The following is a 72,089-nucleotide window of genomic DNA, read 5'->3' as shown; positions in this document are numbered from 1 at the left end:
CATTGTCATATAAGAAGAGATCAGTTAAGTCACTGCGCCATGCTGTAGCTGATGTTACTGGTACTTAGTAACACTAGTAGCTCCAAGACGTGTGCATGTACTTGATGTTGCCTTCGTATTTATCTTCAGGACCATCATCCCCACGTGAGGTTCTCAAAAACAATGCTTTTATTCACAAGAACTTTCATGTGCCTTTGTGTGCACTTCCCAGACAGATGAATCTTTGGTCAGTACTGAATATCACCACATAAATTCCCCAGACCAAATGCTCACTTATATCTTGAAAAAAATCTAAATTAATGGAATGGTGAAATACATGATGTTCTAATGGAATTCAGGTATTTTCCCTGTTGTTTGCCTTTTTTTTTTTTTTTTTTAAATTTTATTTTAACTTGGAGAAATACAGTGTTTATCCTATGTAAAATTTAAAAATGCTTTTTAGTGTGTGAAATGTGCAGTATTCAGTGTGACTAACATATGCCAGAAAACAAATGCGTCTCTTAGTAGACAGAGATGAACCTTTGCAGGTGTAGAGGGAAAGCCCTGGAGTACTGTGCAGAGGGTCTGGCTTAGTATGGTAAGAGTGTGCAAGCAGGCACTAGGAGGCTGTATGAATATATGGACCATAGCTACTTGTTTACAACCTGAGGCAAAAATATAGCTGGGAGAGCATTAAGGAATATATTACCTTCTGATAATAAGTAGCTTATTGATTGTTACAAGAGTTTATTAAGGATAGTGGCAAGAAGATAAGAATGATGTATACTGAGATGACTCTTAAGCTTTCTTACTTATTCTGTGTGAATTCCTGATAGTAAAACCAAATTCATTGCAATTATGTAGACAGCATTGACTTAAGGATAATTGTTTATGAAACAGGATAAAGTGGAAAAGATAGGAAATAACATTCAGAAGGTAACAATCCCACAAATTCTATTAGGCCACATATTTTGTCTTTAATGGGATGGTAAAAATTAAGGCTTTTGAAATGTAGTACTATGAAATGATGTAATTGTATTCTAGCTCAGTTAAAAAAAAATGCTTTAGAACTTTGTGTAGTATTACTTGTACATCAAGTTGGTACTGCTGTCAGTGCTATAGCTTGTATATTTTATAACTCTGCATATTTGCACAGCAACTAGTTTATGTTGAGGTAGTACTCCTATGTTTATTAAACTTTATTTGATTAAATAGCTCAAACTCCTTAAGTTCTGAGTGCGTGCACAGTTTTTAAGAACAGACATAACACAAGCATGATGTTAGAAGTAGGCTGAGCTTGACATACTAAAATAAACACTTTTAATGGATATATAACACTGCATAATCAACTAAGGATGTGTTCCCCTAGTTTAGTGAGATTCAGAGATCTTACTGAAATATTGGATTAAACAGGATGAACTCTTGACCAATATTCAGCTGATACATATCTTCCAAGGGAAAACTGTTGGTATTGTAAGAGGATCTGGAGTTAAGACTTGAGTAAAAGAGATATGGAGTATTTATCCATCATGCTGGATTTCAGAAATAAGAAGTGGGAGGAAGTCCATACAATTGGTAGTATCTAAAGAGAGTACATGTATGATATGCCTTGACAGCAAATCCAGCAGGTGAGAAATGTTTATTGAACTAGAAAAATTATTGAGCATGAGAATATCCTTCCTGCTTCCATTAAATTTGACATAGTGTGCCTGAATGTTTGCAAGCAAATTACTTGAGAATGCCAAATCCATAGATGAGTCAGGTCCCCAAAATCATGATACAATCAAGCATTTTAAAGAATATACTTTGCATTTTTTCTTTATTTTTTGAGTTATGAGTTAATGTGCTGCAGACAAAGGATTTTAGGTTATTTTCTACTAATATAAGGTTCAGAAACCTTAAATAAATAAATTTAAGAAGCTGAGATTTCTACTGATTATTACAAAGTAACGTATTAGGGAACTCCCCATTCCCCTAGGCCAGAAGAACAGCTTTTGAGATGTGGATATTGGTCAGCAATGGCTGGTGCTCAAACAGTAGGTTTATTTTTTTTCTTTTCATAACCTATACCTTGGTAACCTACTCAAACTAATGTTGTTTCTTCATCTAGATTATGTTAAGTGTGGCAGCATTCATACAAAGACTAGTGTAATCAGAGATTTCAAATCTGTAGCAAGTGATGCCCAGACATTATAATAAGAGAGGAAATACATGTATGTGATACTCAGTAGCAGGACTCAGAGCTGGGGCATCTTTGATTGTGTTTGAAAGTTGGGGGCACAGAACAGAGGCTTTGCTCATCCCACCTGCACCATACTAAGCATTCTTGACAGGGATGGGAAACCACAGCTGGCAGAGCCTGCACAAATTCTACAACAAATCTATACCAACAGGAATTCAAGCATTTTCCAAAAAAATCTCATTTGTTTTGTTTTGCACTTCTGGGAATGAAAAATACCCTGGTAAGAGCATGTCAAATAGCAAGGTCTTGGAATCACAGATATAAAGTGGGTTGATATTGGTGAATTTTAGAAATATCTTAGATGTGGGCAGACAACCTGTAGAGAAGAATGCCATTTTCCTGCAGCTGAGTTTTTCTTTGTTTATGTGAAACAAGCAAACAGAGAAATAAGAATCAAATGAACAAAACAACAACAAAAACAAGCAAATAACACCCCCCCCCAAAACAAAACAAAACAAACAAACAAACAACAACAACAAAAAACAACAACCAACCAAGAAAATAGCAGGGCTTTTTCATTTCTCTTTTTGCACATGTATATTTTGTTTAAGAAATGATTATTGGAGAAGAAAACGAGTCAGGATTTCTTAAGGTATGTACTTAATGGAAGCTGGTTCTAGCTGTACTGACATACATATAAGTGGCTCTGTGCAAAAACCTCATCTTCACAGTAAGGTTCAGCAGCCACAACTCTGTTCATCTACAATATTAGGCTTCTAGAATGAAGAAATATGGAAACAATTACATCGCTTTTTAAAGCTTGAATCATGCATTCTAAAAAACTGAAAAACACAGATATACAAAAGCTATGATCAGTAGATCAGGCTGACATTCTCTTTGAACAAATAAGAAAGACAGGTTTTAATGATATAAAAATAACTTGCTAACAAGTGGATTCTTAAAAAATAACCTTGTCCCCATTTATAATAAAGTACTTAAAGCTTTGTTTTAAAGTGGAATGAAATTATCAGGGTAAAATTTCAGGTCATTGTAAATGTTGGGACTTCTGTTATTTTGTTTGGTGTTGTGTTCCCATTGGCCAACAGGGAATAGGCAAAGGGCTGTAAAATAACATGGCTATCCAGAGTGTGAAACTAGTTTGGTGAGCCTTTTAATGTCATTGCATTTTCTTTAATTAAAGTGGAACAGGCAGTGGAAATGTGATCAGAGGGTGCCAAAATAAGATTTTATTTTTCATAAATATTTTATGCTGGGTGTCAGGGGAAGATGAGGTTATGTGCATATTTCATCATAAGTATGTGCTTTGAGCAGGGTTTGGACAGATGACCTCCAGAGGTCGCTTTCAAAATAGAATTTTCTATGTTTTGATGTCTGATGTATCAACAAAGGGCATTTGTATGGATGAAACAATGTAAAATCATGCATCTGATATCTTTGCAGACAATGATATGCATGAAAGCAAAAAAAAACCAAAAACTCCACAGCATTTAGTAATATACATGTACTAGTAAAGTATTTGGACATGTTCTGTTGCCTCCGGAACACTTCTGTACTTATTTATTAACATGTCTCAGCTACATTCATGGGGGTCCAAAAAGCACACATACAGGCCATGCTCTTTGATATAGTTCTGAACAATTGTGTTAGGTTATGTTGACTTTCAATCGCTTGTTAATTCATCCTTTTCAGGGTCTTCCCAATCCACCATCTGTTCAGCAAAGCAATTATTGGCATTCATCTGCTTCATTATCCCTCACTCTTAGACTGTAGAAAACCATAGTCCTGGGCACTTCTGCTCATCCTGTTGATGCGCTTTGATAAAACCCTCCCTTGGTAGTTGATGTCCTTATAAGCCCTTGCTCACTGAAGGACTTGTCACAGTCTGTCTGGAATCAAAGTTCTGTCATTGTTTATCTTGGACAGCAGCCTGCATCTTAGAGCCTGAAAGTCTTAGTATTTTTATTGTTTCTAATATATGTTATTGTTTGACCTCACCAATGTGTATAAATATCTGAGGGGAGGGTGTCAAGGGGATGGAGCTGGTCTCTCTTCAGTTGTGCCCAGTGACAGGATGAGAGGCAATGGGCACAAACTGAAGCACAGGAAGTTCCAGCTCAATATGAAGGGGTACTGCGTTACTGTGAGGGTGACGGAACACTGGGGCAGGTTGTCCAGAGAAGTTGTGGAGTCTCCTTCTCTGGAGATATTCAAAACCCACCTGGGTGCCATCCTGCACAATGTGTTCTAGGTGATCCTGCTTGGCAGGGGGGTGGACTGAATGATCTTCGCAGGTCCCTTCCATTCTGTGGTTCTGTAATGAAATTCAGCAAACTGAGAGCACTGGGAAACCCTTTACTTAACTTGAGACTTGTATGCACGTTAGTGTTTTACTCAGTAGCAAAATAGCAATGTAAAGGATAGTATGTACAGCTAGTCGCCATGTGACAGTTGTCTAGTTGGTATATGACTATGAAATTATGTCAATGAGCTAAGGTTGCTTCTTTTTCTGACACATCAATAAATAGAGCTCTAAGCATAAGTAGTTCTTCTAATGTGATTATGTCTCCACAGGATACCAGGATTTAATGTGTTGGATAGAAATTTTAACATATAATATTATGAAAACTTGAACTGACTCTAAAAATAATGCATATATTTCATTCGTATTTTACAAAATCAAAAAGTATTTATTGAATTAAGATTGTCATGAAGGAGGTTACATAGTCAATGAAAAAGATTGGAGAGGCGTAATTAGTCTGATGGTGATATGTATGTAGAAGGTAGCACTTACTACAGTGTCTGAAACACGTAAATATGACTTTCTCAGTCTATGCTTCATATAATTGTTATGACAAAGAAAGTAATCCAGTTTGATTTTATTGTCCAAGCAGCCAAGGGAAATTGCCATTATTTTAAAATTAAGAATAGCTCAAATCAGTGATGCAATACCCAAACAGGACCTTGCAATACTATTCTAGCATCATTTTTCCAAAATCCAAAGTAGTCAGATTTCCCAGGAACATTTAATTTAATTGTGATCATAAGCAGTCTTCAAATCAGATTAGAAGTGAAGTTCCATGTTAATATGTTCTCTTGCATCCTTAGGCTGGTTCTTTTTTCCATATTTAGTTTGGCTGACAAGCAGCCAATATATATACTGACAGTTCTTGTGTATACAAAGGGGAAAGCTATTTGGAGGCCAGTGATTAGGTTCATCCTAATGCATGGTTGCCAAAAATACTTTTTCCTGAGTTCCTGCACTATAATTCTCAGTGAACTCAGTGATGCTGCAGGTCACCCTCTGTTCAAATGAAAACCAAAATGCCTGAAGACAGACATTTGAAAGCAGAAATGTGCAAATATTTTGGAAACATTTAAATCTTTATGTCAGCATTTGCTTTCAGAAGTGCCACCTTTAAAACATGGATCCATTTTCTTCTCTCTACTAGCAATGTAAAAATAACAGACTTTAAAAGGGCTGAAGACACTATACTGTAGAACTTAGTAAGCTGCTATCTGCAGACAAAATAACCTGCAGTTAATCACTTTAACTCCTGTTCCTTTGCTCTGTAGCACTACATGGTTATTGTAATTATTGACCATCTTAAAAGGCATTACTCTGATATTGCATAGCTCTTCTGGTATGTAGAGTAGAGCATTAAGCTTGCATCAGCTTTTCAAGAGTGGCAAAGGCTGTCAGCTGTGTTAGGATATGTAGTTCAGTTGCTCAGTTTTTCAGGCTGCATAACATCATCATTGTTCACTGACACTTCTTGCTGAAGAGTTCTGCTTTGCCTGAAGCACTTCAATATGAGGGAGTCATAGAATATCCAGTAGGGATAGTAGGCACTCAGCTGACTTTGAAAACCTGGTCAGTTATTTATTGAAACAAATTAAAAAGTATCAAATATATTTTCATAAGAATTTTAAAATTTGTTGTAAGAACATTTGGCAAATCTAATTTTTATTTTGCTAAGATAGGAAATCCTCCTTTGCATTGGCTTCCCCAAATCTTCCACGAGGTAGATGATGTAGAGGACTAAAAGTGGGGGTGGTATGTTTCTGTGTTTGAGTAATACTCTGACAGACACAGAATGTGAAAAAAAAAAAATTGTTCAGACAATTTGAACTGGCCAAATTGCTCCGCCATCCTTTCTGAAACCATATGTGCATGCTATCCTCCAGAGGTGCTGCCTTATATTCTCTCATCAGCCTTCAGCTGGATGGACTTGTGGAAAGACTGAAAGCACATCAGCTATTGGCACAAAAATGAATGTTTCAGGTTACAAATTCTTACATTCGCAATTGCAGTGAAAAACAGGTTTTCTTAAACAGGAGCAAAGCTTGTGCAATTTCTCTGTATGAGCAGGATGTACCCTGCAACAGAGAATTGTTCGTGTTTCCTGTTGCTTTTAAAATCTTTGCCTCATTTTGACTGTGGGCTTCAGTCTTTTGAACAAATGCTTTTGTTCTGCGACTCACTCAATCATCCAGATTTCTTTAGTTGTATTATATCACCTGGAATGGAAAGAAAAGGAAGTGTTTACTGAAAATTGCTATCTGCTGGAGGTGAATTATCAGATCTACTTTTCTTGAGACAAACATGTTGAAAAGAGGTTCAGAAAGATTTTTTACAATGTGTAGCTCATTGACAAGTTTAATCAATACCAGTGTGGAGCTTTCAGCTGGGTCTTTCTGCAAAGATCATATAAAGCCTAATAGCTGATAGGGATGTCCCCGGTATGTTGTGCTAGATGGAAACATTGAAGAGGCTCTCTGTATCTTAAAGCAGGTTTAAAAAAAACAACGTGTTGGACAGAAATAAGAGGATGACTTTTCCTCATGCTTTCTCCCTCCATATGCCTGCTTTTTCAAATAAAATCTCTGTTGCTCATAGGGTGCTCTGTGTTGTGTGGCAGTGGTTGAAAACAGAAGATTTTTTGAGTGTCATCACGTGGCACTTACAGGGCAATAAGGTGATCAGGCCCAGTCAGCATGGGTTTATGAAAGTCAGGTCCTGCTTGATGAACCTGATTTCCTTCTGTGACAAAGTGATGCACTTAGTGGATGAGGGAAGGGCTGTGGATGTGGTCTACCTTGACTTCAGTAAGGCTTTTGACACTGGTTCCTGCAGCATTCTCCTCAAGAAACTGGCTGCTCATAGCTTGGACTGGCATACGCTTCGTTGGGTTAGAAACTGGCTGGGTAGCCGGGCCCAAAGAGTCGTGGTGAATGGAGCCAAGTCCAGTTGGAGGCCAGTCACTAGTGGCGTCCCCCAGGGCTCGGTGCTGGGGTCGGTCCTCTTTAATATCTTCATCAATGATCTGGACGAGGGCATCGAGTGCACCCTCAGTAAGTTCGCAGATGACACCAAGTTAGGTGCGTGTGTCGATCTGCTCAAGGGTAGGAAGGCTCTGCAGGAGGATCTGGATAGGCTGGACCAATGGGCTGAGGTCAACTGCATGAAGTTCAACAAGGCCAAGTGCCGGGTCCTGCACCTGGGGTGCAATAACCCCAAGCAGAGCTACAGGCTGGGAGATGAGTGGTTGGAAAGCTGCATGGCAGAGAAGGACCTAGGAGTATTGGTGGATAGTCTCTGGATCTCTGGATTACTCTTGAAGGGTAGGGACTTCTTTTTATTTCAGAACAGGTATTGTAAGTCTGTGAACCAAACTGAACATCTGCTTTAGTTCGAGCAAAGCAATCTGTTGTGTATTCGGTGTCTCTCAGCAGTATTTTGCTTTCTTGCTCTAGCTTTCCCTTAAACAGTATCATCTAGCAGAAAGTGAAAAACATGCTGTTGAGAATAAAGTGAATTGCATATGAAGAGAGCAACTCCCAATCTGAAGCGCGCCTCCCTGGGAGTTTCTTTGTTAATATCTAGTGCAATTTACACACAAAGGTGAAGGGGGAGTTCTAATAGTGCATTTACTGAATATGACATGTTATAGGATCATTGACAGCTAACTAGAAGCTTCCAGACTTCTTCAGGATTCAAAGACCCTTTGTAATCAAATCCAATTTTAAAATATACCCCTTTGTATATAAGCTTGTGCAGTTTCTGTTTTCAGTGGCCCTTAATAAAGAACATGCCAGAACTTTGAAGGATTTGAACTGCGCACTAGATTTCTCTTGCACTAATTCCTTCGGTGTAAGCACAGGAACTTTTAGAAAATGGTTCAACAACTGAAAAGTAGTATCCAGACGCAATTTCAAACAATATCATAACATACTGAGTAGCTAAGAGTATGACAGTGTTAAATTTACATTTCAGTTGAAAATTTCCAGGAACTCTAGAGAGTTCCTTTGTTTAAATGTGTGTGTGTATACATATATGCATAAATGTATACACACATAAATATAAAATATAATCAAAAATGATCCTTTTATCACTGTTCTACAATTCGCATGGCATTGCTGTCCTACTGTAGTTCTTAGTTTTGAGGTGGTCATTCCTTACTATCTGACCTGTCACTAAATAGGTGAAAACTTCAGAAGAAGTAGGCAAGGACCACGGAACTAATTCTGCGGTCCTGGAAGCACTACTTTCAGCTTTAGAACTGCAACATTCTTGCTCTTTGGATGACTATTTCTCTTAATAAAAGCTAGCACCTCAGCTGCTTGTCAGCTAAACAAAATGTCTCAGAAGCTTTTGGCTAATGGTGGCACCTAATGACATTAACTATGTGGTAAAGGGAGCAGACACTGGAGACAACTTATTCAACGATTTGTCAAAGACATGTTATGAAATGTATTCAATAAAATATTCATATAGCATTTGATAAGCTTTAGTTCAAAGCAGTGATGTCCTAATTTACAACTAAGGTTAGGAAATAAAATCACTTCCATGTATTTTGGTTGCTACTATATATTAGGTATTAAATTTTAGTAGTACCTTTGCTTCTTTTACACTGTGCTTAGGGAAATTTAATGTTCAGGAGCAGAGATGATGACAAGCCGACACTTCTGAATACAACCCTTCCATACAGTTTGATACCAGGTCAAGTAATCAAATTAGGATATTTTGGAGGATTACTAAGATTTTAATTTCCTTCTCCTTTGATGTTACTTAGAAAGTGGCTAACAATTCCAGCACATCAAAATGTTTTTGAATAGTGTTTCTGAAGGCTTTTAAAGTCTTAATTTGAGTGAAACTCGGTTCTACTTCGCAAAGGCTGTAAGACTATTCAAACTCATATTTTTTTTTATTTTTTTTTTATTTTTTTTTTTTTTACTAAAAAGCTTTCTTTGATAAATGGTTATTTTTATCAAGACTTCTAAGTGCATTAAAATGCATTAGTCACATGCCTTGTTCAGTACTCATCACTGCAATATTAGCTACTCCGGGCTGAGTTGATAAGAAGGTGCAATGCACTTGAGTACTCAGTAATACATTACTTGCTGTCACGGTACCAGTTCTCAAGGAAAGTTCAGTCTGAAAAAAATGTCCAGTCTATCTTTTCTTTCTCCCTTATTAAGCCTCTGAACGTGGAGAGCTGGATGGACAGTTCTTCAGGCTGGTTCTGGACAAAGGCACTAATTTAAAATAATTTTACTGCTTCTAAGTTGACACCATCTGTGTCTGAATTCACAAAGTGAGAACCTCCTGGAAACTCAGTATATCCTGTTCCCTCTGCCATGCTTCAATGTGTCATCCCGTAAGAAATCCTACACACAGTTGGAGGCACTTTTAAGTTCCTACAGTGGGAACACTGGCCGTAACTTAGTTTTCTGGTAGCATTAAAGAAATGAGTCAAAGATGAGCATGAACATTGAGGAAAAGGTTGTCTGAGTTCCCCAGCTGAGAAATAAATGGTACTGATGGATGCACTCCGTATTTTCTATTTTTTTTATTGTGTTAAAAAAATGCAGATTTCAAGTGCATTTTTCTCTGTCACCTTGACTGTTTTTGCTGAGAGACTTTAAACCGAAGTGCCCCACCACTACCTGGCAAATGCTGATTTGCATTTTTTTAAAGAGAACAAATGAGTATGATTTATTAAGGTCAACTCTTTCCAGTGGCCTTGTAAAGTATCAGGCTGCTCTGATATTTTCCTACAGAGAACATGTTTATGTATAAGGCCACAGAAGGCTGACTCGTCAGTGCAGAATAATAAAGATGTAATCTTTATTGTTAATCATTTAATTAATCTTAAATTAATAATTAGTAACTTAATATCAATGAAGTCAAAATATTTTTCTAAAAAGGCCATAAGTTCAGAATTCCTTTACTAATAGCATTTGCAATTAGTTTCCCTAAATGTATACAGTAATTTCTACAAATACATGCCTTGCTGTACTAATAATACAGAAACTTCTCGCAATGGCGTATTTTTATAGCTTGCTATTAACACTGATATAGAAAGGAAAAAGAGAAGAAACATCTGAGAAGAAAGGTATAAAACAGTGTATTGAGACACCACAGAAACAGTTACAAGAGATCAAAGTAAATTGCGGCAATTCATCTTCTGCTTGTTAAATGTATATAAAGAACTTTAAAAGAAAATTATCATCTTCACTCTGTCTATAATGCTGTAAGTTGAAAAGGTGAGGAATAGACCTTATCATTAATTGTTACATTAAGGAGTTTATATACTCAATGACTCTTTCAAGGACTGTCTTTTTCCTCACTGAGATACTGTCCTAGATACCTTCGCAATGTCTCATGGTAAGAAGAGATTTAATTCTCCTAAAATACATTAAATTAAAGATTCATTAAAATGAAAATGTGATACTCTTATTTACTAAATAATTCCTTTTAAATAATAAGCAGTAATATTCAACAATTAGTCTGTGGTGTTGGAAGCACATCACAAATGCGTACTGACACTGCTACTGTGAGTGAACTATGACATGCCATTTTTAATATTATGCTGAAAAATTTTGAGTGCTGCCATCAAGCATCAGTTTGATCTCTGTCTCATTAACAGACCTTACTTAAGATGTCATTTATTCAAGGTTAATGGGAGGAATAATTAAATATCCTTTGTGTAGTGATAGTTGAAGTAAGAAACCACTGGTGAGCTGTGTGGGAAGATCAGGTAGAATCTACACTGCACCTGACACATGGAGGCTTGCACTGAACGAGTGCTTCAAACGCTGGTTTTGCTTATGTTTGAGGCAGGAAGTGAAGAGAACCAGTGGGGAGTGGGAGAAGTCATTTGTAGTAATGCATAAGATTAACTCCCCAGGAGAAAAAGGGATCATTGCGTTGTAAAAAGACAGTTTTCCATCAAATAAATACCTGGCTTGAATAATCTATTGCTCCAGCTAAAGGAGCCAACTAATTCCAGTATTGGCTAGCAGGTTTACTTAGAAGAGTGAGCTCAGCCTCTGTCCTCTAGACTCTGGCTGTGGTTAACCAACATTTGGTTGTAGATCTTGACGATATTCTCTGGTTTTCTGCCAACTGCAATTTTTCTGCTAAGGCTCAGTCAGGCTTTGTTCTAGTTCCTGAACAATATCTTCACTATGTTTCAGTCCCCAAGGGGACTGAATCTACACCAGATTTAATTAAAACTGGGAATGCTAATCAGCAGGTCTTTGTGTAACTGTGAAATTTCTAAGACCTTGACTGCAGTCACTGGCCCAAAATGAAGGCTTTTGCCTTCTAATGTTGTGGGAAAGCCTGCAGTAACAACTGGAGCTTCTGAATAGTGGCAAGTTCATTGGGGAGTAGGATGGCTTTGAATATCTTGTTATAGAGGTTGCATAATTGAATTCTGTAACAATATCCTTCCTATGTTTGCAAAACGTAAAATAACGGTAAGATTTTACTCTGTATAAAAGGTGGATAAAAATGACCTTGAATAATTTAATGTCCTTCTTTGCAATTAACTTAGACCATATCTATGTGTTAGAGCAGATAGCTGTTTCCCTGAGGTCTTGAGACCTTGATTATCCAGACTGCTCTAACCAGGCCAATCTGTTACCCTTATGACTGTTGCAACTGGGTTTTCTTCCCAGAGTGTGTATTACAGGAAGACGGGGAAATTGAGGCATACCCAAAGGCCAGGAAATAGCTAAATATCCCAAAGCACAGCAGTTATAGTTAATATATGAGGTCAATAAGGGGAAGAATTATTTACTTTGCTGCTTAAAAAAAAAAAAAAAGAGATGGGGAGAGGAGAAGAGAGAGAAGACTGGAAACAGTAGCAACAGATGTAAGTGTCTAAATTTGCATTGCTATAATGTTTAAGTGTATGGAAATTTCATGGGATATATTTTACTTCCACAGGAAGTTGTGTATATATTTAATTTCTAGGAACCCAAAGGCAAGGCAAAGCTAAGCAATTAAAAAGTTGAAGACAAAAATAAGTTTCAGAAGCTTCAAGTAAAATACCTTTAGCTGATTAGTGGTTCAATGCATCTTTAATGAGAAATAAATTAGGATTGCATTATTTCTTAGGAGGATAAGAAGCATTAGATATCTGTATTGATAATAGCAAGCTTAGAAATAATCTAATGCTATGAGCTGCTTTTCAAAAAAAAAAAAAAAGGCAATTTCTGTATAGCCTAATGCACAGGTAAGAACATCAGTGAAACAAATAGTTTTGTAAAAGTCCTTTAATATAAAGCTTATTGTGAGATGAATTTTGTTGCAATTCCATCACTTCTTTGATGTGTTTAGATTCTTCCCTTTGATATGTATCCATGTTTCTTTATTGATGTCAAATTATTAATCTCTCTTGAGATCTGATTTTAGTGCAAGCTAATCTATAAAAAAAAAAAAATGCAGACTATAAAATTTAGATTTAATTTTGAATGACCCACATTGAAAATACTGCCTCCTGTATTTATCTACAGCAAACAAACAAAATTCTATTAAAAACAGGGCTAAGAAATAGACTTTAGGAAAATGTTCTTCACAGTTATCCTATTGTGGCAGTGTACCAAATGAAAGGAATAATAAAAATCCCTTGATTGGGCAGATTGGTAGCATGTATAGTTTTAAATCAATTGAATTTTGAATGTGCATTTATTGTCTGGGTTAAATTGCTACCCAGTGAAAAGGGCTGCTGTTCTCTAAATAATAACTGATATACTTCAGCTCTCAAATTGGGTCACAGTAACAGGCAGCGTTCTCCGTTTTTTCTCTCATTCTCTTTTACCTCACTTTCTTGAAAAAGTGATTGAAACTAATCATTGCTGCATTGAGGCAGTGTACTCATAAAGATCATCCTTTTCATGAAGGATAGCTCCTCTTCCTTACTGCTGTTTTTGATGATATTGTATTGTAAAACTCCTTGAAGAAGAATGCAGAAATCTGCAGTCTGAACAAACCATGCTGAAATGCACTGAATAAGTACAGCAATCCCAGTTGTTGAAATTTATTTTTGGTAATGAGCACTTCACCTCCTGTATGGGACCATAGTAATATGAAATAAAGTAGAGTGATTAATCTTACACTCTTTTATAGTCATCACATTCCTAAACATGCTTTTTAGTTAAAAAAGAAGTAATGGGAGGGGGAATGAGAGCACCAGCCTACAAAGCTTGTGTGCTACATTTCTCTCCAGCTAAACCTTGAGTTGCTCTGGCAATTAAATAGGCTGGGTAAAGTTTTGTAAAAAATCATAGCTGTTACCTTGTGAGTCAAAGCAGAAATGCCTCAGATCCCTGTGAGGCACACTTAAAAGGGTGTGATGGGATGTGTGGAGCTGTGAGGAGGTACTCTGCCCTGGGTTGAGCCCAGCGAATGTCAGGGCAATAGGGGAACCTACTTACCTGCTATATTAACCAGTACTTAGGTAGCTGTTAATAGTGTAAAGTGTTCAGTGGCACATTGCTGTGAATATCCATGTCTGACAAATGCCACAGATCAGCCACTTGTCAGCAGAGACCTTGTAAATAGCTGGAGTATCCCACGCACCTTGGGAGCATCAGGGGGGCTGGTGCCAACCTCCAGCCAAGGAGGGGAGCCAGGAGCACATTAGAGGCTGTGTCCCTGTTCTGTTCTATCTGCTTGCCATGCCCACATGCTCTTTGCCAGGCCTTCCAGTTCACACCTTGCTGGAAGGATGGTGACACCATGAGGTGAAAGCTCAGGCCCCAGCCCGTTGACTCCTGCCCTAGCCTTGCTGCACTCAGTCTCACACATCCCGGCTTAGATTTAGTGCGTAACTATGAGATAGGCCCATGGGTGTGGGAAGGTTTGAAGAAGGTCAGAGATTGTGGTATAGAAAACAGAAATTTGACAGACTATGAGTACGATGTTTGTATCAGCTTCCGTCCTGCTGCTGCTGTGAGAGAGGGCCTGGATGAGACCCGGTGGGAATGGTGACTCCTTTCTGCTGCCTGGAAGAAGTAGAGGAGAATGGAGCAGATACAGCAGCTGCAGTCTGCCTCTAGTCACTCAGTGCAGAGGGTGTGTGACTTGATTGCTAGTCCAGTGGAGTGCAGAAGAGGTTGGGTAACCTGGGTGAACTGTGCTTCAGGGGAATTTGAGAGCTGCAAGGGCTTCTTGATGGACCCAGATGAGAGAGCGTGCTTAAGAGAGGAATCTGAAGCCATATCGTCCTTTAGTCAGTGTATGGGTTTGCTACCCAGAATGGGTTTAATGCATGGTACTATAAATTTCCTGTGTGTGCTACCCCTGTTGCAGGAAAGAGCTGTTACAAAGCCTCCACATAGCTCATGATATGGGGAAAGGTATGTTTGTGCATAGGTGGAAGGAAGTGTTTTCATCCCAAAGACATCCCAAGCCCAGTAGTTGAAGAGCTGAAATTGTTTAGACTCCAAATATATGAAAGATACTAGCCTCAATAATAAGTGTTTAGATGCTTATTAGATTATCATGTTGAGTATAGCCAGTTTTGCAACAGTTTTTTGTTGTCTTTAATAGTCCTATTTGCACATACCATTTTCTGTCACTATAGAGCAGTGCTGAATGGCTAAGAATAATTTTGTTGTTTCACAATATGAATAGATTAGATGTGAAAAAATGTGAAAAAGAACGTTAAGCAATATTTTTTAAAGTTAAATACACATCTAGCATTTCTTTATTAGTCAATTTTTGAGGTGAATTTCTGTTAACAGTAGAAGTCCTGCTGCCTAAGGATGCCTCTGCCTCTTTGGGTGAGCATAGCTGGTCTAGAAGCTCAAATCTAGGACATTACTTTGCATTTGATAGAACCAGGATAGCCTGGGGGTGTTGGGTGCAAACAAGCCTGACCCCCTAAACCCCGTTATTTTGAACAGTTTAAGATTCCCATGAGTAATGAGTTGTTGTTTTGCCACTGCAAATCATCTAAACAATTTAAACAGCCTCACTGTTTAGAGAGATTATAATTCGTAGTAAATATGAATTTTGTCTTTTATTTTTCCTTTCTAGTATGTTATTTCTTTTTTTAAAATGAATTTATTTGTTGCATTACCAAAAATAGATGTTCCCTGAAAGGTAGCAGGTAGTGAGAATGATACTGCAACCTATGGATAGTATTGGGTGCAATAGCCCAAGGGAAGAAATCAAACTAAATACTGTGGTCACATAAAATATCAAAGGTTTGAACTCCAATGGAAGTTCGCAGTTGCATAAGTAAAAAAAATACAGATTAAAAAAGTCCCACAAACTTTCATAAACCATAAGCTATAAAATCTGCATGCAACCAGCTGTTTGGTTAGGTTTGGCTTATTAAATGTTATCTCGTACACCCAGAGCACAGCTGTGCCCTACCTACAAGGTAGGCAGCCTTCTTGCAAAAAAGGGTTTTGGTGAATCAAAAAACTGAGGAGCAAGCTGTTCCAACACCCAATGACTTCTAGGCCACACCTGGGCCTTCCAGCTTTGCGGAGTAGGAGCTAGTTGAGGATAGGGATAATCATTGTCTCCTCTAGGGTTATCTGAGTCTTAAATAAAGGGTAGGAATCTTGTGTATGTGACTCATCAACATTATCACTGTTGTCACATGAAGCGCCCTCAGGGGCAATGCAGTCCACCTAGTTTGCACAGCTAGTTTGCAGGCTAGGATCAGTCACCTCCTGGAGTTACAGATCTCCATTTATAAGAAGGAATCTGGTTGACAAGACTGGGATACCAGTTTTTACATGTCTAAAGAAAAGTGGGGGTGATCTATCTTATGTTACGCCAGCCCACGACTTGAAATTAATGGAATAGTAAGACTGAGTTAAGATCAGGCTTTGTGGAAAAGATAGAAGATGGTCTTTATGCCCTGTGCCGTGTCATCCCCCTTTTTGGCTTTGGTGCTTGTAGCATGCTAGAAGAACCATGTTCTTGTGTGGTAATACTATCTTTTTCTCATGAATATCCAAATACAAGTCATTGGTTTCCTCCCTGGTGTGCTGTTGACACATTATTCAAAAAGTTTCTGGGCAGGGAAGTTGTCACATGTAGGACCAGTGATCTTGGTTCATTAGAGCAGTGTGAGATAGCTTGCTACATTTCTGTGCCTTTTTAATATGGAAATGGCAGAGAAAGATTTGAATATACACAGATAATCCCATTACTAATTAATTTAAAAGGCCACATTGTATTTTTTAACAACACTGTATCTTTCTAAACAACGTTCAGGAAAGATAGGCATATACTTAGAAGATGAATGTTTCAATTGCTGGCTACCCAAAAGTGACATAACAACACTATAATTTTAAATAGGATGAGGCTTTAATGGCTCTCCTAGAGGAAAAAAAAGCTGGTTATTAGTAGAAATGTACTAAACTACTTGCATTTGACAAAGTGTTAATGAAGGAAATTACTTCTAGAGAAACAAATGAAAATGTCAATTAAAAAAAAGTAATGGCTGAGTTTTTTTTCTTTTTATCTTTTTTTTTGCTTTCTTCTTAAAAGAAGTGCTGGCATGTTTTTCTTGTTGCTTGAAAATCTTCTGGTTTGTCTGTCTTAGTTCTGCATTTTTTCTTTCCTTCTGAATCTGCTGCACTGGAGCTAGATTTCATTTAGACAGGAGGCTTATTTAGTATTCTGGTCTAATGCTTTTTTTCTATCATATGTTTTATTTTTCCAAGTTTTTTACAGAGCATCTTCCAATGAAAATTCATCCAAGAGCACCGTGGCTTCATTTGTCAGCTTTGAATTTCCTAATCTTTAGGTGACTCAGTAAAAATAAATAAAACTTTACGTTAAGGAGGATAGGATTAGAATGGGCCTAAACTACTAATGAGACATTGTTCTAAAAATGTCTGCAAATCTTTCGTTGTTCAAGCTCTGCTTGTTGTAATTGCTGCTAGTTGCATGAAGCTGACAGCACCTGCTGTCCTTTCAATGTCCCACTGGAAGAAGCATGAGCATGGAGGATGTGGAAGCTGCCACTCCTGCGGCCTTCTGGGTGAAGAAAACTGTAGCAACAGATTGACATCCTGGGCCTTGGACTTGTTTTCTTGTACCTTTTTTTTTGTTTGTTTGTTTTGTTTTAAATAATGTCTTATCTTTGCCTAAGGAATCTGCTCTTCTGCAGGATGCGATTTTGGCAGTGGTTCATGGCAACCGAGCCTGGCATGCTGGCAGCCTAAACCCCACACTTCCATGGCTTTGCATCCCCATACCTGGCAATGGTGGGACGTCTCATACATGTATGGAAGAGATGGAGGGTCCTAGTAACTATAAAATAGTATTGAAGTAGAAATTTCCTCTTTACAATTTTCTACTCTAAACTGGTATTGCTACATAGTAAGAATGTTTATCAGAAACAGATTATGTCAGGGTTTATTTGGCAGGAAAGTTTTCTGATAACTAATGTGTAAATGTTTCCCTTGCTTTAGAGAGTATTACTGTGCTCAAATGGTAGTTGCAAAGAAGGCTTAATGAGAGCATTAAGAAAAGAAGCTTATTCACAGCATTAACATTTGCTGAAACAACAACGTGTTAGCCTTGAATGGCTTGTACAATGACATACATAGGTGGAAGAAGTGTGAATTTTTAAGCAGTGAAATGCTTACTTTTAAATGCTTTGTATGTTTGCTTCTGTTAGATACATCTCTCATTATTTGTTCTCAGAGCAGAACAACAACAGCTACTTGGGACAATGTTTGGAAAAACAGACTAGAAAACAAGTTTCTATGTGGAGGTAATGGAGCAGTCATTGAGGCAGAGACACAGTGAACATAGGATGTTCAGACTGCAAGCAGAGATGGTAGAGGAAGCTTCACTTCTGTCACTGCCCCTCCTGACACAAAACATCATTAATTTTTAATGAGACATCAAGCATTTATTTTCTGTCCGCAGTCTCCAGAAGTTGAATGCTATAATCCCATCAAAATATTGCCTCTACTGCAACTTGCAAGATTAGATACTGGAACCAAATGAACTAACAGCAAGCAGTATGCAAATAGAGTAGAGTCAAGGCTTAATGACCTTGAAAGATCTGGAAGAAACATGTTCTTAAGTTTGTTGCAGACATTGAAACTGACAAACGAAGACTGATCTCAAAGACACGTTTTTTGTAACTTGCCTCCTGTTCACAGTTTGTATTTCATTATATTTCAGTGGTTATCTCAGCCTTTTAGCTATCTCCAAGAAACTAGGATGAATTGCGGTTACCTGACTTTTTTCTCTGCCCAACCCCCTGCATGCACAGCAATGAAAGAGGACTCTCTCACTCTTTTGTTCACCAGCAGTTTGAACTTCTAGTGACACTGTACTTTAAAGGCAGTCATATGTCGACAGAGAGTTACAATTAGCAGCCCTGCTGGAGATACAAAAATAACATCCTCAACATCAAAAGATGTTTTCTTAAATGATAATTAGTGTCTCCATGGGTGGATTGTTTTATAATTTAACACAATATGAATTATTTTTCTCTCCATAAACAAGATGAGACACTCTGACCACAAGGACCTCTGCCATTTCTAATTAGTTAAGGCATCAGAATTAATTCCAAGTTAGTTGACCATGCTAAGAAAAGCAATCCAACATAATTTGTCATTTATGCTGGTAAAAAAGTATTCTTATTTTTTTTTTTAACTGTTTGCTTCACACAGTAATGTTCAACAACACACCATGGTTAAAAATCCTTCTCACAATTGTACAATATATATGAGGATGTGTTTTCATCTTAGTTATCCATGCTGACATCCATTTCATAGAAACTAAAAACTGAGTGGAAGTTCTGAGCTGTTATTCAAATAAATACTTCAAAACAGTGTGTCCTGCAAGGGAAATTTTATTTATTTTACACATACCTTAGGTTTTAGGATGCTTAGATGTTTATGTGCGGCAGGTGGGACTGTGCTTGAGAAACTAAGGCACTGGCAAAATGAACAACAAATGAGATGCTGGGCACCCCATCCTATTTTGGGTTAGTGCAAGGAATTCTTAATTCACTGAACTGAGGAATGGGCTAGAAAAGGTCAAAATACCGCTGAGGCCATTCCATCACTCCAGTGAGCGGTGTGTTCACTAGACTGTCACCCACGCTACGAAGTGATGGTTATGCACACAACTTGCTCCTCTCTGGCACTTTAATTTTCTCCCTTTTGAAAACCTGTGAGGCAAGAACAAAAGTGAATGTCTTCCATGTTTCAAATCTAAAACTTTGAGACTATTTTTCTTCTTCCTGTGACATTAATCACATTGGTCACAAAGTCTAAGAAAATACCTGAATTCTACTTTACCAGATAAAATGCAGGAGAAAGTAACAGAAACTAAATTACTTAATGTTTACCTGTCCCCACATCATGTATGATGAAAATGTAGGCCACAGCCATAGGCCTGTCACTCCTTTTCTCTTAATTATACAGTAAAATACTGATAAAAACCTTGTATAAAAACAAAACTCATAGCAGCTAGTTTTACATTTAAAATTTTTCCCCCCTTTCCCTCCCACGCGACACAGCAAGCCAGATCTAGCAGCCCCACCTTGTGAAAACTCCTGAGCCACATACAGGCAGGGGAAGGCAGGAGGGGTGGCTGGGGTCCCCAGCTGGCCTCTGCTAGCTCACAGTTGGTTCCTGTTTGCTTGTGTGTCTACCACCTTCTGAGCCAAGTAACTTGAAAACATCCCTCAGGTGTATGAGAACCTGGAGCTTGGCAGCTGCACCAGCAAGGGAGAGCAGTGATGCTATTATTTTCCTAGAACTTATTAGAAAAATTCCCATTTTTGATTAATAGAAGATTGTCAAAGGTGGATGAGGCTGAGATAGATCATACCTGCACTGTTGTTTTCAAGCAAACCTGTACAAGAGTTGGCTTGCAGTAGCAGGTTTCTAGAGGGAGCTCTGAAGGGCAGACAAGGTGGAATTTCAGTCCAGAAGGCTTTCTGCAAATCTACATGGTTGCAGCAGTAGAGGTGGAACAATGCTGGCATTACCAGCTCACTGACAACTGGGAACACAGATGCCTGATTTCAGCCTGCTCGGGGTGAATCTAAGCATGAAGAGCCACAATTCTACAACATGCCCACTAAATTGTGAAGATAAAGGCAATAATCTATCTTCTTGCCTTCCACAAATATTACAATCCATATATATTAGGTTAAAAGTTAAGTGGTAGTAGCGGAATGCAGTGGAAGGTACAGTTATACAACGTGTGTCAGCTCCCAAAAGCCTATATGCAAAGAGAATGCATTTAATAAAAAAAATCAGCAGCCTAACTTTACTATGTTACAAAATTACAAACTAAAGGCAAAGCTGGTAATATTCTTTCACATGAATATAAGAATGTATTCTTAGAAATAACTAAATAAAATATTTGAGATATAAACATTTTTTTAAATTGAACTTCACATTTGTACTTGAGTAATATTTTCATGACAGCATGCACAGTATTTCTTACAGTGAAATGATAGAAGTGAAAAAAAATTTACAACTATGAGTTAAAATTATGCTTATACAAACATTTGCATTGCATATTAGTACACTGTAATTCTGAAAATAAAATTGTAGAGCTCTGTAATACCACTACAAACAAATTAACATTTTCATATCTGTTGGAAGACTTTCTCCTGAAGTTATGCTTCTATCTCCCAGGCTTCATATATTCAATTAAAATTATATCCTTTAATAAACAGGCATATGAAAAAACTGCTTAAACACTTCTTCCATTCAGCTTTACAATATTGTGCCAGAGCAATGAGCATACTCCATGCTCCACTTGTCTCAGGTCACTCTGCTGAACTTCAGCCTTAAGATGTACCCTGGCATACTTAAAAGATTTAAGTCATAGCAAGACTATTCTTCCCTATGCCAAACATAAACCAGCATCATCTCATTCTTGAAGCCTTTAATGAGCTGTGATTACTAAATAGCTCCCACCTATGTAAGACCAAATTTTAGTCAGTGGTTTCAAAGATATGTAAGTACCCAGATTTTTAGAATAAGTATCTGAACTAACGGGTGTTTAACTCCTAGCGAAACTGCCATTAGGGTGCTTGGGTACCTACCTATTTCAAAGCAATCTACCCTGAGATTTTCATTCTCATTTCCCAGCTGTTCCCTTGAAAATGAGCCTGTGAAAACATTCAGCTAAACAAAAGCAGCCAAACAATAAAAGCAAGATCATTTTCATGTTATTATCGTGGGACAGTAGCCCACATTTGGTCCGGTCAATCTGTAGGTAGAGTTGTTTCACTGGTACAACTAGCCAAAACACCACAGCGGTGGGTTTTTACAATCTCATGAGCCCCACAGATGAAGCTTTACTGAGCCTCCCAAGTAAACCTGTGACAAAAATATAACAAAACTGACACTTCAGCACAGTATTTCACCTCCTGCACTGTATTTAAGTACCCGTATGTTCTAGGAAATGATGTATGCAAGTACACATAAAATGTATCGAGTACATTGCATTTTTAGCCAGTATTGCTTGTGTCCTTCCATCTTCAGGTGGTAAAGCTGTGCTATATCTGTATTTCTAGGTCACCTGTGGCATAGAGTGTATGATGTGTTCAACTAAACATTTAAAAATTGAGGTATAATGTTAATTAGATGAAGACATTTTTAATTTAAAAGAAATCAGACATGCTTGCTATAAATATTAGTTAGATTGCAGCACATATAGAATGCAATTTTCTTCTTACTACATGATTTATTTTTTAAGACTTAGTTCAGTGAAGAAAACATACTTTACAGGGTTTTCAAGATTCAATGGCTATAATATTTTGATAAGGCACGTTTAAATTGCATTTAGAAATGGAAGTTCTCCACTTGTCTAGGAATCAACGAAGCGATGCTATTCCGTACAGAATATTCTCTCAGCTATTCCAACCTTTGAACCATTGCAGTAATATATACTAATTTAATGGTGATTAAATTTCAAAAGGAAAATAATTGTTCCATGCTAAGTTTCTCTCAGTGGCATTTATACTAGCCTCATTTATAGATTTTTCATTATATAAAACCAGGATATAAGGGAAACCCAAAGCTGTGACTCCACTGAACAGAATGTGCTTGCTCTCCCATTGCTGCTGGCTCTGAAGAGCTAAGAAATTGAAATAAGGGGAAATGGGAGAAAACATGACCTCTGGGTAGCAGTGTCTGATTCAAAGGTTGCTAAAAGTCAGTGGGAGTCTGTTGATTTCACTGAGTTTTCGAGATTTATTTCTACAGAGTAAAAAACATGTCACATTTGTATTGTCCAGAGTGTAACTGAAGTGACTAAATTTATTGATTTTAAAGTGTCTTTTCAAACATCAAATGAAAACAGACTTGAGTTGAAGTACTACTCTTAACTCTTGGTTATACTTTCTATTTATTAAGAAAGTCTTATCCAAGAGGTAAGTAAAAATGCTCAGAACTGAGAAATCTTTTCAATGATACATTAGCATATTAGTTCTGTTATTTCATATTCCTCAGAGGCCTCATTTTCAAAAAGAGAAATATGTCAACACAGAAACAAACTGAGAACAGTTCATGGGCATGGTACATCTGTGACTTCAGCTTGTAGAAACTTTTGCAAACTCTTTCTGTTATTCTAATAAATACAGACAAAACTCGCATCAACCATTTGAGTTAAAAGGGATTTGACAGCCTAAATTTGCTTAGCAAGCATATCCAGCAGCTCCTTCTCCATGCCTTGGCTGCTCAATTCATCTAAACTGTAGTATCTATGAACAATCTTTTCATCTGTCACAACAACTACTCGAAGCCCATGTGTATCTTCTCCCAGCTGACATCCTATTGCTGATGTAACTACCATTTCCAGGCCTCTGTAGGACCCTCCAGCATTCCTATGGTAATGTCCAGAAAATACAGCCTTAATGCCTGTTAAAAAAAAGAAAAAAAGAAAAAAAAGAAAAAAAGAAAAAAGAACATATATTTAGTTAGCATTTACAGTTCATATATGTGTTCATCCTAAAAGATACTGCTGAGGTTTACACTGCTAGTGGGGTTGTAGAGAAAATTCTATGGTAACTACAGGTGTTCTTCAGTCCTTAATAGTTCATAAAGCATAAAATTAAGAGGAAACCATTTACCTGAACTTGCATTTAAAACAAATAATTAGTAAACAGCAATAAATAACTGTAATTGTAATAAAGAATAAATAATTATTAAAAGGAATGATGTTATGCTCCACTGGCTTTGTTAGGGTTACTGGAGTTAGTTACACTTGCTGCAAGGTGTTTGTCATCTTGCTAATCCTTTGGCTAGAAAGAAGGAACACTCTAGAGGAAGCAGATTAAAAGTAGAAAAAAAAATCAGTAATTAATAACTGCCTAAAGAATGATGCTACTGAAACATGAGCTGAAAGCTAAGGACCGTGTAGCTATATTTGACTATTATCATGCAAAAAAATCACTAAGGAGAATTTAAACCTATTTACCTAAGGCTGGTGACCTTAAAAAAAGTCAAGACAAACAAGAAACGTGGATAAAAAGATAATTTGTAATCTATTCTCGACAATATTTAGGGTTTATAGCAGATGGAATAAATCCAGATACATGAAAGAAACCTAATATGCAGAAGAGGTTGTGAGTTATAATAACACAGGGAAGAAAGATGAGAGCACCCAAAAAAGATAAGGTTGATGATCCGCAAGTGTCAAGAATGGCAATGACATGAATTAACATTTACCTAGTACAGGGTACAAACAAAGCAGGTTTATTGTAATTTCCTCTGTATCTTTGATGATTTAAAGCTTTATTTATTTATTTGTTTTTATAAGCTATTTATATTTTACATTGTACTGGGATAAAAATCATTCTGTTAGGAGCTTGAAAGAAAGAGATACTTTTGATCTGAGGAAGGAGACAACAATATGCTGCACTGAACGTTTCTGGGTAGGTAGCATGCAAATATCATCCAAGATTGGTCAGGGGTAAAGAAAAGCTAAATGACAAGCAGCAGCAGGTACAAGGAACAAGCGTACTTTATTTTTAAGGCCTTATAGTGTACTTTGAAATCCTTGGCTGAATCATTCTAACTGATTTTAAAAAGTCCAACCACCCCTCCTCTTCTCTCAGAACACAATAATTCAACAAAAAAATAATTAGGTTTAGATACATGTATGCTATCTGATTTTGACCATCTTCCAAAGGTGACCCACCCATATGTCAGCTCTGCTTTTCTGCCATGCATCTCATTAGCCATGGAATTTTTGCAGAATTTTTGAAACAATTTCAAATTAGATGGAACTGTCATCCTCATCTCCAAAATGGAACTTTTCTTTCTTCTGTCTTGGAAAAAAATAATCTGGTAGAATCTGTGTTCACTGCTCTGAATGGCCTTTCTGATTGTCTTTTCAGGTTAAAGTCCTGATACCAGATAGATTATTTTTCCCTCTCCATTTCATGATTTATAAATTTTAATCAAATCACTTTATTGCTATGCAATAATGAAACCTTGATTAGGCTCATGAGTCACAAAAGTTGGAAAAAAACCCACATATTTTAGTGCTAAGTACTTATTTTTCACATCAAAGTTTGTAAAACCATTAATAACAAAGCTGAGATGCTAGGTTCTTCACAAGAAAGACAGTGATACCACAGACAAACATTTCCCTTCCAGGTTAAGCCAGCATCCTTTAGCATTTAGCTACTGCTAGATACACAGCTGAGCATCATACACCACTTTTTTAAGCAAAAAATCACTGATCAGCTTTCTTGCTAATTTAAGATGGTACATATTTTATTTTGATAGGAACAAAGGTCTGTAAGTAAGCACTGCATCAGCTGCTAACAGGCTTCTGAAAAGATTTCTGAAATTCTTTTAAGAATATTTATATTATTCTATTTTCCAGGATGATGCAAAAGGCAACTAAGTTGCATGCTAATTTAGATATGATATCTGAAAATCCTAGTATTGATACCTGTGACAGATGGGGCAATATGATTTTTTTTTTCTTTACAATCACATTTTTTTTTTTCTCTGCAATCATGTCATTTAAATGTGAAATGAAAATGTGAGCTAAGTATAAATAGCAAATTTTACAAACAGGTTTTGGGATTATCTTTTGGTATGCTCAGTCTAAGATCCTTGGATTTCAGAATGCACAACTTCCTGAAGCTGTGTTTAATGCTATTTTATACTAGTCTAAAAGAGAAAAATTACTAGACTGGATAGTTGAAAATACTAGGAATTTTGTTGTTTGTCATCAAGTATGAAACATATAAATTAATATTTAAAACTGTTGCAGGAAGCATTTAGATCTGTTGATTTATGATACTACTAATGACAACTGAAAAAATTTCAAAAGTGCCTGAATGATTTAGATGTGATTTCCCTATTGAAACACAAGAGGTTGTGTAATCCTTAATCGTAACGACACTTCCATGGTTCTTCATAAAGCACCTGGAAATATATTGTTAATACTGAGTGACTCAAGAAACACACCTAAGTATTCTCTGACAACTCTGATTAAACAGCAAGCACCTTATCAGGATAACCGATTATTTTATGAAATTTAATCTTTCAAAGACTAAATAACAAAGTATTGAAGACTAAAGCACGGAAAAAAGGAAAAGAGGCTGTGTGTAGCTGGTCTTGCTGCAGAGGACCTTGTCATCACCTGCATTGCACCACCTCCTGCAGTTTCTGAGCATGACATGGGAAATTCCAGCTTTTCAGAAAGCCAGAGTAATACAGTGAATAATTCAGTTATTTCATCCAGTAAGTCCATGCTGAGGTTGACAAGACTACCTCTCCAAGTAAGATCTGGTACTTGTTCCATGTGGCTTTCTAGAAAATACATGCCATAGTCCATGAGACTTCCTTCTGAATCTGGTTATGCATTGCTTGTTTTCAGTAGTTGGACAGTAAATGTGACCAAAGATTAATCCAGACTCACAATTTTGGCAGTGAGCTGCCTGATGGCAGCTAGCACTGCTCCACCTGCCAGCCTTACACAGAAAAGCCAGAAAGAAGGGTACATCTGAGATCTTTGTTTAAAAACTCTTGTGAGTTTTGAAGATGTAATCAAATGCCCTTATATCCGCATATCAAGCACCAAAAGATCACTGTGTCTAAGAAGGAAAGTATTACCTGAAGATAATAATGAGATATCTTTGTGCTTAAACTGTGTTACAAATGGTAAAACTTTCACTATATAAAAAAGCTGAAAGATGTCAAAGAAGTTGAAAAAAATTGAAATCTCTGCTGCACAGGCAGAGAAATGAATTGTTTAAGCTTATGCTGTTGCATTCTTTGTACCTCTAGCAAGACATAAGGGGCATTTAATCATCCCATGTACTGTACAGGTGAAAGCATTATTTTTGTAATTATAGAACACTGAGCAGAACCTACAGTGATGTGCAGGGATGGACACCAAGATTAATTTGTTATTGTTTCATATATTCCAGCAATCTGCCATTCCATGCTTCCCACAAAAGGTAAGACACACTCAGTGCTATTCAAGCGGTAGGCCAGCAAATGGGTCATTTGTGTTACTATAACCGTGGCACAACAAAAAATGCTAGCAACAACTGATTTTTGCCTTCAGACAGCAGATATTCTGGCAAAGACTCAATGCAATGCAAAGGCAGAGAGCTGTGCCTAGGAACACGACTATAATTTCACAGGAGATCCTCATCTCCCCAGCCAGAACACCCTGCACCCTTTCTCCTGCAGTAATTTAGACCTAATTCACCATGATTAAATGAAGAGGGAAGTAGGTGACCTCTCTTAACAAACTTGGTTGTATCTGTCCTTTTCTTTCATAGGAGATAGTCGATTTGATGACTGATGTAAAATATATAAAGTAGGATCAACCTATAGTTAAAAATTAAGCAGCTTGGAAAGCAAAATATAAATTATTCTTCTGTGTGCCTGGTAAAAGCTACATGGGCTTTCATATTTCAAAATCCAAACCTCACCCAGATAGCAAATGACTCAAGATGGAAAACAGAATGAAGTAATTTTTACACTGAACAGTGGTATATGAAGGTTGTTGCCAGCTGGAACTTGTCTGTTCTCCTAGTTTAGTTCATCGGTACTGATTCTTTTCGCTCCATGTAACATACTCACCTAGCTGGTGTGAGAGTTACACTTGTAACTTGGAGAGCTTGCTCTGACTCAACGGCAGGAACCTAGCAGAACAGTTTTGTCTTTTCTTTTTTTCCCCCTTGGGAGAAATCCCATCAGAATACCTCAAAAGGTGATGGCGTGACATAACGGGCTCTTTGAAGATTCTGCGCTTTCTGTATTATTTGGATCTTTAGAATCATCATATGAAGGTGTTTTAAAACCGATGCGATAGTCAGTTTGAGAGTGAGGAGTCATTTCTCAACTCCTCCATGTTGTAGCTTATTACAGTGTAACATAATGTAACATACTTGAGCAATTCAGGCACAGAACACAGCATTTATTTCTCATTACACACACATAGCCCAGCCACAAGGCTACACTTGTTCCCCACTTTCCAGCCCCATCATTCCTTCCTGCAGCGACAGGCAGCACGTGCCCACCTAGAGCTGCTTAGGGCATGGCTGGGGATCTCCTTCCATTGCTTGCCAATAGACAGCAAAACTCAGCCTCGTGGGACTTTAAGTATGACATCCTTCTTGCTAAAGTGGGACCTGTCTTCCTTTGTGGCAATGCCCTTAAAAGAGCAAGCCCTGACCTGGGAGGAGTGGATGCTGAAGTAGATGGGGCTGCTTCCTGCATTGCTGCAGCCTCTGAACAAGGCACTTGTGGGGTGGACAGAGGACACATTAGGCTTAATAAAACCAGCCTGCTTTCATCTGAGAGCTGGCTGTAATGCGTCCATGTGTATAGCACCTTCCTGTCCTTACAGCACTCCACAAATAACCGAAGATCTCCAGCAATGCTCTGGACTCCTCCCTCAGGCACACAACAAGCATGGACCTGGCTGGATCTTGGCCTTTACCCGCAGAGTTAAGCTGTGGCTCAGCCTTTGAGGACTGAACATTTAGGAACCAAGTGTTTGGCCTGCTTTCTTACTGCAGCAGCTAGATCTGTAAAATATCCTTACTCGCTTCTAGTAAGTGACAGTGCTACTATGGAAACAGGAATTTATTTCAATGTTTTCCACTTTTTCTGCAGGTAAGCAAAACTGCTTTAGTCTGTGAAAAAGTTAGGACAAAATAACAATCATAAAACCGTAGTGAGATGTAAGCCCCATGTGACACTCTGTAAGTGAAGCGTAAGTGCTTTTGTAAGGGAAATAAGTGCTCTCTTTTAACTGGAAGGATCGTGTTCAGCTTTCCACCTTTCAGAGAATTTAACCTTTGGAACTGAAGAGGAACAGAAATCAAGACTGTGTTAGCACATATGTAAACCAAACCCCAACCACATGGTTTCAGTGCGATTAAGGATAAGGATATAAAAGCAGTAAAGCAACCTTACTAATAAGGACAACCATAATCTCCCACTATCTGAGAACTCATGGGAAGATTTTTGAGGCACCCATCCTAGACCTTTTAGCCAAAAACAGCAGGCAGACACCAGGTAAGAAGTTTGGCCCATGAATCATGCAGTTTTTTTTCTTCTAAGGCAAATATTGCAACTTCACCCCACTTATGTTTAACATCTGCTACCTGCCTACACACAAGAAGGTATTTTGGTACAGAACTGAAATAAGAGTGATTGATAAACAGTGCAAATATGATACCTCACAACAGAGGATGCAATTTAAAACCTTTTACCTCCTGTTGGCTCTGTGAGGCAGACTGTCTAAACAAGCTGGTGTTTATGGATACAGTTCATTCAAATTCCCCATTTTAGCATACGTCTGTCATTCAGGGCCTAATTTTGCTGGATGGGTGTTCAGTGCTGAAATGTCCTTGTGGAACGAGCTGCTCAAGGATCAGCCTTTGCTAGAATTCATCATCTGCCTTTGATACCTCCTAGTGAAAGTTGTGCCCAGACTTCAGGTATTCTTTATTTCCAGTGCTAGTATTAATTTTTGTTATTGTGGTGTTACAATCTGTTACATCTTGAACAAAGAAACAAACAGGTCACTATTGTGTATTAATAGAAGTCTAACTGATGTTGTTTATTACTTCAGTAGTATCTTTTTGTTCACCCAACTGTCTTCCCTTCACTTTTGTTAGCATAAGAAGGAAATCTGAACCAGTCAATGCAATAAGACTAAGATGACAAGCAGGCAATTTACTTTGCTCTTGCTTTTGATCTTAAACATAAAAAGAATCTTAAGATGTATGCACTCAAATTTAATTTATTCATTTCAGATGTTTTTCTGAAGTAATACGGTCAAGTTGCTCGCAAGTCCCCTCACACACAAAACCCATTTTCTAATCCCTGTGAGAAAAGAGCAGTGTTTGTCCTGGCAGGCCTCCCTGTAATAACCTGCTTTAAGGTGTGTGCAGGTCAGTTAATGCAGTTCAGTAGATCCAGCTATGCACAAATGGGTGCAGTCCCCTCCCACTAAAAAGAAAACAAAAAAAAACCAAGAGGTAGGTAGAACAGTAATTTTGTTTTTCATTCTTGACTTCTGAAATAAGCAGATGAGAAAAGCTTTGATATAAAAGCAATATGAAATACTCAAAAGCCACTGTGTAACTGAATTCCAAAGGATGGCACCCTCACAAGCATTCATTATTTCATTTTTAGGAAATACACAGTGATTTGAATTTAAATGTGACTGAAGGTTTTACAAGATCCATTAGCCAAAAGAACAGGATCCCTACAGCAAGACATTATTCACTCCTAATAGATTATTCATTAAAAGAAAAAAAAACACAATAAATTAAGTTCAGAATAAAGTCAAAAACTGTGCAGATAGTTACTACTAAAAGAAAGAAAGAAAAAAAAAACAGCAACAAACACAACAAAACAACAACAAACCAACCACACACTTAACTCTGTGATCATCACAGTCAGATACCACACTGCATGACACTACAGTGGTAACATCTCTACTATGGAAAAAAAGGCCAGAGCTGACACGTTCATTTTTGATCAGTACACGACTGGAAGCCAGCTACTCCAGATGGAAAACTCAGTGCAGGCCATCATGTTGTGCTTCATCTGTTTTAAAACCATGCCTTGGATCACAAAAGCATCTAAAAACAATGAGCTTCAGTCCTGCAAACCAAACATGAGTTTTCAGAGTCATCGATCTGAAAAAAATTAATGTCTTTGTTAAAAGAAAAAAAAGGTTTGAAGTACAGGAATTGATTATGATTTTTGCGAAGCAAAGATATCCTCCTCCTAGCATGCAATTTACTCTCATTTTCTGATCAAGCACAAAAAGTCCTTTTCAGTTCTGATCTGACAAAGCCGAATCTGAAAGACAAAAAGATTTGCTGTTTCCAAAGAACTGATCATAACCTTTCTTCCCCGTAGAATAATGCATTTGTACTGAAGAATGAAATACCTACTATGGCACAATTCTGTGAGTCCAACACAGCCGATTTTGCATAAAATAATTTATATGACATAACAAACAAGCATCTTAAGGATTGTTCAGAGTCATCTGACTAGAGGGAAGTCTTACATGTGTTGATAAATCCTCATTGTCTTGGACATGACACAAGTTAATGAATACTTTATTTTTACGCTACTGTATTTACACCCTGCATTGTGTCACTTCACCCATTCCCTCAGGTTGTAAAGCTACACAGTGGATAAACTAAGACAAGAGGTGAATGCCAGGGAAAGTAATTAATAGCTTATGTAACTGGGCATGCTGCTTTCGATGCTATCTGTATGGTCATTTGTATGCAGACTTGTGCTTTAAAGGACAAGTCACTTTGTACTTAGTTTTATACTCTGTGGTTTCTACTGCACACATTTCTCAACAGAAAATTCCAAAAGTTCCTCTGAAGATTTTTTTCTTCCCCCATTATTTCCAGTGTCTGCTTTCTAAAGCCAACACACCAAGTAAGGAGTCATTACAAGAGCTTCAGCAAGCTCTTGTTGATCTGTGTTCAAAGCTCTGGTAAGACTGACAAGTATTATTGGCATTTCCCATTTTCTCTTTTTCTCGTAGTTCTCTCTTCAAGCTTTGTGAATTAGAACAGCAGGTTGCATTACAAAGGGCTTTTCCTAGAGGGATGGTGTAATGTTAAGCTGACTGATTGGCATGCTGGGGAAACATCCAAATGAGTATCTGAAATTTGCTTCGGTTGCTTCACAGAAAATATTGGTACAGAAAGGGATGACCTGGCCAACCAGGCCCAGGGATGACTTGATGCATACAGCTGTCAGGTCTTCACACAGTGCAGCAGCTCTGATTTGGAAGAGGTTATTCTTGATGACCACCATTTGAGTCCCCACATGACCTGAGCAGAATATTGTTCTGAAGGGAGTGGTGTCCTAACTGCTCCACCTAGTGATAGTAAAAAATTTTGGAAAACTTCAAAGAAAACTTTAGCTATGCCAATGTCTTTAGCATGCTGTCGATTTTACTTCTGACAAGAATCAGATGAGAAAACAGTTCATTAAATGAAAAGAAACTGCATGCTGGATATCACACAGAAGGCAGTTGGTTAGCAGGAGAAGCTCAGGTTATTTTAAAGAATTTTAAAAGTACAGCATCTTCTTTCCACAAATTATACTTTAGCACTCTGAGAAACCCTTCCAAACAACAGTTCTGCAGCACCAGGGAAAAGGGGTCAGCAAGATTTTGACATAATAGCACTGTAAGAGAACAAAGGCATTTAGCTGTGTGCCACGTGTAATTCCTATGAGAGTGATTATGTCCCGGTCACGACTTATTGTTAGGTTGCAGCCCCCAGACTTCCCTCCCTTCCTTGTTACTGTACTGCTCTTGTATTCTGCAGTGTAGAATAATGCAGGGACACAGAAGACTGGGCTTATTTCCAACTCCACATGGGGCAAGGAGGAAAGGGGACCATGGCCCACCTCTTCCTAGAGGCCCAACAGACAACTTCATCTTTTTCAATCTCTCCTTTGACCAATCTTTCAGTTCAAGGAATACTTAAATCATAAAATGTCTCTATCTGAAAAGTGAAACGCTCACCATGACCTATTTTTGTTTTATTAAACAGACAGCAGATACATTCCTTAACATTATGCCAACGAACTTCAATGTATTTTTTTTCTCTTTTTCTCAGCATTCTTTTATCATATTTTCTTAGACATACAGTGGTTGGTCTTCTCTCCTTCCCCACAAAGGCAGAAGTAAGGGGAAAGAGCACTACAGGACTACGTGACGATCGTGTTTGAAACCAAGGGTTTCATGTGTGAGTGAGAGGGTGGCCACGTCCCTCTCCCTGCAGGAGAAATCACCCTTAGGCAGCCAGGTACTTGTCGGTGTGGGGCCATTGGGGATAACGTGGCACCAGAGCCCAGCAGAGATGACAGTCAGCATGGACAGGACACACGTGCTTTCGAACATCCCAATTTAAAAATTAAACAAGTAAAATTCAGTGTCTCTTTGGAAGACCTCTCTAAAAGCTTGCACTGTTGAAGTATTGTCACAAGCTTCAATTGTCTTCTCATGGAGCAGTATTTCAATAAAAATCACCTATTTTTACTGGCAAGATTTCCTGTACCAAGTCATGAATGTTGCCAAAAGTCTCTGGCTGCTGGTAGCCTGAGCTCTTACAGTGGTAGAGTTCAACGGCTTATAGGAATAAATGAGGTATAGCAGAACATTGCACGTAACACTGTTGATGAGATTTGATGTGATAGCACAGACTAGCATGACGTATGAAAGCTTGGGTAGGAAAGAGGGAAAAAATCTCAATGCAACACTATGATTTTTTAAGTACATCTGTTTTCCTAACTTCTTGAAAATTGGATGTTCGTTAGTTCAAGTTAATTCCAGAAATACAAATCGAGTCCCAGTCTCACAAGAAATCTAGATGCATTGATTGCAGAGGTCCAAATCAGCTAAAGCAGGATGGAAAATGATGCTCGTATCACACATTTATCTTGAAATACTAAATATAATTTCATGAAGATAGGTGCACCTAGAAAACAAATTTTCTCACACAACCTGGATACTGGGCTGGAGTTCAGACTTGAACTAGTTTAAATTCCAGAGGTGTCTGAATCTAATTTCTATAATTACACATACTTCCATGGCTTGCTTCCAAAAAATCCTGAATTCAGAAGAAGTTGTTTTCCAACTCTAGTTCCTAACATACAAAGACCATTTTGAAGCAGGTTTTCTGTGCCCAAAACGCAACTGGCCTAGTCTCAGTTGGAAATCAAACTGCTCAACCCAGCACTATGGACAGTGTAAAAATATAGGAAGAAAATTACCAATATAAAAATAAACCAAAGAAAAGCAAGCAGATTTTCCAAATTAGGAAGAGAATGCCTGGAATAATCAGCATAGGCAATCAGTAGCATGCTTTATTTAGACTGAGCCTTCAATTAAATAAATGCTTTTCTCAGCAAAAGCAAATGAGACTGTAAGAGAATGAGAAGGCTAAATTAGTGGAATATGAATGACATAATAAATATGTAATGAGTACAGTACAGACCTTTCTTCTCCTCCCCTGATCTCTGTAAAGATTTCAGGAAAAAAAGTAGTTCTGACTGGGCAACAAAATTTATCGCGTGGTCCAGATTACTACCCTTTAAGTGCTGATTAATGAACAATTTTTTAAAATAACTCCAGACACGAACCAATGGTCACTGCATTTCATTTACGGATTTATGGCTCCCAGAACAGACTGCAGGTGAAGTTCAAAGCAAACAAGAGGAGGCATTTCTTCACAGAGCACCAGCTGTGAAATGGGAAACTCCTTTCCACTGTGAAAGCCAAGAGTTTTCAAAAGCCAACTCAACAAATCCACAGAAGAACCCCTAAATAGCACTGTATTGATAAAACTAATATGATTAAGTAAGTCCCTAAAAGAAAAATTGTTGGAGATTGGAAGAATACTTGGAAGAAGTATCATTATGCACTTTGTTGTCCTGTGCTATAGGGTTTGAGAAGGAGCAGCAGAGGAGTGGGCAACAGGGACAATCATTCTGGTCTAGTTACTCTGCTGTTACATTAGCTATTAAGTTTAATGATCGAAACTAAGTTTAAAATAGAATTATGCTTATTGAAAAATCGCAAGCTTCCCAGGCCAAACCTCTTGCTCAAAAACTGAAGAAAGGGTATGTACTGGGAAAAACTGAACCTGTACGTACTTGTCCCTGAAACTGCAGGGGCTAGACAGGAACAGCACTAGAACCAAAATGGAAGCAAACAGATGGAGAAGCAGTTCTGTAAGGAAACAACTGCACTCAGTGAAAAACCTGAATGCTATCAACACCCCTCGGTACCCTTTCAGAGTTGTCATGGGCAGGAGAACAAAATCAACTATTATCCAGGCACAGGTAGATGCTACTGTAAGAGACTCAGGGTGTGTATATGTTCCCATGCACATCTATGTGTAGATATCTATCTTTTTTAAAAAGGCAATGTTTCTGGGCAAATACAATGATTTAAGTCACAAGGATAAATTGATCCTGAGCACCTCCCCTAGAGCATCAGGCACAAACTGCCTTTTTTTCCTTCCTTTCACTTGCAGCATACAGCAGCTTTTTACAGTGCTGAACAGTGTGGTCGGTTCAAGAGTAATACCTGTTCTCAGAACAATTTTGCACTCCAAAATGATGTTCTTTCAGCTTCCCTACAAGAGCACACATTAACCATAGGCACTTTTTGCTGTACCTTCTTCCTCTCCCCGGGCAGGTGGTGTATATCATTTTTTCAAGACTTCAGTGCTACAAAGTGAATGATAATATTTAGTAGTCTTCGTAAACAAAATCTCTCTTGTGGAATTAAATTGATTTTTATCTCATTGCAATTTGAGAAGTGTTCACATCACCCCATCTGCCAAGCAGGTGTTACAGAAGCAAACAAAGATGTGAAAGCATCAGTCACAGCAGTGCTCACAGGACTGTTCAGTGCTCAGGCAGTTCTCAGACCCTGCTCTCCAAAAAACACAGTCAGTTCCCTACAGTGGAGCTCCAGTAAAAGGAAGTATTCCCACTGGTAGGTGTCAGGGAACACCTTAAATCAACCATCACCATTTGAATCAACCTTAAATAACCATTGTAGAATTATTCTGTGCAGACCTTATAAGCTATCCTACCTTCTTCATCAGAGGTATTGTGTAATTAGAATTACAACTCAGCAACACGAGCATCTTAATAAAAAAAACAAAACACACTGTTGCCTGTTGTTAGCAAACATGACCCTAGAAACATGCAGGAAAACTTACTTAAATCTACTTCATAGAATAAAAAAATCCAGAGCTTGAGGCAACTGGTGAAATCTGTGGGTCTATGTAAGTGGGAGACAAGCTATTAGTCTGCAAAGTCTATCTATGACAAAGCAGTTTTTTATAGGACACCACTGAATGCAGCTATATAGAGAAGGACCTTAGTCACACTTGTTTTTCCTATATAACCAGAGGAGAGGCAGCAGGCACAGCCAGAGAGTGACTTCAGATCACCTAACGAGACTGCAGCTCTAAATAAGCCGTTTAGAGGTGCTCTCTGTAGAAGGTCACTCTGTGCTTCAGGTTTATCTCTGTGAATGCCTCTTGTGACCCTTCGGTGGAATTTATTTCTTGGTTTTGCTACATTTTCTATTTGAAAATGAAGCTTTCTCAAAGATCTGATACAAAGCCCAGATGATCCTGGCTTGCTGTGTGCTCTAAGGAGTGAAAAGAAGGTAACCAAACTACAGCCCAATGGAGAAAACAGATGTCAAAAATTTATGGAAGAACAAACATTACCTAATCTCTCATTATGGATTATGCTAAATAATTGTATTTTGCAGCATCTCACTGCTGAATTTCAGAAAAAAACCTATGTCTCTGTGTATCTACGTACTAGATAATATTCTTATACTTGGGGAGCAGTCTTAAAAAACACCATTCTTACACAGATACACAAAAGATATTGAAACTGGTTACCTGTACCATGAGCATATAATTTCAAGGTTGAAAGAGTTTGAGCTAAACACTGAAGCTGAGAGTATTTAAATCTAAATTATCTTAAATACTGACAAAGCAACACATAAGCAAGCACAGATTACTCACTTGGTGTATGGGCTTTGCCAAAATCAAGGTCTCAATGGCAGGAAGAAGAAAATATTACTCCCTTGTCAACTTTGATTACACAACAAAGAAAACAATGAAACATAACATATGTTGTCTGGTAAATTTTAGAAACAACAGCTTTCAGCACTCCATGCTTTAATTTTGTACTCAAATATATCTCAGCTGTAGATGTTCAGAGAGCTGCTTCTCCCTTTAATACCACTCTCCCGTCAAAACATTCTAAGAGGAGCAGGTAGGTATTACACTCTCTTAATGAGTGAAGGTGTTAGAAGTTACAGTATCTCCAGTCACAAATAAAATGACAAAAAGACATTTAATAAAGTTAGGTTGTTATTTTCTCCTGTATGTATGAATTTAAGTGCTTTCTACCACATCTGAAAAATTGCTTTGAAGTCATCTTGAATTTAGAACTCTTTAATTAAAAAAGCCAGATGCTGCAGGGATTTTCCTTCTATTATTTTACATCTATTTATTATCTTGCAATTCTCTCTCAGATTCATAAGTCTCTCACCTAGATACATCACCTGTATTCTTTGTTGGTGAAGAAACCAGCTAGTAATTTAGGTTTTACCTGACAGAGGTCTTAAAGCTATTCAGACATCTGCTTAAATATTTCACTTCAGTATGGTCCTTATTGTGTTAAGTTTCCTAAGAAATTTCAGTGTGTTGTTGATGGTTCTCAGGATAAAAAGTCTTTAAAAGATTGTCCATAGCTCATCTTTTTTTGGTCACAGAAAAAGTCTGTAAAGCCTAATAAAATTATAATTGAATGAGATCCGTAAGACAAAGCATGCCTTCTATTGGATAAACTGCTTGTTTAAAAACTAGTTTCTAATGTTTATCAAAGAAACATGTCATACAGGCCAGATTTTGGGCTGGACTACCACCTGGATTCCTTATTTTTTCAATTCAAAGCTACAAGCAAACCTATTTATATCATTGCTATAAAATTCTTAAAAGCTGAATATGTAATTCATGCAGCAGAGCAAACCTCACCACCAAGGATGTTAGCTCAGCTCATCCCCAGTACTCACACAGTGGCTTTTTTTCCTGTACTTAGCTTCTGCAGACAGGAGATGAACCTTACCAACTGGGGCTAAACATTACACAAACATGCTTTCAGAGATATATTCTCACTTAAAGGATAAACTATGTTCTCAACTGAGTTGACTTTCACTATCACTGAAATTGCTTTTTCATGGACAATGGTTGTTATAATGCATTTGAAGAAAAATTGGACTCAGAAGATTTCTTAGACGTGCAGCTTACAAGTATGGTTTAACTTTGCATAGTAGTAATACATATTTACAAGTACCAGATTTTCAATTTATAAATATTTATCATAAGGACATGATTTTATCTTTAATTAGCCCAACTGTTAAGGACACTTTTAATGTGAGAAATGTAATTCAGTACTTCGTACCAGATGTAGCCTCTACAGCTAGTCTTTTATCTCTGCTTGTAATGAGTGGATACTTAAACCAAAAGCATTCTGTAATATGTAAGTGGTCAGAAGGGAGTAACTACACAAGATTTGGGCTCAGGATTTAAAATAATCATTTTCTGAAGTTGCATACCTCACTCTGAAGAACCAGTGCAATACTCCCATCCATCCTTTAAGTATCATTTTATTTCCTATAAAAATCCATATGACTTTCTTCGTCTATGAAAGGACTGAAATCCTTAGATTTTTCTTCCTTTCCTCTCTCTAACCAGATGCATTATGGCTCCATGTTTGACACTATGAACATGAAAAGTATAAGCAAGAGAACTGGGATAGTTCCAGGTCTGATCCTGGGTTATCAACACCAGAAATACAATGCCCATCTACTAACCTTGCATTTCCAAAACCAACAAACCCTAGAACATGCACATTACATTGATTATACTGATTTTTTTTTGCAATTACACAATAATCCTTCAGAGTGGTTGGAAACACTGCAAAACAGCATCATGCCAGGATGCAAAGGGAGAGATGGAGAACGAGAAAGCAAAAGGAAGGATGGGCTGGTGTCAGGCCAGGGTTAGGAGAATAGTGGGAGACTCATTATGAAGGCAGCCTTGCCTTTTCCAGAATAAAAAGCTGTACCATACTTCTCAATTACGTGTTATAAGCGGTTAACCTTCTTAAACAGCAAGTTGTAAAACAAAAGAAACCCCAACAAATGCAAAGTAAGTTGGGGTTTCATTGTCAATATGCTGTGTTTTAATTCTCCATTAATATATGAAGTGAACTGGGAGGAACCAATTTTATGTCTTACCATGCTGACTGCCTCTTTGTAATCTACTGATAACATTCTGTGGTCTTACAAAGACCGTTCTTCAAAGGAATAATAAAATGGAAGCCAAATGCACCCGTTACTAAGGAAACTCTGAGTCAACTTTTGATGCAGCTCGTTTTTCCCAGCACTCCAAGTAACACTGAGCTGCTGCTCTCTGTATTCATTTAATTAGCACGTTTAATTATTGGATTGCAAATGTTACTTATTGCCTCAATGTTGTCTAAAACAGCGAGGAAAAGATCAATGTATTAACGTATTCATGAAGGAATCAAACAACAAGCCATTTGGGGAGGATTTTTGAGTGGGAGCAAGGGGCACAGTGGGAAATGATGGAGGGAAGGAACGCATTGGATGTTCGTGCAAAGAAGTTCAGATTTTTTTTTTTTTTGCGGGAGTTGTCTCGTATTCTTGGCTTCCCATTCACTCTTCCCTCTCCCTTGAAGTCTGTGTGAGTTGTCTGAAAAAAGTTTTGACTTTTGATTAACCCCCTGGATACTCATTAGGAGAAATAGTCTGAAATATCCCCGTAAGAAGCATGATAACTTAACAATGGTAAATGTTACAATGATAACATTTTGCATAATTTCTCTTCTCTTCTTCTGATTAATTATATTCCCAGTGCTGAGTGTTGCAAAATGTTAGCAAGCCATCTGGATGTCAGAAAACTCTAGAACAGAACTGCTCTGGTTTCCACTCTAATGCTCCTTTACATACACCTGCATGGTAGCGTCCTTCTGCTAACACACTCTCTAATGGACTAGGATGCGTTTTTACCAACAATACATAAGCATTCAGCTGCCCAAGTTTCCAACAGAATATTTCCCACTATATTATCACTAGCACAAAAATGAACAGACAAAAAGACCATAATCAGGTAGGTACATTTTTCTTTTTCATAGGAAAAGTTGGAGAAAGAAAAATGCACAAATATTTTATATTAAATTTTGGGCTCCTACCTGTCAGGCAAATCTTGTCAAAGCAAAAATGTTGTTGTATGCAAACTTGTATGTTTTCTTTTTTCAAACTTTCAATGAAAATACATGAGTTAAATGAGCAACTATCATGGAGTGATTATTTATTTTCTTACTATATGGGTTCCTTCTATTTACCATTTTTATTAACATTATGCAAGATTTGGGAGTAACACCTTAGGAGCCATTGCCCTGAGCACTTTAAAAAACAACAACACAAAACCCTAAAAAAAACCTGTGTGAAGTGAAGCAGGGAAAAAAGGTAGAAGGTACAGGTTCATGGTTCAAGATGGAACTAACATACATGCCTGCTTATACACACACATATTTCAACTTATGTTAACTTCTTACCTCTTTCTTCTTTCTTTTTATCAGTTTCATTCCATGTGTAACCATATAATTCTGCTGTTTTTCTTTAAATAAAGAAAACAAAATCTCCCTTCTTTTGCAATAAAACTAAAAGTCTTAACCAAAATCCTCCTTGTGTCCAAAACCAGTATCTTTATATTTTGTATTAAGATATTATGAGGTATGCTCAGCACGTCTCCTTAGGGAAAAAAAAAATCTTGTAAAACTTGAATCTGCAAATATGTCAGTCCCCTAGAGAGCCCTCAGATAATTGTAAATTTTGGCCCTACTGATTGGAAACAGGAGGAGATTCAGAGCTTGGAAATTAGGCTGGTTTTGGATGAGTCTTGGCTTAACAATTATATGGTAAATTATGAACAATAACATAAGCAATTTCCATTGTTCAGTAATCCAAATAACGTATTCTTTTATAGATACAGAGAAAATGACACTCTGATGCAGCGATGGCAGGCTAGCAGGAAATTTTGAGGGACTAGCACACTCCAGGAACATGAAAGCAATTAACAGGAAACAATGGGAACAGCACAGAGGAATAGCTGCATACTGTATCTGTCTCCACGGCATTCAAGTTTCATCAAACAAAGCTAAGGGATTTGGTACAATATTCTCGTTCAAAGCATGTTCCACCTGCCTTTCATCCCAGAAATGGCCCCTATTAGGATGGATAAACAAAGGATGGATCTTAGCAGAGCAAGACTCTTTTTAACACTGAATAAATCTGGAGCACATTACACTCTTGGTTTAAAATTGGCTCAGTGTGGCAGAAAACAACCTCCAAGGTAATTCTGAATTCTGTTTCTCTGTTTTATACAAAATAATTTCTGTATTTTACTCCTATGGCAATACCTGATCTTCTATTCCTTCAGTAGGAAAAATTCAGGTTGTCTTGTATATACCGGCACTTGCAAAATGGAATCCTTGTTATTTGTCTTAAAGAGTTTTTCACTTTCAGTTCTTTACTTTTCACTCAAAGTTTTAAATTTCTTTTGCTGCATTTGAGAGGTGATTAGATTCAGTTGATAATTCTGCCCTAAGAGTAACAATGAGGCTATTAATCTAAATCTAAAATTCCCTGAAAACAGTACCACGCAAGTTAAATTTATTTTTTTCTGGCAGTGCAATGATTAACAACTGGAAAAAAAAAATCAGAGAGAGGAAAATTCAAGAAAATACCTGCTTTATGAAACTTTTCCATTATCTCTTGACGAACCGATTTTTCCAAGTTGAAATAATCATGGTCTTCATCGGGTTCTCTCAGAAACAGAGGGATGTGCTGAAACACTATTATATGCTTGCATTTATGTTTTTCAGCAACAGCCAGCTGCTCATTAAGCCACACATCCTGGGCTTGCTTCAACTCTGGGCATTTGGAAGAATCAAAGTACAACTGAGAATTTAGCACAAGAAAGAAAACACCTCCAACCCAAAAGCTGAAGTAGTCATCTCCCCAGCTCTTGCAATAATTATCAATTGTTTCTCTTGTTGGAGCATTGCCAATATCATGATTTCCACTAACAAATACCAATGGGATATTCTGGTCAGTGTTCTTCAGAACGTTCTTTAAATCTCGCTCTTGGTCCTTTCTCCACTGAGATCCTATAGAACAAACAAACAAAAAAGTTTTATTGTTTATGATAGCTTTTCCTAATTTCATTGTTTGTTTTAGATAATGGAAATACTACATATAGTAAGAAATATTTGACATTAGATTTGTGATCATGGTAATATGCAGGAACATAGACTACATGCATACCTTCTCTTTAATATAGTACGTCCAGAAAATCCCTTCCCTCCTGCTTATCGAGTACTCAGCCTTTTCTGAAATTTTCATTAAGTGAGGCTCTGGATAGGAACCAACAGACAGTGCAACAGTAGTCTAATAGTCAGTGTTTTGCACCAAAAGCTTTGGGGTCCGATTCTTGTCATCTACACACCGACAATCTGGTGAAGAAATGCAGCCATATTGGATGGCACAAGTCAGCTTTTATCAAGGATAAAAAAAAAAAAGTTTTAAAACTGGTTTATATTTTATGTTACTGCAAAGGAATTAAGTCTTTTTTTTTTTTTTTTTCATTACAAGAACTACTTTAACAGCAAAAATGTAATTAGTGTCTTGTGGTGACTTGTTTATATGATGAGTCCGCTTTAATAATAAGCATAGCATTAATTTCAAAGAAAGGTAATTGTTTACTTTGCTAGTTTTACCCTCATCTCATTTTTACATTAACATGCATACCCAGACAGTTACTTTTCTGGTTTTCTGAAATTTGTCCTTCTCTAGGCAGGCTTAATTAATTTACAATCACTAAACAAATTTAAAAAGCATTTTTTTTTTGAAAAAAAGTTATTCTATGATAACAGATTTTTCAATTATCCAAAGAGTAATTAATCTTTAATCACAGAGGTCACGGATATGTCTACTTTTTGTGAATTAAATTGCACATTCATAAAGCGCATTTTGCCCTGCAATACAGTCTAATATGGGCCTGTTTCACAAATAATAACTGAATTTGTTAACCAAGAAATTTTAGCCGGGTTTTCACAAGAACTCTGAAATCAGAATTACAATATAGGTTTGGGTACAAGTCCATGCAAATCGATCATCATGTATTTTTAGACTGCATTCTATTTTTGTAACTACACATATGTATATGTATAGAAATGTATTACTGGGACTCTGGTCACGTAAGTAGGAGACAAAAGATTTTTTTAATCCACATTTCTTGAAAATCCTTGCAATTAATGTTTCCAAACACTGACCCTTGGTAACTAATAAAGTATTTCAATTCCTTTTCTCTACCCTATAGATATACCGTACATCTTATTGCTGTTACTAGAATCCTATGGTTTGAGAAAAGTACTAAAAACCAACATATTCATATATCTAAATGTAAAGACAGGTGTGAGATCTGGTAATTGGTGTGTCAATTCAAAGGGAGGCAATCCACAGCACTGATCTTTAACTGCAGAACATTATTGTAGCAAAATCTCTGAGTAACTTAGAAATACTGGCCATATGGCACTAGAAAGTATCTGGAAAGTAGAGGACGGCGGGTAGGTTTGTAGGGCTTGTACCAGGAGCATGGTCAGTATGGGCCATCCTTCCAGTTCTGGAAAATCCTTATTACTCCTAGAAACGAACAAGGCAAATAACATCTCCTTGTACTTGGAGGAGCTGGATGTAAAACAAACCAAAAAATAAATCTGACGTACTTTGTTGCCCATAGGGCAGGAAGCCCAGTGAGAAAGCTGCTTGCCCTGCCCCTCCCTGCCTTCCCAAGTGAAGAGCTGGAAATTTCAAGCTATAAATACAAAAATGTATTCCATGGGGGAGGGAGGTGGGGAAAAGGCGAGGGGGAAGGCTCTATTAAGAGATAAGTAAACACACTACACCATGCTAATCTACACGCTATCACTTTGGGAAATTTAGCTAACAGTTTCAGAGTATAAAGACATTTATGCATAAGTTACAGAAATAATTTGTAGAATTATGTATATGTCTTCCCAGTGGTGAAATTCAAGCTCCAGAGACTAACACTTAGATTAGATTTGTCGACAGCAGGGCACTGGTTCCCTCATTTAATGCAATATTATTTCTATAGCAACAGGGAGACATATTCAGTGTTTTATTGCAGAAAACAGATTGTTCAAAATGGAAAACAAGGTCTCTGCCCAAAGAGTCTAGGAAACCATACTAAGTAAAGATTATTTCAGGACAATTACATTCTGGCTTGACCTTTTCTTGGTAGAAAGTCAAAACAACTTCAAAAGAAGAGAAAGCTACAGAGACAAAGGTAGAAAAAAGGAGGAGCAATGTCTTTGTAGTCTTTGGGACAGGGCTAGCTATACTAATTAATCATTCCAATGATTATGAAGAACATTTTGATGTGCCAGTATATATTTCTTTAGCTTAGAGAGAGGATTGGTTGGAGGCAAATAGGAAGAAGATATAATGCCAAGAGGCAGTGTAAAAAAGTAATTTGGGAAGTGTCAGGGTGGATGGAAACAAAATTCATTTCTGTTCTCTTTATCCTGGCATCATGTGCAGTGACATTTTTAAATCCCAAGCTACAATATTCTGTCTTTATGTTAGGCTCTGTAAATACAGTCTTGCCCTAAGATAAACAACTTAAATTAATAGCCCATAAAGGACAGTTTGTTTTTTAGGAAAAACACAAAAGCGAGAGCAGTTGCCTATAATTCTCCACAGCTTCCCAGCTTATCATTTCTGAAGGATGAGCGATGTGAACAGGAGCATGAAGGTGCAATGTCAAAGGCTCTGCTGTGCTGCATCTTCCTGCTGTAGGTTACGTCGCTGTTTGCCTACACTTGCAATGTTCCATCTTGCATTGCTTTAAGGAGTAAAGGCAACCTCCCTTCACTCACTGGAAGAGTAGATTTCAAGAAAGAATGTACTTTTAAAGCATTTTTGCTGAAGCTGGCTTTAGTCAGCACAAGCAGAATTCAGATTATTCTGCCAAAGAAATAATCCTCTTGCTGATAATCCATGCTGCAGTTTACTTTGGTATTCCAGACCGTGCCTCTATAGCAAAGTGTTGGGTTTAAAAAAATTTTTTTTGGATGCTTTAGCTACAAAAACAATTTGAAACAGTTTGTCCCCAGACCACAGTGCTGCAATGTGTGCTATCTGCAGTTCTGTATCTGAGACAAGCATTTACAGACAGCAACCTCCACCAGCATCATCACTTTCCCACCCTGCAAGGTATTCCAAATACCTAACCCTTGTTTATCTACTGATATGAGGTAGGAGGAAAAGACCCCCAAGTGCTACCCCACCTCTGCCAGAGGACACAGGTGCATGGAAACTGTGGGTGCATCAGCCTGCGCCTCCAATTTCATGCAATTTTTCAAGAGATGGAAATTCCAGTGAGGTAATTAGACATTTTTTGCTGAACAATCAAAGGTATTGGTCATACATTCACAGAGACCACCACCAGAGAGAGGTCAGTTACTCAACCTGACATGACGACACCTCATTTCTCTTTCCGACGACCTACTGAGAAGTCACTTCCCAGTGATCTGCTTGGCACAGACCAGCCCCGTACCGCAGGGCACAAGTGCTGCAGCTCTACAAGCAATGCTGATATTTCTGTTGCTTCTAAAGCTCCTTTAGGGGCTGGTTTTCCTCAGGAGCAAGAACAGTCCTATTTGTCTACTTCTTTTGCAAATCTTGGCACAGACATTACTGTGTCATGGTTTGCTACAGGAAAAACAACGTGGGTGAATACAACCAAATGTCTAGTAGTAAGTTTAACCTAACAACTGGCTTTAGAAGTCTGGCAAACAGGAACTGTGACTTCGTACATATTTACATCGCCTGCACTGAGTTAAGTCGTTTCTGAGTCTCTGCAAGGCCTTTGCTTGGCTGAGGACCAGTGCAGGCACTTTTAGGGCGAAGTCACTGAAGATTCAGCCAACTGATCAACCTCTTGACTATGAAACATGAAAATCCTGGGTCCTGTCTAGGAGCCCTCACCCACCAGCCTCGCACCATTCTCATATTTGCTGAATTCCTTTGCAAACCTATCAAGTTCACCAACCTGGCAGAGAATCTTCCCCCCCAAAAGTGGTGCATCGATTGAATCTACTTCTGAAATGGGTGAATCAGAAAAGGCTCCAGTGAGGAAAAAGAACCTACGAGAGGGCAAGAAGGTGTGGGATGAGAACATGCGAAGTAGCAGCATAACTTGCAGGTTTTGTCATTAAGTACATTTATATTTCTCCTGTTGCCTACTTATTATCAGCCACCAGAGAGGCCTCTGTTTTTTTCTATTTTACCTGTTCAGAAGGGGAAAATTACTCTCTAAATTACATTAAAAAAATGTAAAAATGTAGCATAATTGTTTTCTGGATTTTGGAATTACTCAGTCTCAGTCTTTCATTGTATCATGCAAGTGTCCTAAACCTTTGAGGAGTTGCGAACACAACCTTTTAAAATGAAAATGCAAATTTTCAGGTAGCAAAAGAAGAAATTTAAAAAGAAAATTGTTTAACTATGAGCTTTTATGCAAGCAACACGTTTGAAAAGAGCTGACGTGACAACTGCAATCTGGTTAACATCTAACCCAAGAGACAGAATATCACAGAGCAGGTAAGAGCTAAATTGCAGGTTAAAACACTACACAAAACATCAAATAGAAATAGTAACTATATCTGATAAAAGCAAAATACAAAATGTCAAAACATCACCAATGAAAATTGAATTACCAAAAGCATTGGACCCATTCCCTTTGTAGTTTACAATGAAATCAGGAGAACTACTCTGACACCAGAAGGTAGATAATTCTTGATGGGAACAATCACACGATTGCTATAAACAAACGACAGATTTGTGTTTTCTCCTGGGCCTTACAGTTCATCTTTGTATCATCCCTGCACCACAATCACCTAATCAGAGTCTAATTATTTTGGGCTCTCCTCTTCTTGCAGTGCTTGTCCTTTTGTGGTTTTCATGACTGTCTGCAGTTGCTCGACTCCTTTTACGTGACATTTAGAGGACTTTCCCTAGTACTATTCCCTAACTTTCTAGGGAAGACAAAAGGGGAGTCCAAGGCTATACTCACAGCATGCTCCTTTTGTAAGTACCTTCACAGAGACATATTTAACCACTGCCTCTATCCTGCTTTGTGAGAGCAGTCTCCTCCTGTTCAAAATGGGATTGCTTTTCATCTCCATAGCCGTTTTGGACACCTGGCTGTCAGCTCCAGCTTAGCAGGGCTACAGCTAAGCTCCTACAGCATCCCTCACAGAAGCTTTCTGCTGACCCCAGTGACAGCCCCATTGCTGTGCTTGTTATCTAGGCCCCAAAACACTGGTATCCCAAAATGACACTATATCTTACAGACTTTTTCCTACAATACACAGGACACTGGTATAGAAAGAAAAGAGCTAGCAGGCCATCCAATTCAGTCTTAGCGGCTGTTCCTATTACTCAGCCTGTACTCTTCATTATTTCTTGTTTTAAATTTAAATTGTCTTTTATTTTTCCTCCCCCCTCTAGCATCTGCCATAATGAAGTCATGCAATACCCTGTACCACTGCCAATTATTACATGCAAGAATAAGCTGATCGATTTTAATAAACCCAGCACGGTCATGATCTGAATTAGGTTTTTCTGGCTTAGCCCATGCTGTAATAGCCAGAATGCCTCCTCTCTCTTCTTTAGTCATGTATGTTTCTAATTTCAAATAGCCTAAAAACATTATTATGGCATGCAAAAATCATTTAATACACACTTAAAAATCATGTAAATATGACTACATACTCACTCCTGGACAAACTGCCTGCTCAATCTAACTTATAAAATACCTCATCTCATTAGTTCCCACTGAAAAGCAGGAACTGAAATACCCATTTGTCTACAGCTGTAAGCAACTGATTTTTTCAGTACATTAGAAACAAGTAATAGTCTGTTCTGAGCCACAAGAAGGGATCACGCTAAAGAATTTCCCTGCATGAAAACACAAATTAAATATATTTTATATCTTTGGGCATTGAAACAGGAAGAAAATTTAACTCTGTTTTTAGCTAATAATTAACAGTTATTATATTAAAGCAATGACAACCCCCCAAAAGTGAATGAGGCAGCCTATTAGGGGCTCAACTTCTCTTTGGGTTTAAGTGAACAACATTAAATGTAACGGCTGCAAACGCTGACATTTTTCTGAGTTCCAGCCATGCAGGTGTCCACTTAACAACCTAATTTATGGAGTTTACTGTTCTGCCTTCTGCTGTGAAAATAAGTATTATGCTTCATTCAAGTCCAAATCTGCTCTTCTATCCTTCCTCATCTCTTAGCTGTTCAGAGCTGTCCCATCAGGCACAGGCCACCACTGCCTTTGGGTTTATGCTACTGATGAAATCCTGACAAGCAGGGAAAAAAGCTGCAGTGTTACAGAAGTTGTAAGAGCAAACTTACTAAAAACAAGTACAAAAGGTAGAAAATTATTGTCTTCAGTAAGCGTTCACTTTTAAAAGACAGAGCAAGATTCTAATCTTTCACACTTTCTTCAAATGATAACTTGTGAAATATTACAATTTTTTGAGACTTTCACAATATTTACAGCTTCATATTCAGTAGTTACCAACGTGACTAAATAACTCTTTGAAATACTAGTCCTTTAAGTCCAATGAAGTTGTCCACACTGTTAAACTGAGAAATGCTTTCAGTAAGTGGGTACAATTACTTAAAAATAGATGTGCTTTTCCTGATGTTTGAGGCATTGTCTAGCCTTACAAATACATCTTTGCTACCAGAGCAAGCGTGTAACAAAAAGGCAGTTAATATAAGCCAGAATCAATGGCTTAAACAAGCCATTTCTTCTTTAGAATATGCTCTCCTAACCTAAATAATCCTTTCCCATTTTTGTCTTTGCACCGCACCCATTTTCACTATGGGGTTACAGCAGAAGCAGGCAATGTGCCACAGGCAGAAGAGCCTCAAACGGGAAGTGGATGCTTTATCCCAATGCCTACCCATTAAAATCATGTTACTTTTCATTGACTATGTATGAGATGGCAGTTTGGACAAGACAGCTTTGTTCAGCTTGATTAATCAAGTCAAAATGACGTGGGCGAGATCTTCTGCCACTGACTTCCAAGGAAGAAGAAGAAAATCCTTTCCAATTCAGAGGGGTGGAAAACCCTAGAAACATGCCTTTGAAAAAGCACTCATGCTTATGCTAGAAAGCATAAGTTGTGGTCATCTGATCTGACAATACCTGCACAACCCAAAGCACCAATTCTGTGCAACCCACTCCTTATGTATAGCACATGCAATTCCAAGGAAAAACAAAAAAAGAGGCAACAAAGATTCAGAGATATATTTACCATACAATAGGCCAAATAAGTAACTCCTTGTGGATGTCCACTCCATGTATGCATTTTCAAAGGTTCCTAAGCTAAATGAAAACTTTCTGGGCTGAGAAAAAAAGAAGGAAAAGGAATTACAGTTGGAGTTTGAGAGATTAAGTTTTACCATAACATAGAGAAAAATCTAACTATGCTTCCATACACATATATAATATGTTATATATCATCTAGTACAATGGAAGAGTGTATGATTTAAGACAATTTTGCACATAATCATGTTTCAAAGATTTTCATTCAGAGAGTTACGGTTAACAGGATTCCTCAGATCAGCTGCAGAGCAGACCACAGATTATGGTCCAAAATACAAATAAGTATATACTTGCTCAAGTTAAACACTTTCTTCTGACTATGATATGTTTGCAGTATGAGAGTAAATCATATTGTCGAGCAGATATTCTCCATGCACAGAGAATATCTCATGCTTCCCTGCTCTTGGGCTGATTACAGCAAATTAAATTTCACACTAAGCAGCTTGGAGGCTTTGAATGCTCCATTAGGTTTTACTAGAAACAGATAATTACTATAAAATGTTTATTTATGCAACCATAGTGACATTTCTTGGAATTGGTACTATTAGATGTTTGACAAATACTGTACTACCCACCCAGTTAAGAAACTGGGTTACGTTACTAACTTATGTTTGGATACAGGTTTGGAGAAGAAAACAGCCAAGAATCCTTTTGGTTGGGCTCCATCACCCCCAGCATATCAAAGTTGTTGGTAAATTGCAACAGCGAGAGAAATGAATGCAATGAGTTAACTTAGTGTATGCTACCCTACTGTCAGAAAATTAGATCACACTTAAAAACACTGCTTGTCATTTCAGATGACAGTGCAGAAAAAAAACAACACACTATAGCGAACAATGACGTATTTTTTAAAAAATTACTGAATATTCAACAAATAAAATTTTAACCTATAACTACTTCAGTATGAACATCAGTATAAACATTTCAACTCCACTGCTTCTACCTCGCACTTGAAAAGTCAATCTGTGCCTTTTCTACTTTGCGCTCTATTATAAATCTCCACTGACAAAGATTCAGGAATTGGGATTTAGCTGACAATTTTGCTGAAGCCGCATGTGGCAGAGCTGAACACAGCTGCCTCCTCCCCAGCTGTGCCAGGCTGATGGGAGTTTTGAAAAATAAATAAATAAATAAATAAAACCACACACAAACTTGCTTTTGTTAGTAAACCAAGCAGCCAGTTCCGAAAAGGGAGGAAAAAAAGGACAAATATAGTAAAGGTGAAATGCCTGCAGTCATTTTTAAAGCTGGAACCATATTTTAAGCATTATTTCTGTAGACATTTTTTTTTTCTTTTAATTAGCTCTGTTTGTTATATGAACAAATCAAACATCAGCATTTGTGCTCTCGCCTTCTACATGGGGAAGAATTTTAAGAATTACTGTATTTTTAATTAAAATTAAGCTTTTATAAAACATCTCCTTATATACATGCTTCCCTCGAGGGCAGGCAGAGCAGCTTAAAGTTATCTGGTGATTTTTTTTTTTTTTTTAAGTTATTGTTCCTTTGTTTTAGCAAAATGGGTTATTTAATGGTAGTTTAAAAGCAGTAACAAAAGCAGTTCACAGCCAGATTTACTACAGAAAAATCACTTTTTGAGAAAGATATTAAGCATTATCAGGCATTTCTTCCTTTGTACGATGCCTTGCTAATTCGCTCTATGTAACATTAAGAACTTGTATGGGACCTGACTTTCTCTGTAATTTATTCAGTTCACAAACATATAAATGGCAGTTTGTGCATTTGCATACAGATTTCAGCCTTGCATTCATATCACATCTTGTGTACAAAAGCCACCAGCAGCAAAGAGCTCCAAATCTCCAACAACTCAGTTATTGAAATGTGACCAAGATGGTTTGTATCTGATATAACAAAGGACGAGTGCAGCACTCTGCCTCCTGGAAGGGATGTCAGGAAATCAACAGAAAAAATTACAAGTTTGTACATTAAATGCATGCAAAATGTTTGCTAAAGAGGAGGATGAACATTCACATGCAAATGACTGCAGATTTTATTAAATATAACAAAAGTTATGAAACTCAGTATTACCTCAAAGATCCCTTTTCACTGGCTCCAAACCAAAATCAGGCAGAACTGCCTGTAAGGCACTAAGCTTCAGCTCTTACCAAAGCCAAAAATTCACTAATCTTTCCTGGTCAAGCCCAAAGCTGCTTCTGAAGTAAGAGAAATTGGAGCATTTACAATAGTGAGATGCCTTTATCTTAGTTTTAAAGAAAATGCTTTGACCAGGACCATTTATGGTATGTACTTTCCTCTTGGTTTAGAAAAATGAACAAGTTGAAGAGTTTTCTTAGAGTTACCCTCTAAGGTGAAGGTTTGCAGCCTATGCTTTAAAATTTATTATCTATAAAAACTAGAGTTTTGGAGGAAGATGCATTCAGGGACTCTAACAGAAACAGAAGATAGGAATATGCTGAACTGCAGCAGTCTCACATCACATCTGGGCCCTGGAAAGAGGCTCAAGTTAGCAATTCTCTCAGGAGGGGGAATGCCTTAAAACGTTACAGTGATTATAACCAGAAATGAAGCCATACCGCTGTCTGGACAACAGAGCCATCAGCTCTGATGCTCCTTAACTCTGAAGCTGTCTATTCTGAACGTAAATAACTTCACTCTCTCCAGCGTACGTGTCAGAGCTTATAAGAGGTACTGATTGTATAAAAGCCAGTACGCCCAGCTCGTCTTGTGTCCTGATCATCAAATTGTCAAGCAGAAGTCAAATGGAGAAATGCTGATTTGAAAATCATGTCCCTTAATTGCTGCCTAAATTTGAACTCAGAATCCTAACATTTGGCACCTGCTCTTGGAAAACTTAGTGCATATCATTGCCTCTATTATTATATGGAAAAATACACTGTTTGTATGGAAGACAGGATTACAGAATGGAGTACATAATTTTAAGGACACATGTAGCTGGCAGTTTTACTTGCTTTTCACATAAAGCACATAGCGCTGCCCAAAATTGTAATTAGCCAAATTGAGTTGCTAAGCACTAAGGCTTTATTGGGGAGTAAGAGTGACAGAGGAGCAAAAATGTGCAGAATTTGAGGGGAATAAACACGCACACATGCTCACAGCACTGTATGCAGCGGGAGGGCACTGGTTAGCTGTTGAGATGGTCCTAGAAGCGTTTGGGACCCTGGAAGCAGCAGGCAGAGAGTGGGGAGCCAGGCACACCAGTACACAGCCAGTTCCCCCAACGAGCTGGTAACGAGCCTGGTAGGCCAGGATTGTGGTCTTGTGAAGCCAGCATAAAGCACACTAGCACAAGGCTGGTGGCCTGTGTGTAGCAATGGCAACTACACCCACCTGTATGCAGCCAGTCTGTAATTGCCTAGGGTAATTAATACCCTCCTTAAAAAAAAAAAACGGGAGGTAACAGGGAAATATGAAATGGCATTCCGAAAGGAGTATGGGTTTCACATCGATCCTGGCCATTGTCCGCCTGTACCTGGCTACGGAAAGCTGTTCCTAAAGGTCCCGTCCCTCTGCAGATGATCAGTGCACATCACAAATCTCTTCCTCCATCAAGACCAGTTGTTCCTTCCTTCTGACAGTGTCTGAAGTTCTACTACAAATTTAAGACTAATCTTCTGTGTTGCCTCAGTCCATGGATTGCTAGTGGGTTAAACAGCAGTTGTTGCTACACTGCTATTATTTTTAGCCCATTTAAATTTTACAGCAAGATATGGAAAAAAATGTAGCTGCCTCAAGTAGAATTTAGACATTCATACCCTAAAATTTGATCTCATTTAGCTGCAGCCCTACCCCATCAAATTCCATAGGTGTGCTTCTGTTTTCTCTCTGGAAGTTCCTCTAGCACTTTTTTTTTTTTTATTTTTTTTTGGTGCTCACAGCCCCAAATAAACATCAGACCACACAGAAAAAGAAGAAGAAAAATGAAAGTATGTAGCAGACACAATCCTGGAAGATCTTACAAATCTAACTGCGGCTCTAAAGAGAGGAGACACAGACAGTAAAGAAACCAAGGAGCAATAAGATAATATTATTGAATGACTGTGGCTCTGTACAGCTGATTAAAACAATTAATCAGATGATTTAACTTGTTCCATTTACAAAAGAAACTTATATAAAAGTCTACATTTCATCATGCTTTACGGTACCAAATGCTGACCAACTCTGTGCTCTAATCCTATCACAGAGAATTATCTGGCAATTCAGGCTTTGGTTGGCATTGGTGGATTAGACAAAAACCTAACTCGTACAAAAGTTCAGAAACTGGGTCTACCCAGTTTTAGCTGTGTAGACATTTTTAAGTATTATACAGTTGCTTTGCTGAGGAGCAGTCAAACAATACGAGACATCTCCTTGCGTACCTTTCCGTGCCATGTCATGTTTGGTAACAACCCTGTGTTTCTTCTTCCTGCACCATGCAGGGCAGAGCAGCTTTGATCAAACGTGAAAGCTTCTGTTTAATTCTCCCCAACCCCCTTCTGTTCATTAAGGGGTAACTAGTTTGCATCTGAAAAAAGTATCAGTTTGTGCCATTTTTACTGCAGCTTATCACATTTGTAATACCTGCCCTGTTAAAGATTTGAAATGCATATCCACGTATACGTGAATGGAAGAATACATGCAAATATATATATAGGCACAACAAGGACAACGTTTACTCTATCAGGCAGACAACAATTAAATGCATATGGCAAATCTGTCTGACGTTAAGGAAATATATTTAATAGTAGAATAAAAGAAATTCATGAGACTTTAGTCTGGCTATAAAATTTGCATTGCAATTATATAACTTACAAAGCTCCTGTCCTTCCTCACTGACACCTTCACTACAGTACTGCCACCACGTGCAGTAATACCGGGTATCTTTGAAAGACCACACGTATTCCCTAAACTCTAGGGAAGGAGGAAGAGCCACTGTAATGAAAAAAGCTCCCAGGTAGATATAAGGATTAAATGAAGTGCTTTCCTTCCTGTGCAACATCTCCCCAGGAACCAGGCGTACCAATTTCAGAGCCACTGTTGATGTGCAAAATGGCATGAGGCAGCTCTAACCTCAGCAAACAGAAAACCAGCTCCTTGTACCATCCCTTCCTCCCCACACCCTGCCCTGCGTAGGGCGGGGGTGCGTTGTGGGGATGCAATACAGGTAATTCAAGAGAGCTAAGATAGGTAAATTAAAAAAAAAAAGAAGCCTAAAAGCATCTGAAACAAGCAACACCACTAAATATTCTGTCTGCTTTATAATGAATAAAAATCTGTGCAAAAAAGCCCCACAACACCAGACACTGGGAATGAGTAAGAAAGCATACACAGGCAAAACTGCTTATCTTGACGCGATCAAACTAGAAAGAAAGATGGACAATTGCTTCTGAAACTAATGAGAGAAATGGAAATATAGGCAGATTAATTAAAAAGGAAGAAGTGCCATCATAATTAATTCACTAGGCATGTCAGAAGAACAGAGACAACAGAATTCTTGTATTGGAATTCAGTCTATTTCAAATACAATGGCTTAGTCTCCTGCCATCATTTACACAGCTGTCTAGATTGATTTTTTTTTTGCAGAGGGATATAAAAAATGGAATAGATGTATTCTTCAGAGAAAAGACCTTTGTAATAGCAGATGCAAGTCTTCCTCCTTCCCACCTCTCAGCAAAATGAAGGAATTCTGAAGCACAGCACAACATGCATGCCTGTTCCTGCCAAATGCTGTGTCCACTCACCTTAGCAAAAGCATAAGGTTGCTCCACCAGAACCAGATTTGTTTCAGAAATGTGTCAGAAAGAACAGTTTGAAAGTCTTTAATTAAATAATTTACTAATATAAAACAAAGGTAGAGGAAAAAAAATGAAACATCTTACTGTGTGGGCTTACTTGACTGAAAAGGCTTGTGGTGGATTGTTAACCATGTAGAGACCTGGGCAGGAAAAATGTCTATTAGAGATTACACCTTCACTTGAAGGAATTAGTACAGGTATTCACAATGTACTTTGAGTGTCATAATACTCAATTCCAGTAATTTTGATTTCTTCTAATTAATATATACATACAAATTAATCTAAAACTGCAAGCATAAACATTTCTTGCTCACTGATCCATTGTAACACTGCTAACAGATCAAGCTTAAGTTCCATCTTTTTTTTGATTGTACACATTATTAGACAAGTCTCGTTTCCTTTAGTCTCTAAACAGATATGTTTTACTACACTCAGAGCTAAGTAAAGTTTGCAGGAGACTTGCTGTCTTACTTGTTCTTTCACCCTTGTAAGCAGAACAATTAATGAAAAATAATTAAACACCTGGTCTAAAGCTACATCACATAAAAGACTTTTCTGCATAGAACTGATGTCTATCATGCCACTAATAGCAGTAGTATCATTACAAAAATGCAGTTTAAATAAATTCCTCTAAGGGAATTCAGTCACATAAAAAGAGCTGTCATTCTCGGCTTCACAAGTGAGCGTTTCTCATGGCTGCAGTGGGGTGACCTTGCAAACAGCTGAATTCTCTGCTGCTGTAACGAAAGATGTTAAAATGCAGAAGCTGGTTCCTAAGCACTGCTCCAGACTAAAGGTATGGGATGCTAAAGAAAGTGCAATGCTGCATATTAAATGGAACAGGGAAGAAGGGCAAGAAAGAAGGTGGGAGGGGATTGCCCTCCATGTAAGGAGGGGGGTATTCATGACCAGAGACCGCGTTTGTTGAGCCTGTGGTTCAGGATCAGAGGAGAGGTCAGCCCTTAAGAGTTGGATTTTGCTAGAGACAATCGGGGTGAATAAATGGGTTAAGTCTTCTATAAGCAACTTGATGAAATCTCCAGATCACAGACCCTGACTCTCGAGGGAGACGAACCTCCCCGATACCTGCTGACAGCAATCCAGGAGGGAGCCTGGACAACCTCTTAACACAGATGCAAAGCTGTGGGCCAACCAGGGCCCGCTCTTCCGGCCCAGCTGCCCACAAACACAGGAGGTGCTAGGGAGCGTGTTAATCCCTGGCAGCCTTGGCTGCAGCAGCCATCAGAGCGGAGTTCATAATCCTGAGGGGAGTAAAGCAGGCAGACAGCAGATCTGGAGCTTCAGGAGAGAATTCAGGAGAGAAGACTTTGTGTTATTTGGGGAATTGGTAGATGGGATCCTGTGGGAGGTAGCTCTGAAAGGCAAGAGTTTGAGAGAGTTGACAGGTCTTCAAAGAAACCTCCTCCTAACAAGAATTGCCCATCCTTATACTAAGGAGGAAAAAAAAAAAGTAGATTGTCAGGAGAATGACTTGGCTAAATGGGGAACTCTTTGAGCGTTGATGTAAAAAGGACATAAAAAGGAGACTGAAGCAAAGATAAGCTTGAAAAGAAGAACACAGACATACTGCCTGGGCATGCAGGGCTCATGTTGGGAAAACGAAAGCTCCACAAGAGTTGAAACTAGCAAGGGACATGGTGGGCAACCAGAGTTTCTGCTGCTACTTTAGCAATAAAATAACAAAGAAAATGTAGAACCTGAGTGAGTGAACCTGCTGAGTGAGGCAGTTATTCGTGATAGGTGCTCAATGCCCTTTTTTTCCTCAGTCCTCACTAAAATGTTCTCCCAAGCCATTGGGCCTAGACTTAAAAAAGCAAAGGAACTATCTGTACTGCAAGAGGATTCAATTGTGTATCTCTTGAAAAACTTCAACCCAAGCAAATCTGTGGGACTTGATGGGAAGCATCCCAGAATGCAGAGAGTTGGCTGATGTCACTGCAAGGCACTTTTTTTTCCAAAGGCTGTGGAGTTAGGATGTTGCAGTCTAGGTGGGTGGAGAACCTTGCTGCAATGTGAGGCTCAAAGGGTATTGGCTGATGGAAGGACATGGGAAGCTGTCATAAACCAAAACAGAAAGTGCAAACTTGATACGACAAAAAAAAAAAAAGACATGTTGCCAGAGTGCTACACAAAAGCAATGAAATAAACACATTACCCTATCCATAATATTTTGCAGATTACTATTTTTGCTGTAGTAAGTTATGGTATATTAATTTAATGCACATAAATGTTTTTAGAAGCAAGTCTTTCATTATCATGATGTGTCTAGGTGTAAGTATCAAGTTTACAGAAACCGTTTTTAGTAACAAAGTTGCATTATAAGGTATTGCTTAAAATTCTTGATTATGTACCACAATATTAGCATTACCAGGAATAGATATCCTATTCTTGATTATGTAATCAAGAAAAACTTTTGAAAATAATATTCAGAGTACAAACTACTTTTAATCAGCAGCTAAATACCAAGATACTGGTGCTGATTACTTCATTGCTCTAATGATATCTGTAATGGATTCCAAGTGCGGTGCCTGATTGCTTCCCAGCTGATCAGGATTCTGCTCATCACTTCGAGCTGCTGGAATTCTGAGATTTCTTGGAGTTCCTCTGCAAAAGGCTTCAACCTTGCTTCAGCTAAATAGCTAGAGTGTGTGCTTTAAAACAGTCATGACAAGCCTTAAATTGAGCTCTTCATGATAAAACACATTAAGAGAGGAATGTTTGTGTTTTTTCTTGTCCTTTTTTTTTTTTTTAATTGTCAGGTACTGATTATAAAGTAATGTTATCCAAAGAACCTGATAGACATCAGCCAGTGGATCATAAAATAAGATGAATCTCCGCTGACTGTAACCATGCTGCAACAGTAACTATGATACACTTTCATTAACCCTGATTTTAATATAGTTTTAATATAGCTGATATACACAAGTGATTTACAAGGTAATTTGAGATATTAAATAAGATAAGCCAAATTCACAACTGTTAAAATTAAATCAAAGTCTTGCCTTATATAATTTTTAATTTCTCCTACTGAAAAAAAGATTTTTTTAATCCTTCCTTCTATTGAACTAACATGATAAGGGAATTAGCACAGCAATTATTCTTTGAGAGACTGCTCTGTGGAGAAGCATGAAATGACTGCAGTACCATACCACTACAAACATGCAGTCAGAATGTTTAAATTCCTCAAGGAAAAGAAATGCAAGTACTGGTCTTCCATTCTGGTCTTGCATGCAAACAATTATGCATTCACGCTACCTCAAAAGCTATTGGTTGTAACAAATCTTAGATTCCCTGTTTTCTCTTACTCATTAATGTACTGCTGCAGAAAGACTTAAAATTTTGATTTTTTTTTAATAACTAATGCTGAAAGTGTTGAAAAAAATCAATATTCTTATTATAATTTTAAAATTGAACTCTCTGAAATTTTCTTGAAGTTTAATCAGTTGCTGACTTACTTTATTTGTTTGTGGTTTTAAGTTAGAATTGTTAAAAGAGATGATATATTTGTAAGGTATGAAATCTCAAGCACAGCATTTGTATGATAAGTAGTGGAAAGAGACTTGTGCCATTTGGTAATGGAATATAATGGTTCTATATCCTTATTTTTGTTTTAAAACTGAGCTAGAACTGGTGCAGAAATATACTAGAGTTTCAAACATGTGCCCTCGAAGAGAAGAAATTTAGGAACTCATTCCTCTGTGAGTCACCTTGACCCCCCAGAGCTCAACATGGAATGTGGCAGAAAAACAGAAAAAATGACTGCAGTATTTCCAAGTTTTCCAGAAACTATCACCGCAATGAACCTGAAAAGGTTTCATTTTTAACATCAGGGGATTTCCATTTAATAAAGAATTTGCAGCAAACAAGTTCTTATAAAGCCAACAACTTGGCTTCTTAATGCTGGTGTCTTGCAGTGTCTCATACAGTAGCAGCTATTAACAAGCTCCACCAAAGAAACTGTTAATATGTATCTTGATAAAACACTGTTAAAATTGTGGGTTGTCTCTCTTTAAAATATGTTTTCTTAGAGTTTTTATTTAACCTTTTTTTTTTTGTGTGTGTGTATGTGATTTGAATGAGTTTCTATTCCAGAGACTGAGAGAAAAAGGTAGGACAAAATCCTTTGAAAAGCCTATTATTTCACTTCAGAAATGGACATCCATACAGTTTGTTTCAAATTCCTTTAAAAGACACAGATTCTGCGTTACCTTCTATGAAATATTTTTTTCTGACTCAGCATTTCTATCCACCCCTGCTGTATCACACGTCTCTCTGCCCTTTGGGGCAACTGATCACAGTGTGCTAATCCCCAGGTATCTCTGCAGAGAAGAATGATTCGCTTCTATCTCAGGCTCTCATCAGTTTGGACAGAAAGACAAATGGCTGGCTGTAAAGTTGTATTTATATGTTTACCAACTCACTACACAGAAAGTCATTTGTATTAATACAAAAGAAGCAATGAAATGAGACAGTAAATTGTTTCAGCTGAGGACTAAAATTCCTTTTAGCAGTATATTTCCTACTATTTCCTTAATGACGTGGTAACACAGGCTTATAAAGTATTAAAGAATATAATTTAAATCAACAAGAACTTATTAGGTGAATTAAATAAAATATAGGAGCTCAAGCAAGTTAATAACTGCTCTTTCTTGCAATTTCTTGGAAATTGCAGTAGGCAGCTTCAAATATTTATACAATGCACGGCACATACATCATACACTACAAGTGATCTCAGCAGTACAATGTATTTGATTTCTTTTACATGTTTGCTAGTAAAATGAATGGATGATGTTTTGCTGCACTCCGACAGGTTTCTATTTAAAATATACAAGTCCAAGACACACACTGGTAGAAGGGATAACAAAAGATCCATTTCTAAGAGAAAACAAACTTGCAGCACACAACACTCTTTTGTTTTATCCAGCCATCCAGCACCTAGCAGAAATCAGAAGACTGCTGGCTGTCTATAATTAGCACTCACTCTCTATTAACAGAATAGGCCTTACAATAATGTTGATAAAATCAAAATAGATAAAGGTAGACAAAGGTAACAGACAGAACTCTGCATTGTTTTATGAGATGTTTAGAAATATCAAGTTAAACTGAAATTAGACTAGGTTTCCTGATTCTTTAAATCTGTGTGTGAAATACCCTTCTTGACGGGGTGCAGAACATCTATTGTTTATTATGAGTTTCTTTCTTCCCCTTCCAAGCGATACTGAAAGCAACATATGTGGAACTCTTCCATAAATTGTGTCCTAATCAAAATACTTATTAAACCTCTGCTATGGGAAGGTTAGATGCTTCTTAGGAAGAGATTAGCTTATAATTCTGGGCTAAACCTGTATGCTCCCAAAATTAATGGAAAAAGATAAATCAATAAAACAGTGTAACAGCTGACTTCATATTATGATCAAGCTGCTGAGGTTTTATGCAATAGAACCTAGCAAGCTTAAATCTCCTGTTTTTTTTATACTTTTTTGCTCTATCACTAAAATTGTATTCTGGTCAAAAGACAGTTTGTAGCTTATAAATAATAATGTCATTCAATTTGTCTTGTCAAGAAGCTAAGGTTTTAAAATCCACTTTGCGAGACACTGAATGAATTAGTGAAAGTTATCTAATACACTCAAACCTTGCTAGGCATACAAGGGCCAAGAAGCACCACCTCAGGTAGAGGAAAGTGTGCAGTACTTAATTTGCAAGCTCTCCTGTTGGATTGTTGTGCTGTCAGCTGCACTGCTAAGGCTGTCTGCAGCTCTGTTTGTTATCAGGGCTAAGAAATCAAAGACTCTTTGTTTAGATCTGCTTTTGAGACCACTTGCCAACTGGTAAGATGACTTTTTTTATTCACTTCCAGTACGAGTATTTATCTTAAAATGGACAATATTATGAGTCTGTTTTAAAGTTATGACTGTCTAATTTTATAACACACCTTTCTAGACACTCTCTTGTTCTTCCTATGGTCATACACACAGACACTGATCACTGCTTTCTACAGCAACAGGACAGAATGCTACAACTTGAATTTGCTGACTTATAGCATTTTAAGAACTTAAATGCTCAATACATCTCAAGAATCATCTAAAAGCATTCTCTTTTTTCCAAACACCAAAACAGTAGGATACCAAATCCTGTGAAAGAATATTGTAGAGTCAAGGGAATTAGCCTTGTTGCCAATCTGAAACATAAAGAAAATGGAGTTATTATACTTTTAATTGCCTTACCTGGCATTCCATGGATAAGGTCTCCGCACAGCACAAAGAACTTGGGTTTAGGGTTTAGTTTGTTAACAGCCTGCACTGCTTGCTCTGTTAACTTGATTTCTTCTTTCCATTCATCATCTCCGTTGTTAGTGTCTCCAACTGCCCAAGCTTTTATCAGTCCAAACTGAGGATCTGCTCCTTGGATGAAGTAGAAAGGTCCCTTCCATTCATACTCATCATCTAAAAATACAGGGGAAAAAAAAGTGAAGTACTAGAGAAACTTATAAAGAGAATGAAAAGTTCTATGCCTCATTAAATTGCTTGCTCTTCACTTAAATACGTTGGTTGAGTCCACTTTCATGAAAGTATAGAACTCTGTAGTCATTCATATAGGACAAATATAAAGGCAGAATTGCAAAATTTTCCTGTAAGTCATAGCTGCAATAAATGAAATTACACTAATCTAATTATACCACATGGTAATTGCAGACTGATTAGAGGAAATGTATGTGAAGAATTTTGCAAATAGTGCTGGAAATTGCAAGAGTACAACAGAGCACAAGTGTGTAACGTTACATTTCAGTAGATTCTTTTAAGACTCCAATTATTGCTCCTTTAATTAACAAGTTAAAACATACACAACACATTCCACATTTTATGGCCCCACTAAACTTGTCCTTAAATTATTATTGAGTTAAATGCTATTTGCAATACATTCTCTGGAGTTAGGGCTAATGCCACCAAACAGAACAAAGGTCAGCAAACACAAATCCCTGCAACATCAGAATTGGCAGCAGCAATGGAAAACCTAATTTGGAACTGCCACAATAGCTTCCAAGAACCATGATAAAAAGGTGGGAACTCAAAACAAAACAACAAATTTCCATTGGTAGAGTGAGTGCAGATGGATTATACTTGAATTTGTACTGCTACAATTTTCTTGTATACTTGTTTCTTTGATACTCCAATACCGAGTAGCACAAAAGAAGTATAATACATAAAACTGCCTGTAAGCATGTTACGAAAAAGAAATGTCACACTGAGAAACTAAAGCTATAGCTTGATACTGATTTAAAACAAAAATTGGTATCTTGTCCCTAGACTTATATCTCAATTCTGAATTAAAGCACAAACACAAGTACATTGGGGTTTCTCTAGCTGTTGAAAGACATTCGTGACCCGAAAATTTCAGTTTGGACAGCTGGGTCTGGCTTTCTTACTTTTATGCTTGTCATGAACATGTCTAACTCCTATTTTGTTTAAAACACTTAGTTTTATTGCCTTTTTTTTTTTTTTTTTTTACAGCATTTCAACCATCAGAAAGTCTGTGACTATATCAATCTACAGTTGAATGTAAAAAATGATACAGCAAATTATTTCAAATTAAATACAATAGATAAGTATGTTCCCAAATTGTGTTTGCCTGATCTGATGTATAGTTTGAAGCAGTTCTAGATTTATCCCTCACTAGCAGCATATAAGCAAGTAGTATGTCTACCACATGGATTCACTTCCTGTTTTCTTTCAAGTGGCCTAATACTGGACCTTCTTACTTTCTAAGAAGAGGGGTATGTTTTTTTCAAGGAAGGTTGGAAAGCAGGGATTATAATTCATCTGCACCATGGATATAGAAGGACTGGGGTGGCTAAAAAGGAATGTGGGCAAGTCCCCAAAGCTGCTTGTAATTGTCATCTGTTGCTATGGCATCAGATCATTTTGCCAAATGCAAACTTCTACATTTTGGTTAACGTAACATTTAATTTCTAAACAAAATTACTTATCCATTAACATTGTTTGTTAATTCATGCTAGCATTGCCTTGTTCTAAATAATAATCATATTTTATAGATAGAACTCTGAGCCATTTATTAACTTTTAATTCTGAAATGAAATGAACTCTTCCAATTACATAACTTATTCAGAGAAGTGAAATGATCCATCTATCCATGAGTTTTCAATAGAAGCCTTATGGAACCAGCTGAATGACATGAAGTAATTTAGGTTTTTATTGTGTGTCTTGCATGGAAAATGAAAAATACGACTGCCATAAAAATCAGCTTACGTGCTGTATCAAAGGCATTGTTTGGGCAGAGAAATCACCTCATAGTTTTTCTAAGTAGAAAGTTATAAGGAAATGAGTTACGGAGGCTTGCATCAGAAATTCTTTATGACCTATACAAAGCAAGGCTGAAAAGAGAAAGTCTGAAATGGGAGCTTGTTATGGAGGAGTGCTACAACCTCACACTCACTAAACTGATGCTCAGGAAAAAAGCTTTAGTCTTTGAGCAATGTGGTGGGATCCTTAACACCTGTCCCTTTTCCTGTAACTTGGGAGCCAGCACTGATCAGGGATGCTGAGCAAAATCGACTTATTTTGCACTGATTAAACTGAAGCCAGTTCTACAATAGCTACCTAAGCCAACAAAGAGACATCTATCTATCTTCACAGGAACCGCTTAGAAAAACTAATCTCATCAGTAAAGGACTGGGTTTCACTGGTGGACGCACCATGCTTCCCTGCTCAAGCTGTGGGGTGGAGTGTGGTGGCGAAGGCGGCTGTACAGCTGCGTCAGCCAGGCAGCAGGGTTGGACCTGGTCCCACATGCCGAGAAGGTTCACGTACACTGCCTGGGCAGAGGGAAGCCTGGCAAGTGGACAGCGTGCTGTCCGGGAGGCTGCAGAGCTGGAGCTAAACTGGCTGCAAGGCCAGAGCAGGGGCTATTCTCATTTCACGGCATTCTTTTCCCCTGCCTTACATCTGTGCCAATACAGTAGCTCTCTAGGTTTTAGGTACCTGAATGTTTCCAAGCCTGTGCACAGATGCTCTGGTTTGAGTGGGTGGGTGACGGTCATGTGAGGCAGAGGGAGAGAGAGACTGATAAGATGAATTTGTAAAGAGAAGTTCAGCACACAGACAGAACCAAGAAGTGGCAGAAGAAAGGAGAAGCAGAAGATGCAGAGGTGGAGGTGAAGAAGAGTGGGGAGAAAAGGAAAGAGATAGGGGGTGAAAAGAGAAAAACTGAAATTGATGCAGAGGTAATATACGCCACAGTCGCCTGTGGGAAAGAAAAAAAGACAAAAAGGAATCAAATCTAGAAAACGAAGCTGGGACAACAGGAGAGATACAGGAATCTAGTCTACATAAATAAAACTAACATTTTAAGTAGATGTAATTAACTGGTCTTAGTCAAATCTAGTTGAAAGTTCTTTTTTTGGTATTTGACAATTTAATAAATAGTTACAAAATAACAGTGAGGTTGAATAAACTTTACCTTCTTGCTATTTGATTGCTAGAAACCTAACTTTAAAAAAATCCTAGCGGTATCTAAACCAGGTTGCATTAGCTTATCGGTTATCATGTGGCACTATCAATTTAGTTTAGTCTAATTTAGAGACTTTCATCCCCACATAAAAAACATTGAAGAATGTGTGCAAACAAAAGAATACAGGGACACCCACTTTAGGTTTTTGTTTATCAGGAACATGTTTCAGTTACTATAAAGCACTATGTTCCAGTTACTATCAAGTACTACAATTGAAATATTCTGCTTTTAGATTTGTACTGGTACAACAGCACTGGTGTAGATTTGCATGTGCACCAAGCCTTAAGCCCCAGCTGAAACTATTTGCTCCAGGAAATAACTCTTAACTGCCCTCACTGCAGCTTGCACAGCAGTTCACACAGTTTTCTCTGCATCAGTACAAGGCAAAACATCAGTCCGGTTAAACTAAGTTGTTGCAACTGGTGCAACTTGGCTGATTTGGCTTAAAACCCCAGGAGCACTCCTGCACAAGTGCTCTTACAACAGACCAACATGGTAAGAGCGTAGCACTGAGGAACAGAATACAAAAGCATCTTCCACTACCGTGGCTGGATCCAGAAGTCTTCTGCCCTCCAATTACATGATTTATTGATAGACTTCAATCTGTGTTCAGACTGTTACTAGCAAATCTTCATGCCCCGCTTCTCCCTCACCAGGCTCGTTTGCACCTCCAGCAGAGCAGGTGTACATAAGCCACGCAAATGACCCTCAGCTGCTCAAGTGGTAAGAGAGGCACCCCAGAAAGCCGCTTGGACCTGTTTGTTGGGCTATGCAGTGGATCACAAGAGTGCTCAGACAAACCACCCTGTTGGTATGCCAGGGGAATGCGGAAGTCTGGCAGAAGGTTAGTAACAAACAGCTGTTTTTGCAGTGATCATCCAGTCATGATCCAGGTCCTCGATGTTTCTCCGTAAGGTTCCAATTAAAGAGCATGTGCAGTTGCTATCTTCCCTTCAAATGCAGCAAGCAATGGCTTTTATGTGAATGACATCAAAGGCATCCTTCTGGCTAGGAGGTTCAATTTTCAAATCCACGGGGGGTCCATTTTTCAAGCCTTTAAATAAGCTACAGTTGCATTAGACAAAAGTAAACCATTAAAAGACAGACTCAATTAGTAAATTTTTTTTTTTTTTTGCCTTTTCCTTTGCATCACAAAACTGAACAGAGCTGAGAACACCTGAAAATTGGTTCTTTATCACTACTGGCACAGAGGTCATTTTTGACTTTTTGAAATTACCACAGCAATCAAAAACCACAAATGCCAGACAGAAGTCAGCAGATTTCTCAGACAAGCAATGTACGTAGGGCTTCCATTTCTGAAGGACAAATAAGGTCTGCAGAGCTGCTCCAACAGCACCCACAAGGCTCCTATTCCAAATCTGTTTTGTTCGCAGGCCTCCTTAAGAGCCCTACAGCCGATTGCCACAGGAGAAGTCCAACTTCCGAACGTGTTGCTATGCCTCAGTTTCGATAACTTCCCACTCTTACTCTGCTCCCATGCACGCCAAAGTACAGAGAGAAGATCAATGCAATGTATTTTAAGTAGCACGGGCTGAAAAATGGTGCCAGCTTCTAATTATATCTAAGGATTAATTCTGTGAAGGGCCAGAGCAGTTGGCAGCATACGCAGGAGAAAACCTGGGTGGTGCAGTGATCGCACACAAGAAGATTTCAGTGACCTAGGTGGGATTTAAGTCAAACCTCACCATTTCTAGGGAACAACAGCTATTATTGTCACGTGCCTTTATTTCTTCCTTTTTTATTCTTATTTCTCCTCGGACTACAAAGGCTGAGGAGACCACTAGAGATGTCATATAGAGCACTGCAAGCAGGCCTGCAACAGCCCTGTAGCACTGGTGACACTTCCAGCATTTCACTGGTGGGGCCATCAACAGAACAAGCTCTGGATTGGAGGTTGCTTTGGTTTTATCTCTACACTCTATAGCATTTCATGGAAACAAAGCAGTTATGAGAAGCTACTCCTGGCTGCAGTCTCTCAGTGGATGCTGAGGTAGCAGGAGAAAGGACGTGGACACGCTTGCTCAGTACAACATGGGCAGAAGTAAGTATGAGAAGTACCCATATTCTGATGCTGGGTTTGCCAGGGGACTTGACTTCACTTCTCTGAAAGATCACTGAAACAACTGAAATGTGGATTTTTTCCATGTTTAGAATCAGATTGCTAACCAAAGACAAAAAGCAAAACAAAAACATTTAATAACTTCTAAAGCAATTTTTTTGAAAGATAAAGATGTCTCAAGTCCCTTTTCTGTCTGCTTTTAAATATGAAATAGCAGCAGAACGTACACACTTCCCTGCTTTTAGCTTTCTGCCTATAAAATACCTAGAAAAAAAATCATGGACGTAAGATTGGACAAGAAGCATAACATTGGTTTTCTAAATAAGCTTTTTTTTTTTTTTTTTTAATTAATGCAGTATTTGTGCATCACAAACAATACACAAGGAAAAATTTCAGTTCACTTTTAAGTCCATTTGTTTTAATTCCTGGAAACAGCTGTTTTTACCCCTGGAGCAGCTTAAAAACCAATAAAGTACATGTACTAAATCTTTAATAATTCTTTGTTTGCTATTAAAACGTTATCAGTAATTATGGTTTCAAAAGATACTGGCATTACTTTCTGTATGTTCAAACACTGAATATTTCAATCTAATGAAGCATTCATTCCTTTCAGCTGTGTTTTCCAGGTGTACCTTAGAGACCACCAAAGACATGACAGGGGGTTCTGCTGAATGACCAATGTAACCTATTAAGGGAGACTTGATTTTATGTATCAACAAAAAGAAAAATCTTCAAAATGGCTATCAAAATACATTTCAGGGGAGAAAACAAAACTCCCTAAAGGAGTAATTGCTGTAGAAATGATGTACCGTAAGCTTAAACTACAGAGCTGTCAGTAAGAAATACTGACAGAATAGTTTCTCAAATAATTTAATCGATGCTACTATTTTTTTTAAAGATAAACTGTCTAAAAACTAAGATAAAATAAACTAAGATAGGAAATAACCCCTCCAATACAGTTTATTTGTATGGAGGGCTATGAAATGCTAAACGCTAGTCATGCCTTTATGCCCACTCCCAAATTTAGCATGTAAACCCATTGCAGAAAATAGAGAAACTTCTACAGCCCATGACTGTAGGTGTGAAGGGGGGTGGCTTGCATAATGACAAGGTGAAGTCACTGAAAGTTGCTCAAAGCCCACGTGAAAAAAATTGCCTAATTCTATGAAACTTGGAGGCAGTACTGGGAACGGAATATGCTAGCTGGGAAGCAGTTCTTGAGTTGTTCCGATCAGTGTAAAACCCTGATCAAAAATATTACTGTTGAGTTCTAGAATGGTAATCATAATGTGCAAAGATCCAACATTCATGTGAAAGCAAGAAAAAATAAGAAATCAACTGCAGTTGTATTTAATTTCAAAGGAAGGGGAATTATATGTAATTATGAAGCTTTTAAAAAGAGCAAAAATCCTTGAGGACAGCATGGAAACTATTCAAAGACAGTATCCCAGAGGCTCAGACCATATGCACAGCATTCACTGAGAAGGACTTGAGAAAAGCCTGAAAGAATCCAGCCCGACTGAACAACATAACAGCCATAAGGAGGGTGCTAAGAACAAGAAAGCACTCTTAAAGCCGAAGCATCCAAAGTAAGGAAATCAGGAAAGATTTTATATACTGAAAGGTTAACTTTTACAGGTTTCCAGGTTTATACTCTGGTAGTCCAAGAAATCAATTTAAAAGAATGAAGAACAACTAGAAAGAGCATAAATCCAAAATCTAATAAAGCCCTTTTTAGAGGCGATACCAGCAGGTAACCTGCAGACATTCACTATGACTAACAGATGCTCCAGACATGCAAGATGCACCCAAGGATAAAGGTGGAACAGAAAGACAATGTAAATTTTCATATCCTTGTTCACTGTGGAAGAACCCGTGAAGATCTGAGGTCAGAACCCTTCCTCACAGGAAGGGCATCACACCTGGCTCAAATATCATCAAATGATTCAACAAATAGACGTGAATACCAACAAACCACTTGGATTAGATGGCACCCACAGAATTTGAAAGTAACTGCAGGAAAATAAAATAATAAAAATAAAAATAATAATAATAAAAAAATCACTGCACCACCCAGGTTTTCTCTGTACAAAAGCAGTTTTAAGAAAGCAGCAAGAAGATGGCCAGTATCACTTCTACACTTAACAGAGCACCGAGCAGTCTGGTGCCTACTGATCAGCAAAGCTAATAGAAACTGTAACACAAACGTTTACTACACTTACTGATTCTTCAGAAAGTCAGCTTTTAGGTGGATAAGGGAAATCCACCTGATAGCGTCTACCTGAATCTCCTACAGGTGTCTGACACAGCTCCTTACCCAAGGCACTTACAGGAGCCCAGCTGCCATCAGTGAAGGTTCTCAGACATAAATAATGGGTCAGAAAAAAGGAAGTGGCCAAGATGCATAACTCCCAAGTGAATCTCTACTGGCACCTCTACTGTTCAATATATTCAAAACCATCTGTAGGAGCAACCGAATAGTGAGGAAGTGAGGTTTGCTAGCACCAAGCTACTTGGCAAAATGCAAGCAAGGCCTGGTTGTGAAGAACTGAGGAAAGACTTCATTACTCAGAGTCACTGTTGAAGAAAGCTGATGAACTTCAGTGCAGAAAAGTGCACGGTAGAGCACACAGGAAAACCAACCAAACACAAACTTCATAGAAACAACCAAAGCTCTAGCAAATACCACAAAGGTGTTAGCTCAGCAGTTAATAACAGCTAAACAACATAATTAGGAAAGGAATAAAGAACAGGACAAAATAAGAAATATGAGCAGCTGAATAAACTTAGTCTGTGAAAGTTGAGTGACAGCAACGTGACAGAGGTAGAATCCATCACTTGCAGGACTCAGCACACGAATACACAACTCTGGTTACCTGCCTCTTGCAGGTCAACGTTTTGGAACCATCAGACAGAACTAGGAGAAGTCAGGTCCAGAGATGATTCTCAAACACATAGGCTGTGGATTTAGGATTATTCTTTTTTTTTTTTTTTTTTTGAATAAATTGATATTACTTGTTTTTTTTTATTTTACATTTGTGGTGACTTCATTTTTCTCACCAGATCTGATCCTAGCTCATCTCTGCATGATCTATCCGAGAATTTAGCCACTGAAAGCACCCAGGGCACTAAGGATGCTCTCTCCTGCACCACGCAGTCTCCCTGCTCTCACACATACCAGACACCCTGCAAGAAATACAGAGGACTATTTCCTCCACTTGAGGAAAAAATAAATCAACCTGACAACAGCTGATAGTACTGTTGCCTGTATAGTTACTTGAAAAAAGTGCTCTACATACTTTCCCAGAAATTCTTTGCTTGGCATGCTATAGCATTAGTTTTTGGGAGAGGTGGTGGGGAAGACGACAGAACTTACCTAAACATACAGTCCTGTGTGTAGTCACTAAAACACTAACAAAAGTAGTGGACATCTGAAGCATGGGTAAGAAAGACAGATAACGTATTAAAAAAAGCCAAAACAGAGGTCTCTGTCCAATAAAGTCAGGAATTTATGTGGTGTTTGCTACTACGCTCCATCAGTTACATGGATATTTTAGACACCCCACTTTGAGTTTCTGGTTCACATAACTCACTTATCAAGAGCAGATCAGCACAGGTTAGAGGTATGACCTCCACATCATGTGAAAGCAGACTGAACAATGACTATTAGGGGTAAGGTGTGGAAGCATGATTTTACAGAAAGGCTAGTAATAAAAAAGTGAATTAATTGTGCCAAACCATAACAGTACTGGTAAATATTTTGTGTAGCTACCTGCCTGACAAAAGGAATTATGTCTATAGTATGAACGAACTCTAAAGCCAGAGGAAAAAAAAACAAAGACAATTGATTTACATTTTAAACTGCAAGAAACTTTGCCTCAGTTTTGTTAGCCCTTGAGTCCATTTTTTTCTTTTCTTTTTCCCAATCACTCAGTCATTAAAACACTGCATTGAACTTTATACTCTTGGAAGAGAGCTAAGTAAAACATTAATATAGAAACATTGTACTTAGAGATGGTAGCTGGGCTACACATCCTGAACAACATTAAAAGGCAGCAGTCATTGAGAAAAGCCTTAATTAATACTTATTTGGGAACACCAAACAAGGGCACTTTGGAAGAATGAAACAAACCTGGAAAATTGGTAACCAAATCACATTTTTGTCCATGTTTAGGGCAATTTTCAAGAAACACTTGATACAACTTTTCCAAGAAATTTTTACACCGCCTTGAACACTCCTTTTATTACAATTTCCCTATACAGTTGATGTAACTAGATGGCTTGTCTGCCATCTGTCCCCTCAGCAAATGCTTGGCATTCTGTGCCAAACCAACCAGACCATCTGCAATTAATAGGTTGCCAGAATGACTGTATACATATACTTCACATGCTCAGAGTTGGTGATTTCTCTTTATTTGGCAACAAGCAAAGCCAAATATTTCCAAATGATACCCAAGAAAATACGGCAGAATCGCTGGGACTGAACAGCCCTGCCCACATCGCCAAACCAATGCAACTTGTAATTTATAAACAAGTACATGGCAAGAGAATACCTTCTGTGTGTGGCAACAGAAAGTGACTGCTAAAGCTCGCCAGGTGCCTGAGAGACCTAGGGAAAGTGCAGGCTCTCCATCCTTGGAGACTTTTACCAGAGGACGCTCGGTGCTGGCGTGCCCCCAGGAGCAGCTGAAGCGTCAAACTTTCTTCACCTGGGAGAAGGCAGGGTGGTCGCTGCCCAGGTGAAGCGGTCTCAGGTGGAAGCAGCAGGTGGAGCCGCTGCTGCCCTCCGCCTTGCGAGGGGCTGCGGCACCCTGAGGCAGCCGGGGCCGGGTGCCACGAGCCGGGTCACCCACACGGCTGCAGGCCCCCGGCAGCACGGCGCCGGCACCAAGCAACAGCCGCACAAGTAGCGGAGCTCAGCCTGAGCGGCGCTGAGGCGCGTTTTAAAATTAACACTCGTTTCACAGCCGCACCTTGCCGGCCCCGGAGCTGGGCTCCGGCGGGGGGAAAGGCCCAGGCCCAGGGAAGGCCCCGGCCCAGCCCCGCTCCCTGCTACAACCGCGGGGACCCCGGCCCGGTGCGGGCTGCCCGTGCCCGTCCCCCCCTTCCCTACCTCCCGCCCGCCGGCCCGCGCCGAGGTTCGGCGTACCGTGGCGGAAGGCAGACAGGGCCCTGCCCCGGGCCCTCCGGAACGCGTCCCCCGTGGCCGCCATGCCGTGAGGAGCCGCCGCCGCCAGCCGCCGGGCGCCGGGCCGCCGAGGGGGCGGCACCGCCTCCGCCGGGGAGGCGCCTGGGCGCGGGGGAGGCCGGCCCGGCTGAGGGGGACGGCTGCGGGGGGCGGCCCCGGGAGGGGGGAGCTAAGGTGAAGCAGCACGGAGCCCGCATACCCGCACCCGGAGGAGCGAAAGTCGGTAACACGCTGCAGGATTTTCTTCAAGTGTTTCCTGAGGTGTAAAGTGAGGAGAGCCAACGTCATCTGGAAGAGCTGGCAGTCTTCCTCTGCACCGTGAAGGGATGTTTTCCAGCTTGCACTGCCTTTGCTTCAATTTTACTCGCAAAGTTGCTCAATGAATCGTGTAGGTTGGTAAAGAGCC

The 72,089-nt window shown here is 38.4% G+C and overlaps 1 protein-coding gene across 3 annotated transcripts; it reads right to left on the bottom strand.

Moving 5' to 3' along the window:
• Positions 1–20,911: 20,911 nt before the first annotated feature.
• Positions 20,912–71,747, bottom strand: CPPED1 (calcineurin like phosphoesterase domain containing 1). Of its 3 annotated transcripts, none has more exons than XM_084295809.1 (4): positions 71,645–71,747; positions 61,115–61,333; positions 41,345–41,767; positions 20,912–23,353 (listed from the first exon to the last, which is right to left on the bottom strand). In XM_084295809.1, the coding sequence occupies exons 1-4, from the start codon at positions 71,706–71,708 to the stop codon at positions 23,121–23,123; spliced, it is 939 nt and encodes a 312-aa protein (XP_084151935.1). In that variant the 5' UTR covers positions 71,709–71,747; the 3' UTR covers positions 20,912–23,120. The 3 variants fall into 3 exon arrangements, with proteins under 3 accessions (XP_084151935.1, XP_084151934.1, XP_084151936.1); XM_084295808.1 differs by having other exon boundaries at positions 71,609–71,734; XM_084295810.1 differs by lacking the exon at positions 71,645–71,747 and adding an exon at positions 49,022–49,112 and having other exon boundaries at positions 61,115–61,260.
• Between the last annotated feature and the right edge of the window lie 342 nt (positions 71,748–72,089).

Source organism: Netta rufina, assembly GCF_964035555.1.
Source record: "Netta rufina genome assembly, chromosome: 15".
Taxonomy (NCBI): Eukaryota; Metazoa; Chordata; class Aves; order Anseriformes; family Anatidae; genus Netta; species Netta rufina.
Note: the sequence above shows the minus strand (reverse complement) of the source record. Positions and strands in the feature narration are given on the sequence as shown.

Excerpts from the sequence above, each read along its gene's own strand:
- CPPED1 (XM_084295808.1), bottom strand. The coding sequence starts at position 71,708 with ATGGCGGCCACGGGGGACGCGTTCCGGAGGGCCCGGGGCAGGGCCCTG. Across the intron at positions 41,768-61,114 it reads CCTTATCCATGGAATGCCAG|GATCTCAGTGGAGAAAGGAC; the intron begins GTAAGGCAATTA and ends TTTGTTCTATAG. Across the intron at positions 23,354-41,344 it reads GGAAAAGTTTCATAAAGCAG|GCATTAAGGCTGTATTTTCT; the intron begins GTATTTTCTTGA and ends TTTTTTTAACAG.